Genomic DNA, 72,089 nt, shown 5'->3' with positions numbered 1-72,089 from the left:
TGGGATGGAATTCACGCCGTACGACGTATTTTGGACACAGTCAGAGCACTGCAAACAAGTTTAACTCAGGAAGGCAAGGCCTACAAATGGTGGATGTCTCTCAAGGAGAAGAATATCATACCACAGAGTTGGGCAGCTTTTGAAGCTATGTTTCGCAAAGCATTTTTGCCTACAAATGAGGAAGATCGGAATTGGACGGCTTGGGACACGTGTTCCATGTGCCAATACCCATCATTACTTGAATATATATCTCACTATTGGGATGTTATCCTCAAGTTGGAAGGCTTCGATAACTTTCAGCAAGTACGGGGGTTTATACGTGGTCTGACACCAGAGCTTAAGAAGCACGTCAAGACCCAAGACCCTAAAACAATTGAGGAAGCCATAGTAAAAGCACATATTCACGATGATCCAGATGAAAAGAAATCACATCATAATCACATGCCTGCTAATACACATGATAATACGTGCACATAGTATGTGCACAATAAAAGGAAATTTATAGTAGCTAATTCAGAAACATCTAAAAGCCCCAAGGGGTCCAGAGGTCCTCTTTCTCCTGAGGACTTTGATAAAACTAAGAAAGAGAAATTATGTTTTAAATGTTTAGGAAGCACTCATGGCAAAAAGGATTGTCCCAAGGGAAAATCTGATGCTCATGGCAAGGAGAAAGCAGTGTACACGGTGCAACTGCTGCCTCTTGAGTCTTCCTCACAATTCTCTACAGTGGAAGTAACACACACCGAGGTGGTGCATGACTGTTGTCTCATAGCTTGCATGTGGCAACAGACCTTCAGACCACATGAGTTAGTACGTATCCACGGATCTCTGCAAGGGCACAAGGTGCGCATCTTGGTACATGATGGTGCTACTCACAATTTTATAAATTACGGATTGGTGAAAAAACTCGAATTGCCTCAAACTCTGAGTACTCACCGCTACAAGGTAGCAATGATGAATGGACATGACACCGAAATCTGGGATACTCAAGTCCAATCTATTCCGTTGGAAGTACAAGGCTACTCCACATCCTTGGATTTTCAGGCTATGAACATGGAGAGGGCAGACATGGTCCTTGGTAGGGAATGGTTGCATAGCCTAGGACCATCACTGAAGTGTAGCTATGAGCACAACAGCTTGATGTTTGAATCCCATGGCGCACACGTGTTGTTGTTAGGAGAGAAGGATGTACCTTCTTCACCATTGATATGTACAACTGAGCTTATGCAGCTCAATACTGATAATGAAATAGATCAACTTTTCTTATGTTACTCATTGTCTCATTTTCTCTCTAACATTGAATCTATTGCAACGCCGCATGCTTCTCTGCCATCTCTTCCACCGATGGCTACTTCCAAACATACAAAAGTTGATAGTGAGTTACAAAAATTATTAAAGGAATTTCAAGATGTTTTTCCTAATGATTTGCCACCAGGATTACCGTCGACACGATCGGTGCAACATAGCATCAATGTGGTTGCAGACAGTAAACCTGTCACTAAACCACCTTACTGTATGAGTTACTCTGAAGCTGTTGAGGTGGAACATTAGCTTGCTGACTACCTTAGCAGAGGGTTTATCCAACCCAGTTCTTCACCATGGGCTTCTCCTATCCTATTAGTGAAGAAAAAAGATGACAGTATGCGCATGTGCGTAGACTACCATGGCCTAAATGCGATTACTGTTAAGAACAAGCACCCATTATCACGCGTGGATAAGTTGTTCGAGAAACTCACTCATGCTCATATTTTTACGAAAATAGACTTGCGGTCAGGTCATCATCAAGTCCATAAGGGACTTGCTGATATACCCAAAACTGCATTCCGAACAAGGTTTGGATACTACGAGTTTTTGGTGATGCCCTTTGGGTTAACCAATGCGTCCGCAAAATTCATGACACTTATGGATAGTGTCTTGAAGCCGTATTTGGGTAAATTTGTCATCGTTTTTCGTGACGACATTCTAGTCTACAGTGCTTCTGAAGAAAAGCACTTACAACATCTGAGGCAGGTGAATTATATGCCAAGGAATCTAAGTGTGATTTTTTGAAAGAAGAAATTCACTAGCTTGGGCCTGTTATTTCCGCTAATGGGCTATATATGGATCAATCCAAAGTGGATACAATCTGGTAGTGGCCTTCTCCTACAAATCTGGAAGAGTTACAGATTTTTTTAGGATTTGCAAGTTTTTACCGAAGGTTTGTTAAAAACCATGCTAATATTGTTGTTCCCATGACGGATCAACTGAAAGGCAAAGGCAAATCTTTTCAGTGGGGACCCGCTCAACAGCACAGTTTCAATACGCTCAAGGATGCATTAGCTACAGCTCCCATACTAGCTATTGTAGATCCTTTGAAACCTTTCGTTTTGGAAACGGATGCTAGTGATCGTGCTATTGGAGCAGTCCCGTTACAAGACGGACGGCCAATTGCATTTGAAAGCAAGAAGCTTGATGCAGCTCAGCAAAACTACTCTGCTTATGAGTGCAAACTCTATGCAATAGTGTCTGCCTTAAAAACATGGTGGCATTATTTGTATGGTGCTCAGTTTGAGATTGTGTTTGACCATGAAAGCATCAAATGGTTTACACAACAAATTGATTTGAGGGGTCAGAAAGCCAGGTGGGCCAAGATTCTTCAGGAATATGACGCCAAGCTCCGATATCGTAAAGGATGATACAATGTGGTGGCTGACGCTCTAAGTCGTATGTCGGAGATCAATTCTCTCTTGTTCACGAAACTTCGTAGTGAATTTTTGGATTCTCTAAAGGGCAAATATGAGCATGATGAAGCACTTTGGAGCCATGTACAAATGAGAGATCCTTCTCACTCCAATGATGGTAGTGTAACATTAACCTCCACCCATAGTTCTCCTCTATCGAGTGATGAACTACAGCGATGGAAGCATTTCACCATCGACAATGGGTACCTACTCCATAAGGGGAGAATTTGTGTACCAACGGACACAGACATTCGGCACCAAATTCTTTATAAATGTCATGATAGTCCAAGTGCAAGGCACCCAGGTATTAGAAAGACTTATACTCTTGTACGATGATGGTTTTACTGGCTAGGTTTACATGGCTTTGTTCACCAAATCAACAGTTAAGACTCCAGAACTAGCCAAGTTATTTGTGGACAATCTATACAAGTTGTATGGTTTGCCAAGTAACATTGTCAGTGATCGTGATCCCAAGTTTAATAGTCATTTTTGGAGGGCTGTGTTCAAATGATTGGATACACAACTAAACCTCAGTACAGCCGATCATCCAGAAACAGATGGTCAGACTGAACGAGTTAACCAAGTGCTAGAGGATATGCTAAGAGCATACGTTAGCAAGAAACACTCAGACTGGGAAGAATATCTACATATTCTCAAGTTTGCCTACAATAGTGCTAAGCATGTCACAACTGGATTTAGTCCTTTCATGCTCATGTATAGGTTTCAACCTAGGTCACCTGTTACGGTGGGGTTGGCAACCGAAAAGCTTTAACAACAGGTTAAGGATTTTCTCCAAGACCACATGGATATGCTGAAACTCGCTCGTCAGAATGTTCGACAAGTGTAGGATCGATATAAGAAGTACGTTGATGAGAAACATCTACAAGTTACCTTTGAGGAAGGGGGGGAAGTATTTTTACGTGTGCCAGAACATTCAAAAAGTCTAAAAATTGGGCCAACACCTAAATTATCTCCACGATATTGTGGACCTTTCAAAACACTCAAGCGAGTAGGTGATCGTGTCTACAAATTATTGCTACCTACACATTCTCGTATTCATTCGGTGTTTCATGTAAGCCGTTTACCTAAGCAGTTACATGGGGATGACAATGTCATTGACCAATAGATTTTGGTTGATTTCATTGAACCTCCTGCCTTACCGCATGAACCTGAACATATTCTCGACTATCATGATTTACGTACGCGTCATCATGTACGTCAACAAGCCTTAATCAAGTGGAAAGATCGACCTGAGGAAGGTGCCACTTGGGAAAACATTAGTGTTCTTAAGAAGAAGTTCCCCACTTTTATTTTCGAGTACGAAAACTCTTCTTTAAGGGGGGAGTAATGTCAGGGCAACGGCAAGGCCGGACTAGGCAGTGTGGAAAGGGAGTCCAATTAGGGCAAAGGGCTAGGAGCCATGCTATATAGTGGGTGGTTTGGAGGTGGACTCCTAGGTTCTAGTTCCCCTTGTCTAACAACCCGTGAGAAGTCTTGTGGCCATCCAATATGTTTTGGGTGGTCGCAAACCATACTATGTGCTCAATTGGCCATACGGCCCATTTGAGCACATAGTATGGGCCTTGATCACCCATACTAGTTTGGATGGCTATGCAACTATTTAAGAGTGGGGGTGAGAACCATTTTCCTACTTGTGCAAAGTTTTGCAGCCATCCACTATGGTATGTTCTACAAACGAATGCGGGAAGGCCCTGCAAAATATACTAATAGCATATAATTGACGGTAAATTCGACAGATCCACATACATGCACAATCGTGTACGCAAGGAATCCATAGCAAGTCTAGCACGAGAGAGACAGAGGGTGAGAGAGAGTAGAAGAGTACGTACACATGTGCCTCCTAGAGCGGAGTGCCACACCGACACAATAAGAGAGAAGAGAGGAGAGGAGAGAAGAAACACACGAGCACTGGGTACAATCTCTCCCGCACAAGAGTGAGAATTTCCCTCTTGCACGTATTTTATTTATAGATTCTTCAATGCTCAAAATGAATACACATTGTCCGATCGACATAAATGACCATAGCTCCTAATGAGCACTTGAGTAATAAATGTATATATCCCTTATCCATAACAGTATGTACGATCAAGACCGATACTATGCGCTAAAGTGGGTTGTATGAGCCAAATGGTCCATTTTAGCGCATATTATGGATCGGGATTGCCCAAACCATACGGATGGATGTAAGAATTTGTAAGGGTTGGCATGAGTACCATTCCCCCACGTGTACAAATTTCACATCCATCCAAACTGGACTGAGCGGTCAATGCCCATACTATGCGCTAAAATCAAATGTATGGCTCATATGGCCCATTTTAGCACATGGTATGGGTCAAGACCATATCGAATGATCGTGAAAATTTGTATAGATGGAAGTGACCACCCAAACCATATCGAATGATCGTAAAAATTTATATAGATGGGAGTGATCACTATTCTTCCACCCATGCAAAGTTGAACATTCATCCGATATGGCATGGGCGGTTACGTCATATACTATGCCACTAGTTTTCTTGACTTGCAAACAAAGTTGGAAGGCCATTTCGTCGTTCCACAGTGACTAGGCTCTAAATGTAAGAAAAATGACACGGAGACACATGCATGGAGGCAGCCCTACTATAAGAGACCGGAGTCATCATTTCTTAGGGGAGACAAAGGGCCCGCATTAGGTATGCAACACCAAGGAGGATCCAAATGAGCAAAGGATTGCTAACTCCAAGACCAAGGCCAATACCCTTGACTGGCAATGATCATCCTCCAATGAAATCACATTAGTGTTCTGGAAAAATCATTTTTTCAAATATTCAAAATTGCTTTCCTTTAATTTTTCAAGAGGAAAATGGGTTGTATGAGCCATATATCCCATTTTAGCACATAGTATGGGCCTTAACTGCCCATATCATATTGGATGGTTGTGTAACATTATAGGGGTGAACTAATGGTTCTCACCCCCACCCGCGAAAAGTCTTGTGGTTGGTTTGGGCGATCCCAAACCATATTATGTGCTAAAGTTGATCGTATGTCTCATACGGCCCATTTTAGCACATATTATGAGCCTTGATCGTCCATACCATGTCGTAGGGCTATGAAACATTGTAGGCATGGGAGAATCATTCTCATCCCTACTCGTGCAAAGTCTTGTGGCAATCCAATATGGTTTGGGTGGTCTCGAACCATACTATGCGCAAGAATGGGTCGTATGGCTCATACGCTCCATTTTAGCGCATAGTATGGGCTTTGACAATCCAAACCATATTGAATAGCTGTGATACTTTTCACAAGTGAGGAAGTAGTACTCAACCTCACCCATGAAAATTCTTATGTCCATCCAATATGGTTTGAGAGGTCTCGACCCATACTATGTGCTAAAATTTATTGAATGAGCCATATGTTTCATTTTAGCACATAGTTATGGGCCATGACTGCCTATACCATATCGGATGGTTGGGAAAAATTTTAGGGGTGAAAAAATTATACTCTCCCCACTCATGCAAATTATTGTGGCCATCCACTATAGTTTGGGCAATCCCAACCCATACTATATGCTAAAATGGGTCGTAAGGCTCATACATCCCATTTTAGCGCATAATATGTACCTTAACCACCCATACCATATTGGATGGTTGTGTAACATTGCAAGGGTGAAGTAATGGTGATCACCCTAGGAAGGGGGGAGCTGCAAATTCATCAAGCTCAGCTCTAGTACCAGAAAATGCTACACCAGTTAGAAGCCCAAGAACTTCTAGCCAGCAGACCCCTTCAAAGCAGAAACCATTGAAAGATCATGTGGTTGTTGGAAGTTTTCCATTGACCCAAAAATCATCAAAATCTGCAGAAATTCTTCTATGAAGATCATTGGGGACAAAAGTTTCAGTTGATCTCCACAAGTCAAAGTCAAAAGCCAAGAAATCCCATAGTGTTCAAACAGTTGCATGAGACCAAGCTCGCATATGCATATCGAGATTCAAATGGCAATGATTCTCAGCATGTTCATGACCTTGTACAAGCCCCTATGGATGCTAAACCTGAAGTCAAGGACTATCTGAAGATGATGCAAAGCCTCAAGCTACCAGAACAGGTGATAAAAAAGACAAAATCAATGAAAGCTAAAGTCCAAAAGGCCACACAAAGGTCACCATCAAAATCTCCTTGGAAGAGACAGATTCTTCCACAAAGCACAGTGATCTTCTAAGATCAAAAGTTACTCAAATTCAGGAACACAATGCTCAACAGTTGCAAGAAAAAGGTGCAGTATTACAACAAAACGAGCCAACATCCACGGAAGTAGGTGGTCAAAGCAAAGAAAATGCAGATAAAGTTCAACCAAGTTCAATCAAGTGCAACATTGTTGGTGAAAACGAAGAAAAGCAAAGTAAAGCTAGATTTTCAGTTAGATAAGAACCTCATGTCCTTTCACACTTGGAAAAAATGTGGTCAACCACAACTGGAAGATGCTCCTGAATTTGTGAGCATATCAAGAGACAAACGAGAAAAATGCTGGGGAATCATCTCCAACACCATTGAAGTAAGTTCACAGATCTTCAAAGCTCAATTCCATGTGATCACAACAAAAGATATGCCAGACGACATCATAATGGGAATGCCAATGGCCAAGAAGATGTTAGAGATACAGAATTCAAACATGACGGAGTCATCACAGACATCAAAGAAAGAAGACCAAGACTGGTCACCCATGGACGGCAGTACAAAGTCCTCAAGCACAGTTAAAATGGAGACTGATTCCAAAGCAAATCATATTGAAGATGATTCATCTCCATCGAGCAGAACTTCAGAAGAGCTTAAAGCAAATCAGGCAATATCAACCACGATAGCTATGGAGCAAAAAATGCCACCAAAGCTAGAAGGAACGAAGATCAAATTGGAGACAAAGGTAAAGCTAAAGTGGAACTTCCACCGATTAGCAAAGAAGGTGTGACAACATATGCCTCTACATCAAAGAAACCTCACGGTTCAGCTTCTTCAAGCAAGTCAAGCTTTCAAAACTTTAAGTCAATTGCTAACCCAAGTGAACCCTCTAAGGAGAAACCCAGAAAAGCAAAGATATATCAGCCAAAGTACTCAAGAAAGTAGAGGAAAGTCAAGCAAGTGTTTGTTCCGAGAAATTTAGTGAAAGTCAATGATCCGGTTTGGATTAAAGACAGGAAATCAACACAGAAAGACAAACACATGGGATGGATAGCATCACAATGGAGATTAAAGAAACAGGAGTACTATGGAGGTAACAGACAGATATGGGTACCAAAACCACAGGTTAGAGCATATGAAGTAACTTTAAGTCCCTCCCAAGAAAGAAGGCCCACAAGGTATCAACCTCGACAATATCTTAGAATACCTAAGAAGCAGGTATACAACAGAACAACATTGAATGATGCTGAAGTCTACCACGGATCACAAAAGGATACAGAACAAAGATGGATCTCAAAGAATGTTCTTCGTGGACAAGGATGCTACACAGGGTATACAAAGATTTGGCTACCAGTCAACCACAAGCCAACTGCAACTACACCAGACTTGCATGAAGATCTCAATATCTCAGCAAGACCTAAAGCTCAACAAAGTCAACAAAGGAGTTACAAAGGTCATCAAGAGGTTTGGATTCCGAAGTCTTCCAATGCTCCTAGTCAAAATCCAGATGCCAAGAGTGAACAAAGGCCTCCAACAACATCAAAGACTTCTTACAACATGCCTAATTGGAGAATCAAACAACCAATGGAGTCTTCACAGTTAAAGACGGACAACCCAACCAACGCGAATGCAGATTCGAAGATGATAAAACAGGTATGGCAAAAGAAACCTTCAATGCCAGCTTGGTCATTCACTAATCCTCTTTTTGAGGATTCAAGCTTACTTTTACCTGAAGAAATGTTTGTAGTAAGCAAAAGAATGTAAAAAGTCAAGTCGCCAGGGTGCAAAAAACACTCTTTGGCATAGTCAGAGTCGAGCTGTTGAGCCATAAAATGAGCAAAGCATTAGATCCAAAGCTTCAAGTCATATTAAACTATGTGCTAAGGTCGTAGTTATACGCTTACGCTCAAGCTGGAAGAGTTGAGCATATCTAAAGTCATGTTGCTCATGTTGGATGATGAGCATAAGAGTTGAAGTCTATTAACTTACAAGTGGTGGAGTGTCGTAGAGTCCAACACTCACGCACAGTGCACAGTAAGATGAGAGCACATATCCTCGTCAACAAAAACCATTCTTAAAGGGGTGCCAGCTTGCAAAGCCATGTCATATGCTTTTATAGCTACACCATCTTTTTGAATAACCCCTCAAAATCATTCTGGCACAGCATAATGTTTCCCATGCATTTTTATGTATGCATAAATAGGATGTCCCACCATTGGACATATGCACTAGACACTCTTTTTTGCTTCCACCTATGCACCTTGAGTGAACTACAACATGCAAACCAATGTTCCATCATGTTACCCTTTCATATTTGCTACCTTTTTAGATCCATATCTATCAGCAAATAATCCCTTGAGTACTTTATTAATATTTCCCATGCTAATAAGTACTCCAATAATGCGCGTATACCAAAGGCACTTTTTTTCCATTGGGTTTTTTTCCCTTTGGTCATCCAAGTATAAGACCCTAATTTAGAATCTCATCATTCTACTTCCCTTGTACATATTTTTCATAAATAGACAACAACCTCATCATGATGCTATTACAACGGACAAATGCAACATCATCTCTCAAAATCGACTACTCGGACCAATGAAGATGTTGGAGCAAATTGAACCTCATCAACAAATCCAACGACAAAATGAAGATCAGCCCATCAACAACCAATCAAAACCTTCCCTAGCCTCCACGAACACTTTTCAACAGTGCCCGAGGACGGGCACTAAAATAGGAAGGGGGGAATGTTAACTGAGCCAACATCAGTTAACAGAAGCTGCTAAAGACCAAGACATACGGATGCACATCGAAGATCAAAGCGAAGAAGCAGTAAAGATTGGAGTTACACATTTATCACACGTTTTCTTAAAATGGTCACGTATTGTAGATTCCCGATTTATTTCAATCCATTGTAATATTTTAATGTGTTACGGGCTCAATAAGAGTTCCAAGATGTAAAGCATAGATCACTTAGCAGATACAATAAGTGTGGAGCCTCAAAGGTCTTGGGTGCCGGACATTATACATTTTAGACCTTGGCTAAGGTATAAAAGCCAACTTTGTAAAGATTTATTAAGTTTTTGGATAAGAAATACACAGCATGAGCTAACGGCGCTCACTTCTCTCCTTCTCGTGCTTCCTACTCCCTCTCCGGTTGTCACATTGCGAATGTGTTTGTTGCATTGCAACCGCAGGTAAGAGCTTTATGCATTGCCGTAAGCCATTCATAGTATTTCGTAGCTTTTGGCATCGCCGACCCGCGGCCTAATTTCATCATAACTAGGAATTTACATGTTCAAATCAAAAACTGAGCATAGGCGGGGTATTGGGACATCATTGCTAAGCATTTAGATGCATTCTAGGTCGAAAACAACTAGGTCAAAAATCCACTACTGTTAATAATCGCGATTTTGGAACTTGACCTAAAGTGGGGTTTGAGGCCATAGGCATGTTTGCTTAGGTCTTATAAACTTGTCCTAGAAGTTTCGTTACGTTTATATGTCATTTGATGCTGTAACGGATGTGATTTGCTTGTCGATGAGCGATTGGCTTTTGGTGATTTCAGTCACTTGAGTGTAGCCTGAGTTAGATGCGAGTTGTTAGTTGTTTTTTAAGAGATTGACAACCTCTTGTATCCTCTATACACTAATCGAGTCAGCTTCGTCCCATGGTTTGACAAATTAATCGTGGTTCTCGCTAATACTGCAATATGATAGGATGGTGAGGTTAGACATGCGTCCCACAAGCACCATGCATTTGCCTCTTCCGTTGCCTAATGCGCCTGAAGCAACAACGCCTAATATACCCATCGTGGCCGCAATGCCAACATGTCAGTCGCGATCATGAGCGAGAACCATCTCTAACCTGAAGCGTCTCCATATTCATACCAAAACTATGGCAAACAAAGTGGGAGGTAACTCGACCAATACACAATGCTCAAAAGCATGATCAATCGCATCAAAATCGATGCTCACATATGCATAAAACAACTCCACAATTTGCAAACTCTGCAAGCATAAACTAGGACAAACTGCTCAACCGAGCGTAAAGCGCATAACCATATACGCAAGTAGAGAGCAAACTAGCTCAAAACGCGTCCCACAAGAGAAACTGTCTGCAGAAATATGTAAAAAATGTGTGAAACCTGTGACTAGCCTGTATTGTAGTATTGTAGCCACACAAGCATAAGCAAATCCTCACTCCTATGAGAGTGGGTACAAGCTCACCAAACCGTGTCCAAATTGACAAAACCTGTCAAAAGTGAGAGTAAACACTCAATCACTGTCAAAGTGGGAATATATCGACCACTATACCATCAGAATGCAAACTAGGAATACGCAAAAACCATGGCAAGAATTTGGAAAAAATCCGACAGTGTTTTCCCTGGAAACGGAGAAAATTAAAAAAAATTCACCAAATATGCATTACAATAGACAATATCTTAGTAGCAAAATCCACAAATAGTCTATATGCAATGTCAAAAGCCTGGCAAATTGGCTCACTCCTAATCGGGTAGTTCTATGGACGTGTACCTATCCAAAAAACAATGCAAACCTACTACCTGTGAGTTATGGCTGGCTCAAATTGTATCCGCATAATGCATACATAGCATGAAACTGCACAAAACCGTGCTAAAAAAGCTCTCTAAAATGCCACACACAATCAAACAATGCGCATGAAATTGCATCTAGATGTGTAACGTCCAAAATTCACATCCCAAAGTATCACTTGCATACGCAAAAACAAGGTGAATTCTCTCTCAAATAGCACCACAGTGTGCCATACATAGCCAAAGATGCAAACCGCATCACTCTCTACACTGTAAGGAAAACCTCGATATCTCAAGATTGTTGACACATTGCTGCAGAAAATTCAACATTCAGAATTTCAATCCTTTCCTCTCTGATACAATTGGTTTCCAATAAGAGTATAGTCTCTTGCTTGAGTTTCAATAGCTCTTTGGCGGTGTTTATTCATATCCTTTAGAAATGTTCTACTTGATAAGTAAGTAGCTATATAGTTACTCCACTTAGGAAATAGTGATATTTGAAATAATATCACATGAGGTATGGGTGTGTGTTTTTGCCATTGAAGATAGTTTTTCACAAATGAGTGAACATCACTTCTCATGGTTGGCCAAAATATTCCAAGTCTCAAGATCCGTTGCATAGTTTGGTCTTCCGCAAAGTGAAGTCCTACTATGTTAATGTGTGCTTGATTTAGGTATTGGGTTTTCTCCTCAGGATTAATATACAAAAGCAATATTCCATCTCGATTTCTTTTGTATAGCCTTCCAGCTAGTAATTCATACATAGCCGATTGCCCAATTAACCTTGGTATAATAGGAAGTGGTATTTGAGAACCCACTTGAGCTATGTGTATCATTGAAACCATATTTTCTGACCAACACGGTATCATTTCCACGGAGAAAAGATATGCATCTAGTAGATCATCATCTACCCCTTTTGGTGTTTCTCCTAAAATAATCCTTGATAACTGATCTGCTCTTTGGTGTGTGGAGCTTTTTTTTACAACTACATTGAAATCGAAGAATCCCGCTCTCCAAGCGAGCAAATCTAAGTGAGTGCTAAAGCGAGCAGACAATTACAAAGATATTAACAATATTTTCATTTTTTTTGTCAATTGAACGCGTGAATGTATTAAGAAAGAACACAAAATATTACATACATCCATGGGAAGGGAGTAGTAGACTCAGACCAAACTATCGAAAGCCCTAATTAATAATATTTTGCAACATTCTTTTATCAAAACCTAATTAAAGCATCGTCAGACAATTCATTTTCTAGGGACAAATTGGCATATAGAACTTTCTTTAGAGAATTTTGTGCACCTTTTAATTCTCTCTCTCTCTCTCTCTCTCTCTCTCTCTCTCTCTCTCTCTCTCTCTCTCTCTCTCTCTCTCATTCTCTCTCAAGCTAGCTATAATCTATAGGAGCCAATAAAAAACTTGTCACCAATTTAGGGACACAAGTTAGAGACAAGTCTTGCCTAGTTCAATTACACTTTGCGCCAATTTAAAGTCAAGGTTGGGTGAGTGTTGGGTTTGATAGTTCACTTTATATTTGATCTTAACCATTGGATCCATGATATTTACCTTGTTGGCACATTTGTTTTTACATACCCCCTTGAGAGGTTCTCCATTGGCACCCACTTTTTTACACATGAATTAGAAATCAACCACAATATTTGCCCTACCTAACTCGATTTGACCTAAAATTTCTTTTGCAGATTCTCCTTGTCGAGGGCTTTCATAGTGGTGTAGTATGCCGTCAGCAATTGCTCGTCTACCTTGGGTGTCTCTAAACTGGCTTATTTACCCTAAAAATCTTTGAATTTTGAAGCAAAATATGGCTCCTAATGTAGATGATATTATGAATTGTCAGTCTTGAAAGGTACGCAGGTCGGCGTGAGCACGTTTTGCTTCTCTCACACTCTATCTCTCCCACAAATGCAATGAACGCTGGCATGCATGCATGTAAAGGCTGTGGAGGCTAGACTCCACCTTCAGAGGCTGCAAGTATTCATACGCTCCAGCATGTGAAGGCGGTGCGAGCAGAGGCTTTGGTTCGATTTGAGCTCCATGAGCGTCCACTAAGCGGAGAGAGAGAGAGAGAGAGAGAGAGAGAGAGAGAGAGAGAGAGAGAGAGAGAGAGAGAGAGAGAGAGAGCGCACTAGCTATTTGTAGACATGGAGTTGAGCGCCAGACAAGGGTGTGGGTGGGTATGGATATCCTTCAGAATCTCCCATGTGCGCCCGAATTTTGTGCTCTCCCTCCAATTTCTTCGATAAGTCACAGGTTCTTTGCATTATCTCTACGTACAATTTGCGATTGCAATCTTCACAAGCTTGGTCTATCTCCAAAATCCATGCATGCCTACGCGCGTCCATAGAAACAGCAATCTCACCTTAGTGTTTAGCTTCTCAATTAATTATTAGCCTCCTGCCACAAACACTGCACGCCGGCGTGAAGTGTTTTGTGCTATGTTTATGTTTAGGGAGAGGCTTGCCCACAAGCCTAAAAAAATTCAAATATCAGCTAGATTCCTTAACTAGTATTCCCTGACACATCCCCTCCTCTCGTACCCATCCCCTCTCTGCCACGCGTCGCCTCGTCCGTCTTGAATATACGCCACCTCTTGAAGGTCTGAATGACCATGGCCAGCAAACGCAACATGTATGAGGGTCTTCTTTCCAAACACTGGACATGCATCATCTTGCACTACTTCAATCCTTGTTTCATGCATGTACGTCAGCAAAGAAGTCCAACCCACCTCTCAGAAAAAAGGGTCAAGAGGAGCACCTCTCAAAAGTAGTAGGTCTGGAAACTTTCAAGAAGAGCCACCCTCCTTCAAAGTATGGTTGTTTCTCAAGAAGCAACTAGCATGTTTAGTGAATAGTATGTGCAAAAAATACCTACATACATATTTAGACATGCTCAAAGACAAATGGCCCCACAAACTAAATGTCTTTCTCATGTTGGCTTATTGTCTGTAGGTATGCACGTCGATGTGCATTCCTACAGAATGATTCACTAAAAATGCTCGTTGAAACAGCCATACTTTGCAAGAGGGTGCCTCCTCTTGAAAGTCCTCATACCTACTTTTGAGAGGTGCTGAGCGGTGTTCGAAAAAAACCGAGATTTAGTGTATTTTTAATCGGCTAAGGTTGCAAAATCCCGGCTAAGTTTTGAGCTTGCCTTGGAAAAAATAGGTCAAATTTTACAATATTTAGTGTACATACCGGCAAAAGCTTCAAATTTTGACCTAAAAACCGATTAACTTTCAACTTTGCACTTATTTCCTTTGGTTAGGAAAAATGTTTTTTTTAAAGCCCTAAGGTGCTCCCCTTGACCCTCTTGTAGGTATGCACGTCGAAAGTTGACCTCTTGACACTCTTGTAGGTATGCACGTTGACGTGCATACCTACAAGAGGGTCAAGAGGTTACCCATCAACTTTGTCCTTATTTCCTTTGGTTAGGAAAAATGGTTTTTAATGGTTTTTTAAGCCCTAAGGTGCTCCTCTTCACCCTCTTGTAGGTATGCACTTCGATGTGCATACCTACAAGATACCTACAAGAGGGTGAAAAGGAGCACCTTAGGGCTTTAAAAAAACATTTTTCCTAACCAAAGGAAATAAGGGCAAGTTGAAAGTTGATCGGTTTTTAGGTCAAAATTTGAAGCTTTTGTCGGTATTTACACTAGATATTGTAAAATTTGACCCCAAGCAAGGCATGGTGTTCTGCCATGGCAACGATGGCAACAACACTGTAGCCTAGGTACACGAGGAGGAAGAGACAATACAGGGAGAGGAAGGGACGATGACGATCTATATTCACTAAAGCGCTGTAAAAATACCCACCATTGTCAAAAATATAGACCAACAAATCTTTAAGTTAATCGCTACTATGATTTTAAAAAAAAGGGGGGGGGGTGTAGGTATGCACGTCGACGTGCGGTCCTTGCGCTCCCTGCCTCCTCACCCTCTAGGCATACACGACGACGCTGCTTCTCTCCTGTGCCGATCTAAAGAAATCAGAGAGAAAGAGACTATTGTCTCTCTTCACTGATGCAGAGATAGCGGGCGAGAGAGAGAGGAGCCTTGATCATGCATTGATGAGAGAGAGAGAGTGTGTTCAGTGCCCAGGCGCATGTGGCCAGAAGAGAGAGGGTGCGGAGAGAGCGTAGTGGTACATACGCAAGACTGCACGTAGAAATCTGACTGCACGCAAAGCAACGGCTTCCTTCTCTCTCCCATTTTAGCTGCAAAGCATGATAATCCCACTCTTCTCTCTTGCACTCACGCTCACACACTCACACATATACATGGAACGTTGTCCAAGTCAGGCCTCCACACACACACACACACACACACACACACACACACAGAGGCACCTCCATCCACCATGGCCACCCCCATCTATGACACCTTAATTGAAAAGGATGAGGACAGAGAGCGAAAGAGACTCTCTCCAAAAAAAAAAACACCTAAAAAACTGATGTCGTGCTTCTAAAATTAGTGCACTAAAAAATTGATGTTGTGCTTCTAAAATTAGTGCACTAAAAAATTGATGTTGTGCCTCTAAAATTAGTGCACTAAAACTTTATTTATAACTATAGACTTCAGAGGTATCTCCAAAGATTCTCCCTTTTCTTTTTTTTTGAAAATTGAGTGCTTCGATTGAGTCTACATTAAAAGAAATATAATCGGCATATTTTAGCTTAGGCACCAATCGGCAACGTGTGCACCGCTGGCAATGCCCACCATGCAGACCTGGCAGCACTTGTAGCACAAAATATAGAAGAAGAAGAAAGTGGTACCACGTGGCAACCTGAATTTCTTTCTCCATTATACTATGTATTAGATGTGTTGGTTATGTAAGCTAATTTTTCTATTTCCTTGTTATCTAAGACATAGATTACATGTACACTCAAACCCACATACTTTGCTCGGATTTGGGCTTGCTCGGAAAAGATTGCTCGGGGTATGGTAAGACTCATTGAAATCAAATTCCAAAAGAATGATGAACCATCTCACTATTCTCCTTGTGTTACATGGCTTGTTGACCAAGTACAATAAAGCTCGGTGGTCCACAAAGAACAAAAATTTGTTGGCTAATAGGTAATGTCTATACTTTTTCACGGCATAGATCATCCCTAATCTTTCCACGGAGAACAGATGCATCTGGTAGATCATCATCTACCCCTTTTGGTGTTTCTCTTGAAATAATCCTTGATAAATGATCTGCTCTTTGGTGTGTGGTGTCCTTTTAGTGAAATCAAATTCCAAAAGAATGATGAACCATCTGACTATTCTCCCTGTGTTGCATGGCTTGTTGACCAAGTACAATAAAGCTTAGTGGTCCACAAAGAACACAAATTTGTTGGCTGATAGGTAATGTCTATACGTTTTCACGACATAGATCATCCCTAATCCTTTCCACGGAGAAAAAATATGCATTAGGTAGATCATCATCTACCCCTTTTGGTGGTTCTCCTAAAATAATCCTTGATAAATAATTTTCTCGTTGGTGTGTGGTGCCCTTTTTTACAACTACAATGAAACCAAATCCCAAAAGAATGATGAACCATCTCACTATCCTCCTTGTGCTGCATGGCTTGTTGACCAAGTACAATAAAGCTTGGTGGTCCACAAAAGATCACAAATTTTTTGGTAATGTCTATACTTTTTTACTGCATAGATCATCCCTAATCCTTCTCTTTTGGTGGTTGTATAATTCTTCTCTACCACATTCAGCTGTCTACTAGCATAAGAGATGGGGAAATCAATGTTTTTGTCTCCTGGTTGAGCTAATATACACACAATGGCAAAATTGGAAGCATCAATATGTATATGGAATATCTTATTTCAATTTGGTGCTTTCATTATTGGGGCTGAAGTGAGAGCTTGTTTAAGCTTCGTGAAGGATTCTTCACACTCGTCAATCCATACAAAGAGTGTAATTAGGCCATACATGGGTTTTGCGATTATAGCATACATGTAAATGAATCGTCTATAATACTCACAATGTTCCATGAAATCTTGAATCCCTTTAACAGTTGTTGGTCTAGGCAATTCAGCAATAACATGAATTTTATCCATATCGATCGCTATGCCGTTTTTAGACACTATATGTCCAAGAATTTTTTCTTGTCTGCCCATAAATGTGCACTTTTCAGGATTTAAGCAAATCCTATAAAGTCTACATTTTTCAAATACCCTTTTGAGATGTTTAAAATGATCAGCTCGGATTGATGAATGTACACCTAAATCATCCATATATACTTCCAAGAAATTTCTAAGATATAATTTTTTGAAAGCATGGCTCATCAATCTTTGAAACGTGGCAGGAGCATTAGTTAACCCAAACGGCATAACTCGATACGCAAAAATACCCCATTCAGCTGCAAAGGCAGTTTTATGCTGATCTTTGGGATCAACCAAAAGTTGATTGTACTTTGAAAAGCCGTCTAAAAAGATGTAATCTTCTTTTCCTACAACTTGTTCTAAAACATGCTCGGTGATTGGAAGAGGGTGGTTATCTCTAATGGTGGCTATATTCACTTTTTTGAGATTGACACTCACTCTTAATTTTCCATTTTTCTTGAGTACCACCACAATTGGAGACACCCAATCAGTGTGTTCAATTTCATAAATGAATTCGGCTTCCTTGAGCTTCTCTATCTCTTCTTTGACCTTTTTGGCAAATGTTTCATTATAAGTATATGACCGTTGTCTACTTGGTTTTGCATCATCTCTCATAGGTATGGTATGTTGACATATTTCAAGATCAACACTCTTGAGATCTTTATAAGACCAAGCAAAGATATCTCGATATTTTTTCAATAAGCTTAGCAAAAGCTCTTCTTCTTCTTCAGTCAAGTTGTTCTCAATGTAGGCAGATCTAAGCTCTTCTCCTAGTTTGGCTAGATCTATTTTCTTTGCATTTTCAGGCCCTTCATATAACTCACCCTATTTTCTTAATTCCCTTATCGACTATGATTTTTTGGTCTTGGAGAGTATATTTCTTATAATGGGATGGAACACTCATTACATCTTTACTCTCTTCCTCAGTTGTTTACATTTCAGTGGTATACACTTCCTTTAGAGCTTTCTTCAACTCCTGATATTTTTTCTTTCATTCAACCCATGTCATGGATGATTCATCATCTTGGTGTTTAGGTTTCGATTGAGTTTATTCTTTAATACAAAAGGAATAAGGAGCTGCAACAAAATAACGTTGTTGTGCGCTCCGCCCAACAGTAGCACTCACACACGCTTCCCACGCCACCTTCATCTTGGATTGGAGCTGTGTGATCTTGGATTAGAGCAAGCTTGTCTCTTGTATCAGAGTGGGTATGTCTCCTGGACTAGAGATGTAGCTCCTAAACTAAGCCAATGAGATCATAGTATGAACCCGAAGGGGATTAGTAAATCAAGCTCAAGGGGAGGCAATCATAGCCTCTCAACGGGAGAATTGTTAGGGTGAGATCCTAGATTGCTCCACCACATGGGAAACACCTCTAGCCACATAAGAGGGGATAGAAGATGACATGGTCCATCTAGAAAAGGATGCAATATTATGTAGCCAATGGATGTAAATCACTAAGCCTATTTAAGAGGCTTCTTAGGTCATTTGGAACACTTTGACCACTTAGTTAATTAAGCATGGAAACTGTTTATGCCTCTTGAGAGTTTATCTTTGAATTGAACACTTCAAGGACCTTAGTTATTTAAGCATGAGAAGCACCTCAAGCTTGGGCAAGGTTTCCACAAACACTTTAAGCACTTTAGTTAGCAAGCCGACAAACACCTCTTGCCTGAGTAGGGTTCCTACCTCAAGGTCAGCCCTAGCTTGCCTAAGGTCAAAGGACTTTTTAACGCTAAATTTTTGAGGTATTTAATGAAGCTAACCCTAAGGTCTTTAAGCTCCATTAGGTAGCATTTCTCTTTAACATACCATTTCTCATTTGGACCCCTTTAACCTTGGCCCCGTGTTGAGACAGATCCATAAGCCCATGTCTATATTCTAACCCTTGTTTTATTCTTCTATATTAAATGTTCAATTTAATATGAGAAAATCATTTGGGTTGGTTAGATATTATATTTTATGACATTACCATAGACCAAGTGAAATGGTGTGAACTCTGTGGCCTCCCTGTATGTGGTTCGATAAGCCCACAAGGCACCATCCAAGAAGTCATCCCACAACTTTGTCTTGTTTTGCACCATCTTTCTAATGATGCTTGCAATGACACCATTAGCCTTCTCCACCAAACCATTTGAATGTGGGTAGTAGGGTGTGCTATGACGATGGAGAATGTGAAGCTCTTCACAAACTTCCGTGAGTAAACCCTTCTTGAACCCTAAACCATTATCAGAAACAATCTCCAAAGGTGTGCCAAATCTACAACAAATATTAGTGTAGACAAACCTACTCATTGTTTTTCCATTTACCCTTGGCACACTTTGAGCCTCTACCCACCTAGTCATGTAATCTACAGCCACTAGAATGTAGAGTTTACCATTTTTTGTTCTATGCAAAGGACCCATAGCATCAATGCCCCACTTTTCAAAGGGTCCATTTGCAAGAACTATTTGCCTTGGACCATGCACCAACCTTCTATCACTACAAGAGGTTGTGTGCTCTTGTGACGCTGTTAGCGACGGAAATACACTGGGTTTTTATAACCCCCGGTGTCGCTAATAGCGTCGCTACGAGAGCGTCGCTATAGGCGTCGCTATATAGCGACGCTCATAGCGACGGTCATAGCGACGGTTACACAGAAGTCTATAGAGACGCTCCAGAGCCATAAATAGCGACGGTTATAGCGACGCCCAAGAGAATTTTTTTTTGGTGACAGGGCATTGAATGCCCTGCCACCCATCAACCATATTATACTTGATTCACTTTTTAAAAAAAGTGCAAGGGTAGATAATAGACCCAAAATAGTCACCCACAAGACGCATTGTTTGCAAAATTGACAAGCGTAAAATTGACAATTGTACACATCATAGGCAAAATGAATTGATTGGCAAATGTAATAATGACAATTGTACAATATCATAGGCATAAAGAAGTGATTGGCAAAATGACTGTGGTGACAAATGTAATAATATACATGGTTCAAAAAGACGTATAAAATCCGTCTCATGATACATAAGCTATGAGAAGCCCTAAACTAATGCTATCTAGCTACGGCTAAACTGACGTCCTCTAGTCAGACGTCTCATCGCGTCCAAGCGGCGTATCTGTCGGATTCTGCAAAAAAAGACAATAAGACAGCTTTCAGTAAGTATAAACATATAACGACATTTATAAAACAATACAAAAAATAGAAAAGAGTAAACCCTAATACTAACCATGCCGTCGCGAGAACTGAGAATGTCCATCAGGGCGTTTAAGCCCTTCCTGCCTGCGTACTCGCGCTCGTACGGTGTGGGATCACGTCCTGTCATCAACCACTATCAAAACATACAAAGATTTCATTATGTTAGAATTAAAAAACTCATAAACCCTAAACTATCGAACATAAAGAGCAATGCGAAAACACTTACAAAATCGACCTCAAATGATGTCCATCCACCGCTCCCAAGTGGTGCGAGCTCCCTACCTCTACTCGCGCTCTGGCTGCATCCTTTTGTTCCTTCCACTTGTCGGGATTCTCGCGCGCTGCTTTCTTCGCATTCTTCCAATCTTCTTTGGCTAGCCAATCTGGCCTGTTCCACCCATGCTTGATTGCTTTTTGCACTTCGGAATGCTTGTGTTTGCAGTATTCACGCATTCGAATCTTCATCAGGTCTTCATTGAAGCGCTGATCCCACGTTGGAACGGGAAACTCATCATGAAGTATGCTGATGACTCTGTTTTTTAAATCACTTGGTACTTCACTCCATTTGTTTAGTATATAGTGTCTAAACAGCTGAGAGCAAAGACCACGCATGCGCGAGATCACCTTCTTGCCGTCATCATCCATGATGATGCCGCCGCTGAAGTCGACGGAGTAAGGCAAGCCCTCTGGGCGGTGACGCGTGAACCTGGGTGTCCCGGCAGGGGTCTCTAGCGGCGTGTCGATGGGGGTACGGACGTCAGGTGTCTCCACCGGCGTCTGGGCCCCGAAGCGAGGAGTGTCGAGTGGGGTGGCCCCTGGCGGAGTAGGTAGAGGTGTGTAGCTGCTAGGAACAATCAGCCGTGCAAAACCTGGCGTAGATGGCGATGTTGTGGCTGGTGTGGGGGTGGGCAAAGAAGGGGAGGGTAAAGAGCCTCGTCGAACACGAGGCGGTGTGGAGGCATCGGTGGCGGAATCCCCACAACAACCGCCACCACCACCACTAGAGCGTCGGTGTCTAGACGAGTGTGAAGCTCGTCTCGTCGACGCCGAAGCTTCGGAGCGTGCCGAATGCTCCGAAATAGAGGGAGATGCGGATGGAGTAGGAACGCGTGATGATGCGCCAGAGCGATGACGCTCCACGTACCACTATCTCTGCTCCGGTGACAAAGAAGAAAGAAACTCCTCATCATCCATACCTGCATTAAACACACGAATATTTAAACTTAATATTGAATGAATAGAGTAGACAATGACGCAAAGACCATTAAATACAATGACATAATGACGCATATAAATACAATGACGCAATGAATTGAGTGATAGAAGAGGCAAGTCGAAAACTCAGAATTTTCAATCAAAAGATGTGACCGCCATGGAAGGTACTTAGAGAGCCAGAGCTTTTACAACCCGGAGCAAAATTGTTCAAATACAATATTTGTGGCTTTAAGGGATCTCTCTCTCATCCTCGCATAACTCAGCATAACTTCCTATATCTATATAGAGCTCTCCGTTTAAACACATATCCTCTGTTTCATTTTGTAGCTCCTCTGCATGCACCCCATATAGAGTAGTAGCATCTTGATGCTCGTCTGGCACCACCGCAGCGGCTTCTGATTGAGCATCTTCTCTGATCTCCTCCATGTAGCCGTTGTGATTGGCACATGGTAGCCTTCATACGTCCTTGCACTATGAGGGGCTACCTCTATGACGTACCACCAGTTTGATGTAGACTTTGTAGGATGAAATATTACCTGCCAGAGCCACATAACTTACATGAGAGCTTTCAAGCACATAACTTGTAAAAGGGGGATGTTAACTATTTACATACTTACTTGTTCACAATGCTCTGGTAGTACGAAAGTGTCTCTTAGGTCAGTCCCTTTCTTAGTAGAATCCACCTCAAGAAAACCAGACTCTCCTCTACGCACAGTAGCGTTGCGACCCTCCATGATTATCTTGAACCATTGCACGTTGAACAAGTCGACAAAAAATCCTCTGTAATTGATCCTCAAAATCTCTTGCAGCGTGCCGAAGTAAGTGAGTTCCGCCACCACAGGATCTGCACCAGAGGAACGTCGTCGACTAGACTGTTCAAATTTTGCCATGATTCCACAATCTTGAGTAAAACGCTTTTTGTCGATTCGTTCCACCCTAAAATGTCGACCTTTACACCATGCTGCTGTGTATGACTTATACTACAACGAACAAAGATTATGAGTGGCCGTTCAAACGTTTAGAAATAAAGTCACTAGCATGTCGTACATTGCAAACTTACCTTGGTCGTGCAACCCCGAGAGTACTCCCACTCTTCCTCAGTCACTTCGTCACCGCATTGTTGTGCAACCGGTAAAATAAACTGTAAAGTATGTGCAGCAATGATATTAAAGTCCACATTTTATGCAATGATATTAAAGTCCACTATGAACGTACCTGACACATTTTATGCCAATCGTGTGACTTCAAACCGGTAAGCTTTCCTTCTTTAGTAAAACACGTTCGGAGCGAGTGCACTACGCCAGTGGGGGTCCGCAAAGATCGAATGGTCTCTTTTACTTTGCGTTCTTGGGCTCCTGTGAAAATCCATGGTGCTTTAGGGAGTTTTATCGATCCATCAGACGCTGTTTGCGGCCAATATTGCTCCATACGATCCACATTTCTAAGGTCAACTCTGGCTCCCAAAGTATCTTTCTTGCCGGTCAGATGGTCCCATAGTTGCTTCTTCAGTGAGGGCGCCCTACATGCATTCAGTCTAGGTCAACATGTGACACATGCTCTGTATCCGCTTGTTTGAAGCCCTGCATGTATACACATGATAATAGATCAACTATGGGAAAAAACAAGATTTATAGTGTCTGAGTGAGGAGTGTCAATAGATCACCTGAGCATTCTGTTAGCCCGGGATAGTCATGAATGGTCCACATTAGAATGCCTCTGATCAAAGCATTCCGTCATCCTGTGTGTCGGCTCATATCCACCACCTCTATGCCAATCCACAATTGTTGTAGCTCTTCCAATAGTGGACGAAGATACACATCCATATTCCCCACTTTATATCGCCCTGGCACAATCAAGCTTAGCCATAGGTGCCCCTTCTTCGTAGTCAACCACGGGGGAATGTTGTAGTTGACGATGACAACGGGCCATACATTGTAAGATGTTGATCTTTGACCAAATGGATTTACGCCATCCATAGCCAGGCCTAAGCGCAAATTTCGAGCTTCCCTGGCAAAATCCGACCATGTTCCATCTATATGTTTCCAAGCTGCGCAATCTGCAGGAATTCGTAGCACACCATCCGAAGATTTATTCTCCTCATGCCATGATGCTAGGGCGGCCATGGACTTACATTCGAAGAAATGCTTGATGCGAGGAAGCAGAGGAAAATGTCGCAAAACCTTTTGTGGAATTTTTATCCCGTGGAGATCTACTCGATATCTTTCGGAATCACATTTCGGACACTTCTCCATGTCTATGTATTCCCCTCTGAAAAGAATGCAGTCATTAGGACAAGCGTGGATAGAATTGTAATCCATCCCCAAGTTTTGCAAAATCTTTCTTGCTTCATCTCGGGAATCTGGCATCACATTGTCAGCTGTTAGTATGTGCTCTTTAAGCAATCTACACAACATAAAAATACGATACAGTCGTGTAAAAATCTATCAGATCATTATACATTTAGAGTTTTATTAAAGTAAACTAATTGTAATAGATCACCTGAAAAGCGCTGTGACGCTAGTGTCACTCCATCCAAACTTTGCCTGCATGTTGAGAAGAACCAGGAGTGCTTTCAATCTAGACATACGTGCTCCATTATACAATGGGGTATCGGCTTCACTTTTCATATCATCATAGATAAGCCTTTCTGAATCCATGATCGTCTCGATCATTTCATCAATCTCGGGCTCAAACATTGCCTCGTTGTGAATGTGCTCTGCATGATCATCCCCCGAGCTGTCAGAGGCTACATCTTGTGGCCTCACATATGATGCTTGACCAAAGCGCCTGCGAACACGTCTATTGGGTTGCAAGATTGCTGCTTGTTGGCCAGCGTCAAAGTCGGACGAGTTATAATTGGCAACAACTCGATCTATAATAGATGGATCGAGCTCGCCGAATTCGCAAACGTGCTGCAAAGAAACACGTCTTGTCCGTCGCACAGCATGCTTGCATTGATTACAAGGACATAAGACCCTCGTTGAGAGATAGGTGTTTCGGTTGGACGGTCCCACATCCTCGTCACTACTCATAATGAGGATAAAAATCTTATAACCTGGACAACAAATTTAATATTCTATTGGCATTCTTCGTCTTCTCTCTCTCTCTCTCTCTCTCTCTCTCTCTCTCTCTCTCTCTCTCTACCTCACATTCTCTAGTCATGTCCAATCCCCGCACACCTCGGTCTAGAGGTGCACAGAGATCAGAACCACCGGGTTATAATCTCGTCTTTATTGGTCAATACCTATATTTGTGGGTACAAGAAATCTACAGACCCACGTCTACATGATACTGCATGTAGTGGACAAAACCCCTTTGCCTCTTCTCTAGCTGTAGCACTTCACAGCATCTTAACATCTTTTCACAGTAGATCTTTTCACTGTTCGTCTAACTCTAAACCCTAAACCGTAAGTAATTCTTGCGTGGACTCGATCTAACGTAAATAAGCGTAAATCTAACTAAAAATAAACCTAAATCTAATTTAACGTAAGTCTACATCTAACCTAATCTTTAACGTCTTTTGGGATAGTTTCCTACGACGTTAAAACTCTCTTCTTCTTGTGTGTGTGTGTGTGTGTGTGTGTGTGTGTGTGTGTGTGTGTGTGTGGGTAAACCTAAATAAACCTAAGTCTAATCTAATATAACATAAATCTAAATCTAACGTAAATTATGTTATATTAAAAACAAAGAACTAAACTAACAGGGATTATAAGAACCTTAAAACTGATTTAACACATAATTTTTCACATAACTCGGCAAGAGTTGGCATTCTCATCACTAAAGATGTGAGAGTTAACTTCCGGCGGTGACGCTGCCTCATCTCCATCCACATCTGACGACAGCAATTGGCCCTTTAGACCGTTCTTGCTCTTGTTACTAACTTTGAAGTTGCTGTTGAATGACTAGAGGTTGTCTAGATGGTCATTGTGTCGGGGATGTAGTGACTCTTGCCGCCCTGAAGATCCACCTTCTTCCCTATCTTCTGAAGACATTTCACCAGTACTTTTGGATCGACGGAGCCCACCATGAGTGAAGGCAGCAATACCCTATATTCCATTGAGGGCTTTCTTCACCCGCTTCATGCAGACATCGCAGTCTATGGAGACCTAAATCTAATCTAATATAACGTAAATCTAAATCTAGCGTAAATAAACGTAAATCTAATTAAAAATAAACCTAAATCTAATCTAATTTAACTTAAATAAACCTAAATCTAATTTAACGTAAGTCTACATCTAACCTAATCTTTAACGTCTTTTAGGATAGTTTCCTACGACGTTATAACTCTCTTCTTCTTGTGTGTGTGCGCGTGTGTGGATGTGTGTGCCAATAAAAAGAGATAAATGGTATAACCTTTCTATCACCCATGCCAAGTATGATAGATTGGTTATGCCATTTCCCTCTTGAATAATAGGTCTTGAGTTCAACTCCTCGTCGGCTAGATCTTTAGGTCTTTTAATTTTAATTAGTTTCCTACGACGTTAAATTAGTTTCTCTCTCTTTCTCTCTCAATGTGTGTGCGTTTTTTTGGATCGTATGCACGTTTTCTCTCTCTTTTCCTCTCTCAATGTGTGCGTTTTTTGTTTATGCATGTTCTCTCTCTCTTTTCCTCTCTCAATGCGTGCGTTTTTTGTTTATGCATGCTCTCTCTCTCTTTTCCTCTCTCAATGTGTGTGTGCATTCTTTGTTTATGTATGTGTGTGTGCGTTTTTGTTTATGTTTGTACTCTCTCTCTCTCTCTCTCTCTCTCAAAAACACTATGTGTGTGTGTATGTGTGTGTGTGAGAGAGAGAGAGAGAGAGAGGGAGAGAGAAAGAGGGGAAGGGAACATGAGAGTGAGGAGAGGGAAGGAGCATACCTGGCTCTCCTTCCTCTCCTCGTGTGTGTGTGTGTGTGTGTGTGGAGAAGAAAAAGAGAGAGAGAGAGAGAGAGAGAGAGAGAGAGAGAGGGAGAGCGTTACCTGCTCCTTGCTTGAGGGCGCCGAAAAACTCAGATCTGAGATCTGAGTTTTTGGGCGCGCTCTGTTATTTTTTTAGCCCAGTCGGCGTCGCTATGAGCGTCGCAAATTTACAAAGAAATTTGCGACGCTCATAGCGACGCCGGGAATTATTTTTTTTAGCGTCGCTGTGTGAGCGTCGCTAATATGAATAGCCTCTTGTAGTGTATTTCCATTTACCTGACAATTGTGACAACTTTTACACCAATGGTAGATATCTACATGCAGGCTTGGACAAACATACCCTGCAAGCAAAATCTTCTTCGCAGTTAACTCTTCGGCAAAATGACCACCACATGCCTCTTCATGCAAACCTTTTAAAATGGCTAGAATTTCCTCGATAGTTGGTACTCTTATGCACACTTGAGCCTTCCCTCTTTGATAGACGGGGCCTTCTAGCAAGAAATAAGAACTTGTCTTCTTCATGAATCTGCTCTTTTGAATTTTTGTGAAGTCTTGTGGAAACTCGCCCTCCAAAATGTAGCCAATAATGGGAGCCAATGACTTCAATCCTTGGTATCACGGTTGCTTGACAATTGTTGCCACCATGATGACCTGCACTTCTTTCTCAACACATGTAACTGCTTGTTGTGCAAGTAAATTGGCATCTTCATTTTGTTTCGGGGTACTTGTTCAGGGCCATGAGCCCCATAATGGTCACTAGAGGAGAGAGAGAAGGGGCTCTCCTTGGCTATGATTACTAGCACATGAGCGCTACTATGGCACTGCTGTGGGTGGATTTTGGTGGCGTGTGGCTGGCTTAGCCTTAAACCAATGACGATGGCGGTCGTTTGATGGCCTCCGATAGTGCTGACATGGCAGTCCCATGTGTGGATGCATTCACACGATCGCCTCCTAACCTCGCTCCCCAAAGCTTTTATTGAGAGAGGGGTCACCTCTCCCCCTTTTCAACCACCATGACAACCAAGAAGGAGGTCTCTCATGCATGTAGTGGGCTCCAAGCAAGTCAAATATAGAAGTGGTTCCCATGCAACGAGCTAAAAGAATGTGTTTGACAAAAATAGAAAAAAAACTAAAAATGCTCTATTCGCCCCATAAGGGCACCTTTTTTTTGCCATTTTGAGGGGGGAGGAGGAGCTGTTAAAACGAGGAGAGCTCCAGGAGGAGGGAGTTTTTTAACGAGGGAGAAGCTTTGCACAGGGAGAAGATCTCAACGAGGAGGGCTTCACAGAGAAGAAGCCAACAACGGCTACCGAGGAGGAGGTCCTCCCAGCTTTTTTCCCGATCGAGGCGTGTGCCAACAGAGCGCAGCCGAGGGCAGAGTGTGCCCCTCTTGTGCAGCGCGATGATTGTGTATGGTGTTTTGTTGAAGATGGAAGCTAGTCATTGCCAAACTTTGTGGAGTCTCTTCCCCCTTCCCCTTTTTCTTCTTTGCTTTGCTCCAGTGTGTGTGTTGTTGGTGTGTGAGCGAAGTGCACCCCTCGGGCCATTTGTGTGTGTGAGAAAGAAAGAGAGAGAAGTGTTGTGTAGTGGAAGTGCTGGAAGCGGGCAAAATTAGGGTGATTGTTGTCTGGTGATCGTGTGAGGTGTGTGTGCATTGATATGTGTGCAAGCGGTGGCTTGCTTGTGGAGGTGTGAAGTTTTGAAGGTAATTTCTAGTGGATGGGGGTGTTGTGAGTACCTTGGGCTATAGAGAGGCATCTGTATGTGTCTTTGGGTGTGTTCCTATTCCCCATCTTCACAATCAACGCTTGCATCCTACCAACCCAAGGAAACGATCAGATAGAATTCCAAGGAGTCCAGTTAACGGTCCTTCATTGAAGAGATCATACATTTTCTCCCTCCTAACTTCTTTTTCCAATAAAGATTTCATTCTTTTTACGAAGACCTTTTTGAAGCCCCCTAAGCCACCAAACTTAGTACATGCAAGGTTGTAGGCATGAAGCGAAGAGGCAAGCTCTTCATCCAATGGCATTGGAGGGATTCAAGAAAGTCTCTCATACACATCCGCACGAAATCTCTCATCGTCCACCAGCCTTTGGTAATAATATGAAGGTGGCCTATTACCTACATTAACACTTGTCCTACGAACACACATTTATCAAAATGATGAAGTGCATCATCATCAATGAAAGAGATACCCTGCTCTTTGTCTCGAGAGGTGGCGATGTCATTTCTTTTCTCCATACCAAAAGATGACATCTAAGACATTCACACTCTGCCTCATCTAGTGAGGATTCAGGCTGCAGAACACGTTATTTTCAGACTTCCTCCTTCCCGACACCGAAAGAGGGGAAGACGGGGGGGGCATCATACCTACTCCACATAAGCGGCCCTTGTCTATGCTCTCTCTCTCTCTCTCTCTCTCTCTCTCTCTCTCTCTCTCGGGTTGCATTAGCCTCCTAGGCTCCCACCCATCTGCTTCATCTACAACCATTTAACTCCCGTAGGCTGACCATGTTCAAGCTAACACCGTCTCCTCCAATTGTGTGTAACTCTCCCTTGGCTCCTACAGGATGTTGTAGTCCCTTCTTACCCCGTCTCTCTCTCTCTCTCTCTCTCTCTCTCTCTCTCTCTCTCTCTCTCTCTCTCTCTCTCTCTCTCTCTCTCTTTGTGTATGTGTGTGTGTGATTGGGGTTGTCTCTTCACCTCCATGGCCATCACCACAGATAGTTTTCTCTTGAAACCATATGGAGCAGGTTTTCCTGCTTTTGCGTACACTTTCAACTTCTCCTCTTCTGCATGCCCACACACACCGTACGTGCTGGAAATCTCTTGTTGAGCCATGTGGCATGCCGGAATGTGGCTCTTTCTAATATAGTAGAATAGAAGAATAGATAGGGTAAAGGGGCCAATTTAGAGGCACCCAAATTTGACACCAATTTTCTCAGGCTATGCTAATCTATTTCGAGCATGGAGGGGTGCAAAAAAGGAGCTTTGGCTCACCAAGTAAAGAAAGTAGTGCGCAATGCAATGTACAACAAAATCGCAACTCAAATGGCGTAGCGTACAGAGAGGACGACTCCAGAAACCATTGTAACAAAAACGAGTAATTAGGTACACGACTACCCCAGGGGGTATTTAAGGAAATATTGCCAGCAAGTCGTGAACTTGGAATCTAACGGACAAGATTGTTATTCTAGCCGCGCTGACTAGTTCAACACTCATCCATTTGTGCCTCTAAAGTGGATGTTTTACGTGTTAGTTTTTGGGGGGTGACGGGTCTCTTAATAGGACCCAACTTTTTACTGGCTCCATTAAACTAGATATCTAACTAGTAACACCATCGTCTGGATGACATACCAGAAACGGAATTGAGGAAGTTGTAAATTCGAAGGGTAAAATTTATACGGAATCACCTACCACGTTCAAAACTAGAGACGGCATTAGTGTTCAAGCATTACTTGTTTCCTCCACGCGGCACGACTACTCGAATTCTCAAACTTCAAAGCGTCCACGGAGTGTGTGCCACAGTGCGCGAACCGTCCTCCTGAGATTGACGAGCCTCAGTCTAGCAAACATTTGCAGACGCGAGCGGAGATGAAGTTGAGCTAAAGCTACCCGAGCAGCATACACGGAACCTACATTTTCCATTAGCGGTGCGGCTTCAAGAGGTTCGTCATTTGTTCTGTCTTTTGCTAATGGGCGCACACAGAGAGAGAGAGAGAGAGAGAGAGAGAGAGAGAGACTCTTGTTGCTTCAAGTTCTTCATTTTCTTTCATTTGGTTGCTTCAACTTCTTCTTCTTCTAGGCAGCGGGTTGGGGGGAAGATGACTGACGACAGGTTGAGCAGCAAAATGGGATGCGCAGGCTAAGCAGGTGCGAAGGTTGAATTGATGCACCGGTATAGCAGATGCCAAGGATGCTAGCGCACACAAGCCGACGCTAGCGAGAAAGCAGAGGGAAAGGGTTGGGTTTTGTTGACAAGCTAGGCTTTCACAGAGCGGCCATGTTTCGTGCAGAACGTTCTTCCTCCCCCTCTCCCTCTCTCTATGGTGAGTTTGGCTGGAGTAAAACCATTTGATGAGACATGGCCCCCACCTACTGCAAGAGCTGTGGCTACATTCTTTTGAAATTGTCGTCTCTGATTCTTTTTCGTGCCACCCAGCTCTGGAGTCCACACTACCACTTTCTACGACGATGATCTCTCTCTCTCTCTCTCTCTCTCTCTCTCTCTCTCTCTCTCTCTCTTTAGCCCACACTGTCCTTAATTATCGACGAATGCCTTCAATGGGCACTGCTTGGCCGTTGTGTTTTTCTCATTCCTGCGCCACCAGATTCCATAGGTAGGTTAGCTTCTTCAATGCCCGAGCGCATCGCAGCTCAACTTGCTGCCTCCTTATCTCCTTGCCTGAACCGTGCTCCCCTCGAGGTTCGGGGTGAGCAGCCATGACGTCAGGAGGGTGTCGGGGCTGGCTTCGATGAAGGCGAACAATCTTTGAGAGCTTTCTAAATGGATATCTTGATAATTTGAGGCTCTCTAAATGTGTTCACTGCATTTATTTTTGCTTCTGCTGGCCCATGGCACATGCGCGAAAGCTCTCTCTCTCTCTCAGTCAATGGCGACCGACCATTCCCGCAAATTATTGAATGGATTTTAAAGAGAAACAAAGCTTGAGGGTGTCTGGGAATTAGAAGCCGTTGTTGGGGTTTCCATGCGCTCACAAGTCCTAGTTACTTGGACAAATCAGGTGTCCATTTCATTACGAAAAAAGCTATCATGCAAAAAGCAAAAAGCAACTCTATAGAATAAAACTATAAGAAACTGTATAGAATAAGTTCATTTTCAGACTCGCCTTCATACAATTTCTTTATTTCCAGGTTCTTCTTACATGTGATTTATTTCATTACATGGATGAGTAATCAACACCATAGAGAGGTTCATCTCAACAAGGAAAGCACGTTGGGAGTAAGTATATTTACACAAGTGCCTTAGCATTCTGATCATCAATTCCGATAGTTAGCTTTTGTGTCGCTCCTGCTCACAAATCTACTAATTGGTTTTGACAGGTGACTTCAATACAAGCTACAAGGTGACTTCGGTACAGGCTATTCGAGTATTTGTTTCCTGCAGGTTTTCCTATTTTCTCACTTCATTATTTCCAACATTTAGTACCATATGCAAGCTCCACATTTTTACGTGTTTTTTTGTGTCTAAAGAGCCTTGCATATATAGCGTTTGTGATTTCAAACGCATATGTTTCTCCTTAACTTGCGCTCGACATGTTGAAAGTTCTGAAAAAGAAGTCCATGGGTCAAATTTAGTTTCCAGAGAAGATATTTGTATCATCCAATGAGCTGGTGATCTTCAGTTTAGAAGGGTTAATTTTCAACGGAGAGCCCTACTTTTGCATCATTAACAGTAGTTATAGATTCAATTGACGACAACATAGAACACGAAATTCATGTAAATACTCATTGTTCTATAATACATATGTACTAGCTCTGGCACTTTGTTACTTAAGGTGATACTATTTTGATGTTTATGTAAGCTATATTCGGTGGATTGAGTCATTTTCCAAAAATTGCACGTTTTGAAATTCTCATTCTTAACTCATCAAATATTAGCATTAAATTTGAGTCCACTTTTGAAATTTCTCATTACACTTAGTCACTTGTATGCAAATAGTTCAAATGGACACAATTGGGAAAACTATATGCACACTTTCGTAGATTTTTGATAGAATGTTGATTTTGCAAGAATTTAACAGTACATTCTTTTCTAAAACAAGCTTAAATTACAAGAAGAGTGGGATTTTAAAACCTTGAAAAATGTTTACTTGATTAGTCTTGGCATATGGTTATAGTTTAAACCTTAAGTTTTGTCCCATAACCTTGTTATGTAGATAAAAGAGACCAAAATTTACCTCTGTCAACATTTTTAAGATTTTGGTTTTTTGCTTGTAGCGTAATTTGGTGTGAGAACTAAGTTGTGAAGCTTGAAATCTTGTTATAATTAGTGTTTTTCTATCCACAAACCTAAAAAACTATACAAAAGCTTGTTTTGATGAGGAGTTATATTCATTTTATATAAATTTTGTTAAAATTGCACTAGATCTTTATGATTTTTTCATCTTAAAACTTATCACCATACTCCTCGTATTGCACTTATTTCTAGATGAACAAAATTTGAATAAGTTTTTCACCTCATAACTGACCTAGGGTATAAACATGACCTATAACTTGTGTTTTTAGCTTTGCCAAATAATTATGACAATTTAGTTAAAAACAGGACACTTCAGTGTCTTAGGACACTCGAGTGTCCTATTACAGAGCTAGTGTTAATATGGTTTGCTAGATTCAAAAGGTCTTCTAATGGCTTGACTTCCATTTACAAAAATCACATAGAGGCAATGTTTTTATTCAGTACTAGAATGCTAATGATGTCATATTTCAAAACCTTCCAAAAGTGTCATGAAAGGAGTCATTTGAAGCACAAAGCTAAAATCTTGCCATCATGCATACGTTCTTCCTAGTCAATATCTTCCGTGATTCCACTTACCTTCACGATGCCTTTTGCATTTGAAGAGATCACCGTTCACTCTAGAAAATACAAACAAAGAGCTAACATAATTAAGGTGCTCTCTCTCTCTCTCTCTCTCTCTCTCTCTCTCTCTCTCTCTCTCTCTGTGCGTCCAAGTCAATGCCAGTTCCATGATTCAGACCATCTTGGGAATCTCTAACTAAAGCCCCCGCTATCTTGGCACTCTCTTTGCATTCGATCTTTAGACATTGGCATTCTCATGGCTTTAGAGCAATTATAGTTGGCCTTTTGGAGCCGTGTTTTGTAGTGGTAATCACCCACTATTGAGAAAATAAGTTCCTTAAAACTTGGGTAAAACTACATGGGGAAATTGGCCATATATTGATATGAAGTGTCAAATTTTTCTCAACAAAAGATGCAACAATGCCAAAGCAATTGGAGTTGTACTCTTCAATAGCAGTGACTTCATTGTAGGATCTCTTATATTATGGAAGGCATGCAGTACTAAGCTCAACTTCCCTTCGTAGCATCCCATCATCAACACCGCCATTTCCACCAAAATTGTCTGCATTGGTCACTTCAATAGAAGTGAAGATCTACACTATAAGATGACATAGCCCATCCTCGACTACACAACACTTCGTTCAAGGAAAACGTGTGTGTGTGTGTGTGTGTGTGAGAGAGAGAGAGAGAGAGAGAGAGAGAGAGAGAGAAATAGAGAGAGAGACCTCATTAATGGAGAGACCTCAGGTCTTTGTGTAGCCATCAATTGCACACAATGATTGTAGGTCGCTACAATAAATTTTCTAGCCCCTTTCATTGAAGTATTTCTAGCAAGCTAAAGGGGAAGCTAAAGTACAACCACCCCAATGCCTCATCAAAGGGAATAATAATATAAAAAAGAGATCCCCAAATTGTGTCTTGTCATAAACATGCAACCTTGATGTACAAAAATCCTTGACACACATAGCTACTAACACATAGATATGAGTTTAGTGGGAAGAATATCACTAGTAGTAGTTCTTTTGAACAAACATAATGTTGTGGATTTGAGCTCATGAAAGCTAATAGACAATGTTTCTTCAAATATAGAAGAAAGAAGAGCAGTTTGAGATTCTAATAGTACTTGCATTTGTATTGCAACCCATTTAGTGTGTAATTCTTCCTCTCGACGGTGGGAAAGAGAGCATGCAATATTGAATGAGTTGTAAACACATTCTACCCACCAAAAAAGAAGAAAGAGCACCAACCTATATGCATCATCTCTAATTGAAAGGGTCTTATAAATCAGGAGGCCCTTTGTTTAAAAGATTCCAAGACCATAAATGTATGGGTCTCCAATTGCATAACAAATGTTCCATCCTCGAGAAAATATGCAAATGTTGGAATACTTTATTTTTAAGCCTCCCATATAAAGCAAAGGCATTTATGAGTAGCAAATTTCATGATAGATCTTAATAAATACATTGAATGGTGATTGAATAGATGGTTGCTGGCAATTATGAAGAAAATAATTGATGTAACCAATCTAGGTACATGCATGTCTCTCATTCACTACACATAAGCCGACCCTAATCTCACATGTGTCTCAACACCAAGCCTCTTTGGAGAACATGGAGTGAGACAAAGCCCCTTTGTGCGTGGGTTGGGTGGGATACCAACAACTGAGAAGGGGAGAGGGTGGAATCCCATGAAGATTTTTGCATTCAATCATGTGGCACTATTCAAATTTACACCAATGTAGCTTGCACATGAATCTCTATCTCTTGAGGTGCTTTTTGAGCTATTTGTTTAACATGGTTTTTAGAAAATTATCACCTCTACTATTTGCTACTAAGTATTGGAGCTAATTTTCAAAGAAAGCAAGATGCATTTTCTTCACATCATCTTTAACTTCATTTCCTACTTGTATGAATTTTACGTACTGATCAAGGACTTTATAGCAAAAAATATTGGGACCATTTTTAAATAAGATACTTATTTTGTACACGGCTCAATAAATTTAAATAATAGACATTATTTGCACATAAGGGTTGAGTTCCTTAGCATAACTCAAGCATCCAAAATGTACCAACCATTGTAGTCTTTCCAACTTGCAAGCTCACTAATGGTGCAAAAGTTGTAGCCGTTTGTCCAATTCCACCGGTGGCCTTTGGAGATAGGTATGTATGTGCGATCTTTAATCCACACATGGCCACTTCTATCCTGTGCTCATTCATGAGTGCATGCCCCCAGCTATCATATGCCAAACTCCATTGTTTCTTTAGGTTACAATTCCATCATTATCATTAAAATCTTCAATTAGATGAAAAGGCCTTTGAGAGCATTTCAACAGTTCCAACTTCATCCCATCACCAGCTTTATCATGACAAATCCACGACCATCTTTATTTTTCCATAATATTAAGGAGTATTGATGCTAAACAATAAATTGAAAACACATCTATTGCACAATGACACATGCTTAGTGAGATCAACACATAGTGACATGTATTGCACACTCTTAATAACATTTAGAACACACTCTTAGTGTAATTAGAATCATAAATTGCTCCAAAGAGATACATGTGATCAAAGGTTATCTAGCCAAACTCTACAAATAAATAGCATCTATTTTATTTGTGGCTGTTAGCCAAAAACAAACCAGTAAACTAGTTAACTTAAAGAATAATCGTGACTATGGAGGGTCAACTAAATGATCTAGGGTTTGATTGTCAACCTGCTCTCTTGCTCTGAGTAGAGGGAAATCCTTCTTTAGTATGTGAAGCCGACAAACAATATCATAATTTTTTTCTCTTTGCTCGTGCAACAAAGAATTTGAAAGAGCGCAAATCTCTCCTGGAGATCGCATACTTGAGATCGGTTGTGCGTGTTGCGATCCTTTTTATTTGCATCATTCACATAAGCTCTGCAATTGCCTCTTCTAAGGTCCTTGGATGCAGATGAGTAAGGGAAGCCTTTATATCAGGATAGCAACCGCAAAGAAAACCTTGAAGTTTTTAAAATTCATAGATCCCATCAAGCTTAAGAACTATCTCATCATACTTGGAGGTGTAATTGGTTTTCCTAAGGGCTTCAAAAATATATATTCACTACCTACATAGTTATATAGCTAGTGCAAAGATACCTTTAAAAGAAGAAAACGTTGAAGAGAAAATAAAGAAGAAGAAAAACGCAAATGTACCAATGTGCGCTAAACCATCATTTTATATGGACTCAAAAAGTGCTTTGACTTTCCACCTTCATGTGTCTTTTTATTTCCTAAACTCACCCTTCACTTATGCATTTAAGATGTTTTGAAAGGACTTTTATTTTCCCACATTAGGTGGCCATAATTGGTGACAAAAGGATTGTGTATGTAAGTAATAGTTGTCTCATGCCTTCCAACTGGTATCTTCTTCATTGATGTGTAAAAATTCCTTTTGAAAGATTTGTCAAAATTGCACCCATATCTAGGGTTTTTGTGTGGGTGGAATAGCCATCCACCACTTATATGCCTTGCCTTGCAAAGCTAAACTCGTCTCTAGGACGTGTAGCATCTTGGTGTGGACTGCAAATGGTTGATATCGGTTCATTTATGCAAAAAGATATTAACTATGTCTTTGTTGCAGTCCCGCTCTTCATAGCGTGCTTCAAGTCTTTCATCCAGGTCAAATTTTTAGGGTTATCGTACCCTCGTGGAAAAGATTTTGATGGTGGTGGACACCCAATGGGTTCGTGCATGACTGGCCTTGGAACTTGTGGCTGTTCTTGGGCCTTCTGCACCATAAACTGATTAACCACCTCCTTAGTGTAGTTAAGTTTGTGTAATGGAAGCCAAACTTGTTACAGTTTGTTGAGTTCATCATGATAGAGCATTGACGTCCAACATATCAACTAAGTCATGCTCAATTGGCACGCACGTCTCATGTAGCCACATTTGGCCCCTATTGCAGAGTAGATTTAAAATCAAAAGTATGATGTACTTTTACCCAACAACATAATTAAAGCTCGTAGGAAAGTATGCTTTGTGAGCAAAGCAAGAAAAATTAGCTTTGGAATAGGATGGCAAATCTATCAATACTTGTTGTTTCAAGCACCAAAAAGGCCCTTGGCTTGAGGGAAGAAATGATGCCTCCCTGATGAAAGGACAAGGACTTTAGCATGTTTGTCTCCTCCCTTACGTACCCCTCTATAGTCGTATTTATGGAACCCTTGGACCACATGCTTAGCCGAACTTGCCAGGGTCGTGTCCCTTGTCCTACCCTTGTCCTAACAGGAGCGTTCTTCTCCTTTTCCTCCCCCCGAGCTAGCATTCAATGACCTGATAACCTCTATGCCCTGCAACAGTGTTCGGGCGACGAGGTTTGTATCCCTTTATAGTCCTCTTTAGGAAACCTCTTGACCACAAGCTTAGCCAAAGTCGCCAGGGCCGTGTCCCCTGTCCTACCCTTGTTCTATCAGGAGCGTTCTTCTACTCCCCCCCCCCCCCCCGAGCTAGCATGCAATGACATGCTAACCTCTATGCCTTGCAATATCGTTCGGGCGATGAGGCTTGTAACAACTTGCCCTGCGAAGCTTGACGCCCTACAACGACAGCGAGTGACCTTTTGTGAGTCTTGATGTCTTGCAACCATAGCAAGAGAGCCACCTTGTAGCTCCATTTCATCTTGGACCTACCATGTCAATGCCTCCTCGTCCATGTGCAAAGTCTCCCCCCCCCCCCCCCCCCCCCCCCCCCCAACACACACACACACACACCGTGATACACTATCCCTTTTGAGTACACACAGAAAGTGATGAGCATTGGGCGTATGGGAGAGAGAGTGCCTTGCCAACCACCTCACGAGAAGCTTCCAAATGAGAGGAATTCGTTCTCGAGCAACATCCACACAACATCTTGGGAGAACTTGGTTTTCTACTTCACCAAACAAACAAATGAAAGGGCTTGCCTTTCCTTTCCTTTCCCTCGTCTCTTTGGTCTGCTAGTCTCTTTGGTCTGCTAAAGGCCTTAATACCCAAAGGGTGAAGGTAGTTCAATTTTCATTGTTAAACAAGTGTCCTAAAGGGCCTTAAAAGTCTTTTGGTATAGAAAGAAATCATAGCCTTTTAAATGATTTTCTTAAAAGGTGCATTTACTTTTTTGGCATTCTTGAAAAAGCTTTAAAAAACAAAGAATTAAACATTATACTCGTAGGAGTTTGATCCGATGATGTGAGATATTGATAAAGGGACTTTTTATTTAAGGACTTCAAAATGTTTCATCTCAATAAACTGTTTTGTTATTTTTTATGCTTATTAAATCTATTTTTTTTATAAGAAAGTAATAAAATATTTTTTAATTTTAATTTTTAATGTATATTTTTATTTTATTCTTTTTCATTTTTTTTTCAAAATGTTAATGTGCAATGTGCACCTTTTATCTTATTATTTAAGTGGGACCATTTGTAATATATAAACCAAATGTGATATATATGTTTAATAGACAATACAATTCTATATTAACATACAACAAAAATTCCAAGTGGCTATAGGCACTTATTTGACCTTACTCTCCCTCACCCCCTTAACTTAGCAAGCCCTCGTGCCTTCTCACCTTGTTGACATAGCATCCACAAAGATTTTCCTTAATAAACCCATGCCCAGTAGTAGTAGTAGCTAGTCTTTGCAAATGTAAATCGTTTTCAAGTAAATAACATTGGCTTTTTTCATTTGTATTAGTTGGAATCTAGGTAGATTCCTTTCACAAGATGGATCTCCTCTTTAAGTTTAGGTTGAATCGTCATGCAAATTCCGATTATCAAGATCAACAATTCTCTACCGTAAGCCACATAGCGACGAGGAGATCGCTATTGGGTATGCAAGCCCACACGCATTACAAAAATTGGTGCACTATCCTTGCTCCCTCATGCAATCCATCTGGCCATCTAGGAGCCAGTTCACATGTGGAGCCATGTTGACTTGGGTGAAGGTTCTCACCAAGGGAATTGGTCTCGAATGCAAAACGGTTAGTGAAGACTCCCTCACCTTTTCAAGGAGTGCCCGATGATTTGTGGCCTAGCAAAAAAGATTTGCAAACGGGTTCAAATGGCATAGAAAATAGGATTCTTCAAGAACGATTTCTTCTTGGGAGGGAAGGTATTGAAGAGCCAAGCGCTCCTCATCGCAACATAAATCGTGAGATTTTGTTGCTTCAAACTTGTTTGGAAGGCAAGGAACGGAGCTACGAGAACACCGTTGGAAACAACTAAGTTCATAGAGATAATCCAAGAAATCATGGGGGGCGATCATCGCCATTGGGAAACATATAAAACTCTGATGATGAGTGGAACAAGGCAATGGACATCGCAATGACGGACTTTGCATAGGCAAAGCTGTGGGCTTATCCATTGTCATGGGGTGGCTCCCCTGTCAACGGATCTATCTATGACCCTTTGAAGCTGTCATTGCTCGTCACGAGCATGGCATGATTTTGTAATTTTTTGGTTATGCTATAATATAATTTACTCTCCATTTTGAGTTTTGAAAAAAAAAAGTCCAAACCTTTACTAGGACTTGCAATTTCTCAATCCAACTCTACTTTCTTAAAATTTTTTGGGGCAAAATTCACAATAGTGAGTGATAAATTAGATAGCCTCAAAAAGAATTACAAACCATAGCAAAGTCATGCTGAGATCGAGCCAAGGCATCAACAGGACATAATGATCATCCCAAATACATTGGCTGATCCGGGAGCCACCCGACCAAAGTGACAAACGGCTGACAAGGGAGCCACCTTGACAATAAAGATATGGGAGCTACCCCTCCCGAGGGAAAACAAGAGAAAGGCCACCCAAGGTTGCCACCAGGCCGAACAGGCTGTCACCCCGCACGGACCGACCACCGAACTGGCCACTGAAAACACTGCCACAACCTCCATCGCATATCATCAAGCCAAAAAAAACAAGATTTGCCAAACCCCACGAGAACACATAAGTCGGAGCCAAACTAGTTCTCGAGGAGAGCCCAAGAGTCGTTGGAGAAAACGCAAAAAGACCAACATCTGCCACCGAGTAACATGCCTTTAGTGTGGGCCAAGCACCTGCTAGAGAAAAGCCGCCATCAAGGTACCTCAGAACCACACCAAAGCTGCAGAAGAGCAAGCTACCGAACATAAAATTACTAGGGCCAGGCGAGCAGGGTTTCCCCAGCTGAGTGAGGGGTTGCTGCCAGACCCCCGAGCACAAAAAAGATGGGAGAAGAAGCCGGACTTGAAGAGGGGCATATAATGGCTGAGATCCCCTCTCCATGGGGTCCCCCATTCCTCTGCGAAGCAAATCCGCACCTCAAGGCGGCGAAGTTGCCAAGCTTAACTTCCCCAAGCATCCCACCCCACACAACACCTACACGGAAACCCCCTGGCTCATGCAGAGCGCGCATAGCCGACATAGCAGGGCCAACGCTAGGGTTCCCCTCGCATTAGAAGTTTAATACTTGTCTTACTTTCTTAAACACATGGAAGCCAATCCACAAAAGAACCACTCACCATTGTGAGTTTGGCGAAAAGGAGAAAAAAAACACGAAAGCCATCCACAACAGAACCATCACTTATTACATAATCTACATAATTTAAGAATGGATCTCTGAAGGGGTTTAAAAAATGTGCCCTTGTGCAAGGTTGTTCTCTAAGCACCCTTTTTTTTTCCATACTCACGATTGTGAGTTGAGAGAATTTATATTAACTCAAAAAGAATACAATCACCCTCAAGCACTACATGTGCCTTGAGGGGGCAAAAGCACTGCCTTGAGAGGGCAAGGGTTCCACCAGAGGCTTGTACACAAACAAAAAAGATACCAAAATATCGGTGCTATGAAAACCCTCTTGAGTGTTCTAAACAACTCAATGCATGATTCTATTCTTCAGCCTCGAATGTTGTCTCTCTCTTTGCTCCTACACCGTAGATGAGCTTAGTGCTCGGACGCACAATATCATCAAATTGAGCCACCACCAGTTTTGCCTCAAATACCTGAAGGTTCCTAGACTGTTAGACTTGATTCACGTAGCCGAGATCTAGTGATTTGGGTGCACACCATAATGGCATGGCTTTGAAATCCATGCCCTCCTAGGATCAGGTCATCAGTAAAGAAAAAAATCTTCCAAGTCGTCCATATCCATTTGCAAACTTTAGCGAGGGCAGCCCCTGTGAGGTAGGGCACTTGCTCAACAGATGAAGGGGTTCCTCAAAAGCCGAGATTTGCAACCATAGCAAGTATCAGTGTAGATCCCAATAGCATGAACCTTAATCCTAGTAGGCATGGCTCCCCAAAGCACCTTCTAGATGAATACTTTCATGTATTCACGCCATTTAATTTCCCAAATGGCATTAACACTCTTTTACTAATGCTCGTGCAACCAATTTTTCTTCCAGATTCTGGTGAGTGGGGCAAACCAATCCGCTTTGTATACCAACTCGTATAGGTAGCCTGGGTCTTGGGGAGCAAGAATACTTTATCTTTTGGCCAATGCCATGCTTTCCAATCTATTTTACACCCGAATACAGGTGACGGTGAGGATGACAACACTTCCAAGAGTCTACTGATTAGAAGCCTTTCGTACAAACCCAAATTATGATGCAGTACTACGAGCTCCACATCCTTCCAACAGAGGTTTATGTCATCCCAAAGATGAGAAATTTTAGAGATTCCTTTGTTGCTTACCTGATGTGCCACTTCCCTCGAAAAAGGGTTCAAGGAACCCCTTCCAAGTTTGGAGAGCCAGGGGACTAGTTGAGAGAGGAGCCCCTGAAGTATCTAAAATTCTCTCTTCATTCCAAGGGTGAAGTTGCTTTGTTACACTTTCGTGCTAGTTCCCTTATGCACCTGCCAAGTTCAAGAAATGTCAAGAGAGGCACCAAAATCTTGTCCTGCACTATGGCCTCCTTCCAAGTGCTCCCTCTCAAGGCAAGCTTTGCTTTGTTTATCATATCCCTGGCCATTATATCCCATTCTTGCGGTCCGTCAGCGAGACAACTAGTTTGGCACACAAGGCTTCTGCATGCACCATGGGGTCAATGTTTCTAATGGCATCTTTATTCTTTGGTCTGGCTATCCATTCCCATCTCCCTTATTGGCAAGGGGTTGTGGCGTTAGTGTTGCTTTTCGACAATAACCGTTTGATAGACTTCAAAAATCCTTTCCAATTAGATTTTCTCAGTTTTAGAAGCGAAGATACAAATGAACTGTAAGGGATTATGAAAGCATTAATCACAGTGACTCCACTGTGGAAGGGGAGGAGCACAAAATCCCATCTCATTTTACTATTGATCTGCTCGGGAACCTGAATCTCTGCTTATTCGTAATGCCCACTCCGAGTGGAGTGCCTAAAGCACCCTTTTTTAAGGAAGGGTTTGTTGTTTGACTTGCCTATCATTGCGAAGAGATATGCATCTTTTGCCATGCATGTGTATGACAAATCTAAAAGAAGGGTGGGAAGGGTTTCGATTTCTAAACATGGCCCCTCCTTGCTTGTTTGTATGTTTTCCTCTATGGAGTCCCTTTCTCCCAGCTTGACCAACCCATTTGAAGCTTTGATGCCTTGCGTCCATTCTTGTTAGGGCTTTTGTTTTCCCAAGTATCTGTTCATGGTATCCACTCTCAAGGGCCAAAATGGCCCTCTCACACAAAATTAGCAAGAGATGAAGGTGAGGTGTAGGGTGAGGATGTGCACATGTGCCATGGCAATTATGGTATCGACAAGTGCACAAAATCACCATCATCGCTGAAGGGAGAGACAATGGAATTGTGGATGATATTAAAATTTGGGATGTCACATACATGTGTTTGGTGCTTGCACATAAAGGACATAATACATTGCCCATGCTCTTTGCTCCAACTATGAAATGTGCTACTTGGGTGGTCCGTCACAATCCTAAAGCTATGGCCCTCCAAGAGAGAGTAGCCATGCCATTGTGCATGGAATTCAAACTTCAAAAATCATTTTAAAAACTAAAATCCCCAATTGTTGCCATGTGTCCTACATTCTCTTCATCATATCATCACACACACACACACACACACACACACACACACACACATATATAAATTACCAAGTAAAGCACATAGTATTTTCTAAGTCATGCATAGTAAAGGCTAAATTATAGTGCCAAATTCTACTTAGCAGACAACCTTCACTTTTGCAAGGTAGCCCTCTGCTTTCCATGGAAGGTATAGCTAAGAACCTACCCTTCTTCATGAAGAAAACTTTTGAAAATTTGCCCTTCAAATGCTACATACATTTTTCGGTGCCCTTTGAAATACAAAATCTTCAAATTTACACATAAAGTTTGAAGCGAAATTCAACATAAAAATATATCAAGTCACATAAATAAAAACAACCTTGGCAATTTGGTCTCCAACCTCTAGAATCCAACTGCAAGAAGAAAATCATCCTATTTTACTTATTACTATTTGATATACATGTATCAAACTTTTTTTTATAAAAAGCACCCTTTCAAGGGCAACATTGTCTTTGATCCGCCTTTCCAAAAGAAGGGCAAATTTTAAAAATAGCCCTTTGTAGGCAAATCCTCATAATTTTGCCATTTCTCTCAAAGGTCAAAAGTGGCCTTTGAAGGCTCTGCAACGTTAAAAAAATGGACCTTGGTAGCAAGGCTCCAAGTTAATTGAGTTCTTCCCTTTCTTACCTATTTACGTTTTTAGCACTTTTATTTTTGCAAATAGTATTCTAAAAAAAAGTTTCAATTTGAGGATTTGTTGCCAAGATTGTTATTTAGTTGGTGAGCCTAAGGAGCTATTCCCAAACGAGGCCCATACATTGAGCCACGTGGACCAATCACCATCGTAGGCTAATAATATTAATAAAAGCCACCTCTGTTTTTAGAGCCCAATGCATAATCGTCGACGCAGCACAGCGTCGAAAAGAGAAGATTGGTAAGCAGAGCGGCGAAAAGAAGAAAACGTCGTCCAACACTTCTGAGTGTCAAGCAATTGATCCGACTTTTTAAAAAAAACACCTATGAGAAAGAATTTCTGACCGTCAAGCGATGGATCCGATCTGACTTCAAGGGGCAACAATCAAATATATATTTTTTGAGCGTGCAATAGAATTATGTCAAAACTTAGTGTGGGTGAATTTTTTGCATTTGCATAAAACAAATTTGCAAGCGCTTTTAAACATCTTTCTCGCATTTATACATGATCGTGAATCCCCTTTACTCTAATGCCAAAAATAAAAAATTCGAAAGTTTCATTAAAAATTTCTCACTTAATATAAATCCTTGCTCTAAATCCTCAAAAAAAGCTATATCGAAAAATTTTCTTTGTGTATCGGGCATCTCGTGGATGACATGTATAAACTTATAAAAAGATAATAAATTACTATTTAAAACACATCACTTATTAATATTAATATCCACTACTAGGTAGATACCCTAAGAATATTATACCTCCTCTCTCTAGAAATCCGGTTGCTCTGTCCTTACGATTCTTTGCTCGCGAGCTCAGTAGCCCACAAGTAGCTTGCACCTCACTCAACATGTTAAAACAACTTCTTGAGATTAATATCCACTACGAGCTAGATACCCTAAGAATATTCTACCTCCTCTTTCTAGAAATCCACATGGGTTGCTTTGTCCTCACAATTCTTTATTCGTGAGCTCGGCAGGTCGCAAGTAACCTGCACCTCAATCAACATGTGTCCCCTTGTCTTTGCCTCAACTTATCTCTGCCTCCACCTCCCTCAGCCTATGTCTCCTCCTACCTTTGACCAGGTGCACCGGGGCTGCATGTCACACAGAGAGACACGTCGTGTTGCATTGGCGTGGTGGTTGTTGGTCCAGACTCCTCCCCTACTCTCACATTACCCCCTACGTGTTCTTCCCGCTCTCCTGTACACCCTACTTGCAGCCAGTAGACACTTGGAGTTGGGAGGTAGAGAGAGAGAGAGAGAGAGAGAGAGAGAGAGAGAGAGAGAGAGGGGTTGGAAGTCGGTTTGGGGACTTCTAGGAATTTCCAAACCGCTCATCGACACATCAAAGGAGCTTTAATGGTGCCGCGCGTTGCAAATTGACTGAGAGAGAGAGAGAGAGAGAGAGAGAGAGAGCACGTAGCCCCGAGTCCGCTCGAGTCCCTTGGGGTAGACCATAGGTGGCTCCTCCCTTCTGAACTTGGAGCGGGATGAAAAAGTACAAGGGTCAATGGTGCTGCCACGAAACCATAGTCTAGAGATTCTTCCAAATTTGGATTTTCTAAAAAACGACCTTTGTCTTTTAATTGGAAAATTTAAATTCAAAAACAATTGCAATTTGCAGTCTTTAAATTTCATTAATAACGTAGATCGACCCGTCACACGTTAGAAGTTCATACTAGAAAACAGACAAAGCAAACATGGAGGCTCCGCAGTCCGCAGAGAAGCGCAGCAGAACATGATTTCCTACGCGCTCTGTAGGGCTTTCCCCAAGCAGCTTCCATGTCTCTCACGCTTCTCATTATTTCGCTCCTTTTCTCCCCCCCTCCCCCTCCCCCTTCCCAATCTCCTTCTGATTCAGCCACTCCTTCTCCCCCTCCCTCTCCCCCTCTCCAATCTCCTGTTTCAGGCCTTCCTTCTCCTGCTCACAGTTTCTCCAACCAAGTTGCTTTCAAATCAATTCTTTTGCTCCTTCTTGGTGTCGGAGTATGCTCCTTTGTTTCGATTGCCACCACCATGAAGGAAGCATTTGACACTTTCGCTTTGCCCGTCGAGGAAACTCTCAAGAATATGAACGATTTATTTCCGGGTTTCAAATCTGTACTTGCTACTGTTGAGCAAGCTGACATACCGACTGTTTCTAAGGCTATAAAGGAATGCGATTTCCCGGAAGTCACCAGTGTTCTGAAGCAGGCGGACATACCAGGTGCTATACAGATTCTGAAGGAGGCCGACCTGCCCGGCGTCGCAAAAGTTTTCAAGGCATCAGATTTACCAGGTTTGACAGAGGTTTTAAAAGATTCTGATATTCCAGGGTTGACCAAGTCAGTAACGCATTTGATAAAAAGTGGAATTAATTTTAAGATTTTGGGGATAAATATCGCTAAGGCTTCGGCAGGAAAAGACTCTGGAAGTTTAACTCGAGTCTTACTGCCAGTAAGCGAATACACGCGCTTTCAAAACAAATTGTCTGATCTTCAAGCTACTGTACATGGGAGGCAAAGGTATGAGGAGTTTTATGAAAAGAGAAAGTAGGTGCAAAACTACCTTTAAATTTTTTATTATGACTACCCTTTACAGTAGAAGTGATGGTATAACCTGCTAACAAACAAATTTTTTGGTTGGTCCTAAAAGCAGTTGTCAATTCTAATCTTTGGATCCCTTTTGTTATTCAATAGCCAGACATTACCTCTCTAATTGCGTCGCAATGATAAGATGCTTTGTGGACATTAGAGTTATTTAATTGTCGTTTCTTGTTGCTTGCGAGTCTATGGAACTCTCATTTTTTCATGGTGGTTTTCTTGAGCTTGTACCCCCCCTTTCCCCCTTTTCTCCCTCTCTTTTAAACACTTGGGAGCTTGTGGCAATTTGTTAGCATCAAGCACTAAAAAAGGACGTCCCATGAATTGGTGGCTGTTTCACAATAAAACAGAGATGAATTATTGCATGGAAATTGTTCTCAAGGTATTGTAGAACCCAAACTTTAAATTTTATATTCATTTCGTTGTGTATGGGTGTTCCATTCTTAGCAGAGTCCATTAAGGAATGGTGTACTTTTATTTAGCATCAAGCACTAAAAAAGAACGTCCCATGAATTGGTGGCTGTCTCACAATAAAACAGAGATGAATTATTGCACAGAGATTGTTCTCAAGATATTGTAGAACCCAGATATTGAATTTTATATTCATTTCATTGTGTATGGGTGTTCCATTCTTAGGAGAGTCCCTTCATTTAGGAATGGTGCACTTTTATTTGATCTCTTGTCGGGTTAGAGTAACACATAAAATTGGGTAGCAAACTTCCATGTTGCCCTACTATGGAAACTTTATTTATTGAGCCGGCTTTAAATTCTTATTATTGTGTGTTGAGAAGGAAAATGCCATATTTGAGGAGGTAATAATATGCATATAAATTTGAGATTTATAACATTCTCCTTCTCCTTCAAATTGGAGAAAATTCAACAAGCTTTGGAGAAAGTGAATCTGCCTTTTTCCTAGCCTTGTTTGAGCTAATCCGACTCTCATCGTACTACCACGAGGGAGTGTCCTAAGAGCCTCATGAAGCGCCTTTGGCAGGAAGGGGCTCTCAAGCATCTGTCTCATCTCCTCAATGACGAGGCAAGGCATCTGTTGTTCCCCACACGTGCTCTCTGCATGCATCTTTGTGTTGTGATTGCGGCTCGAACTCACTGTAGAAGTTAGTAGCTACTGCCCGGATGTCCTTAGGCTCTATGGCAATCGACCTATCCGGTCTTCTCAAGTGGCGAACACTGGTATGCGCATGGCGGGGACGCACTATCTAAAAAAACTCGCCAGTAAGTATCCCCCACTTGGGTCCACTGAGAAGCGTGACGATCTAGATACAGCACTCAACGAGCAAGTTGTTGCGCTTTGGACCGCGAGTCTGGACACACAAGGGGACATTGCTGCTAGAGTGGGCAATGGCCTCAGGAAGCTTAGTCGCTTCTTTCTCCAAGGGTTGAGAGCGTGATTGGTTGCAGTCCGAGAGGAGAAGCCCGCTACGTTGGGGCATTGCCTCCTCACAGAGGATGCAAGAGCAGTACCCAGGTAACCCTTGTATGGAGGACCAAATTTAGCAGGCTCGGCAAGAGCTACGACAAGAGCTGATCACCATTGAGATGTGTAACATAACAGTGCTATTCCTCTATCTGTCGGATAGAGTAAGGACCACTGGCGAGTGATCAGACAAAGTAGTCCTTGCCAAGATGCATATTGTGCCACCCAAGTCACATAAGTGGTCACTAGCATAGAATCGATCTATCTTGGATAGATTCACTCTGCCTACTCAGCAGTCAGACCGAGGGAATGAAAGGCTGTCTGAGGACCGGTACAAAACCAACATGCTGCCATACATTCGAGATCCTCAAAGCCATACATAGTCGTTCCCAAGCAGCCAACTCAGCCCCATGTACAATAGCATGGCTGCCCCCAATCCTGTCCGAAGGGTCCTCAAGCATGTTGAAATCCCCCCCAAGGCACCACTGCTCTGCATGAGGTAAGGACTCCACCAAATGTGACCAAAACTCAGCCCGTGCACTTGACTTAAATGTCTCATAGCGACCATGCAAAATTTTTCCACATCGCCTTATACGGCTCTCACACAAATGATGCTCCTGTAGCATAAGCATATCGATCGTTCCATCCACAAGGCATCTCTGGAGCTCTTGTCTGGGTCGACCCCTCCGATGTAGAAATTGAGGTCCACCTAGCCCCTTGCACATTCCATGAGACAATCCTCATGGGGTGAGTGAGAAAAAGCCGATGCTACCATCTCAACCAATCTCGCAATCTTTGAGGCAGGCCTAGATGCTGAATAATCTGCATATGAGCGACCTCGAGATAATTGTGTATGGAGTGTCTGATTGACCATAACCAAGCAGGGCGTGCAATCCGTAGAGTTACATCGTTTGTCCAAGAGTCCTCATGAAGATATATATAGCAGGGTGTACTCTGAGTGTCTACAAAGAAGTATATTACAATTGTCCCGTGCACATCTAACCCTATGTGCATGTGGACAAGCTATCCTAGGTCTAGGGTTCAGGTTAGCCTAGGAAGTGTTCTAGTGAGCCTGTGCGCAGACTGTGCATGTCCAAGCACTTAGATTAGTTGCATACCCTTTGATTGCACAACCATTAATAACCAGCATGTTCACTTTCCAGTCAGTGTACCCAAACTTGGGGCAGTACATTATTTGGTATTTTTATCATTTTATTTTCCCATTTTATGAGGTCGCGGGGTTGTTGGGGAGATTGCTCGACCCTGTCTTGTCCAGCTATAAAGGGAGCATGTGGGGCGCTAGTAGAAGGCAAAAGCGCAACAAAAGTTTAGACAACTTGCAGTGCATCGTCTCAACAAGACCGGCAGAGAGCCTCAACGTTTTCAGCCATCAAGACAACTAGCGTTTTTGGAGCTGCGTCTTGGAGATTCTAGATTTTCTAACGTTTTCTAGTTGCAGATTCACCTAGCGTTTTCAGCATTCCGCAGCCCGATCCAGCTATACAGGTTAGCGTTTTTAGTTTCCAGCCCTTAGCCCTTGTTGATTGACCCCTTAGCTTCGCAGATCTCACCTACCCGTAGCAGATCCTCACCGTGTCGTCGGATCAGCTAGCGTTTTTAGTTTCAGCCTACTCTTTGTAGATTTCAGCATTTGGATTTTCAACGCATCGTGGTCAAGTCGTCGCCATCGCGGTCCTCGTCGACACAGTGTCAGTATTCAGCAGAAGGTCAGCGTTTTCAGAATTTCAAACCGTCCTTGTTGTCGTCATCATTGTCGTCAACATCGTCGGCAAGTCCATTGCATCTAGACCATTGTACCAGATTTGTGCAATCTATAGCATAGACCTCTCTCACCATAGAGGGAGGCCCCCTTGGAGGAGGGTTTGAGAACCGTCTGGTGTCATACTCTCCTCTCTCTCTCTCTCTCTCTCTCTCTCTCTTTCTCATTCTCGGCACTTTCATATTCAGTAGCATTCACTTTGTTTGTGATCATTGCACTTACACTCTCTCTCTAAGAAGAACGGAAGGCTCTCCCTTCCGTAAGTAAAAGGAACCCTTGAGCACAGTCCGGAGCACTCATCCTAAGCACTATCAACATTCACTTCCGTTGCACCTTACAACAATATGTTTACATCTTGTTGTATTTGGTGGTGACATAGAGAACTTTGCTAGCGGCCACAGAGCCTCCCGTGTGGTGAGAGTACTTGAGAGACTGAACATGGAGCTAGTCCTTCATTGTGTGCATAGTCTACTATGTCTGATCCTTGCCACTCAACAGGAAGGAAAAACCAACCATGGTGCCCAAGGCCTTTGCCCCTTTGGCTGCCACAAATAGAACGTGTACTTTGAAACAAGCTGCCTTGAGGTTAGGAGAAGAGTTGCCGAGGGAACGTGTAAAGTCGTGGTCGAAGAAGTGCCAGTGGTGGCAGATGCCAAAATTGGATGCGGAACGGAAAGAGGCCTTTCTTTTTGGGTTGGACGAGTATATCTAGTTTGATGTCGAAGTCCTTGACCCAATAGATCTCAACAAGGCGGTAGCGATTGCTCTCGCGCAGAAGATGAAGCACAACAAAGGAAAGCCCAAGGAGAACAAGTCTTCTTACAATACCTCTCAGATTCTTCAGAACCCATAGAATGGTAAGAACGGTAAGAATGACAATTCTTCTAGCCCATCCCTTGGGAAAAGAACTCACAAAATGAATCTAAGGGTAAAGCAAAAACACCTGTTAAACCTAAGCTAACCCCAGATGGAAAAGTTGCACAAGGAATTTTAGGAGGATACATAACTCTAGAAGGACAAATCATTTATGCGAAGGAAGGTCGTTGTTATAAGTGTCACGTTACGGGTCATATAAAGAAGGCATGTCTTGAGACAACACCACCTGAAGAGTCCAAAGCACCAACAGCTACCACAAGCACTTTAATGAACCACATTGATTCTTCACATGTCTCTGACACACACATTGACGAGTCTCTCTTTAAATGTTATGGTCATGTGAAGGGTCAGCGTGTTGTCATATTGTTTGATTCCGACAGTATGCATGATGTGATTGGTGACTCTTGTAGAAAGAGCTCGCTTGGAGGTTAGCCAGACAACTACTCTCGAGGTGTTGGGCTTTGCTCCCGGTATGGACTCTCTCATTACACGAGAGTGCCTTGATGTGTTATTCATTGTTCAGCAAGCTTCCTTCCTTAGAAGATGTGTTGTGTCTCCTCTCTTAGAATGTGATATGATTTTGGGCATTCGATGGTTTCGTGAACATAACCCTCTCGTTGATTGGGCAGACAATATGCTCACTCTAAATGCCAAAAATGACTCTCCTATGATGAAGCTTTTGGGCCATTAGTAGTGTCTGCCAAAAGTTACCGATGGATTAGCAGGTTGAATCTGGTGCGGTGTGAACTGCACAAGAGAGGAGCCACTCCACTCCTTTGTTACAGATTTCCTAGATTGAATAAAGTCACTAATTTCTCTTTGAGATTTCAGGGTACTGGCGGGATGACAGTATTTTGTAGAATGACTTTCTGAACTGTGTGCACTGAATTGGAAATTTCCTCGATTGCACTGAAAACATGTGCTCTTTCATGTGTGTATTGCTAGAGACATGTAGAGAAAGATGAAATGTCTATAGCATTTTGTCTGACGAATGATTTGAACTTAGTGCATCTAGACATCTGTTAGAGATTGGTGAGATCTGGATGTGATAGCTAAGTTAATGAAGAATGAACGTGATTTGAACTTAGTGCATTTCAACATCTGTTAGAGATCGTGGGATTTGGATGTGATACCTAAGTAATTCAGGGTGAAAATATTGCGTGAAGGTCCCGAACTGAGTGTGAAAAAACAACTCCTCGTCGTAAAAGAAGTGCTAATAGACCTGCAAGTGTCCTGCCCAATAGGATTTGTGGTGTCTGTAGTCAAAATGTCTGGAGAAAATGGAGAAGCCTAGGAACAGGCATGAGAATGATCGGAAGCCTGTCAATGCATGAACCTGTAACCCAATGTGGCCAGGTGGCTAAGCTGTGTAAAACTCCAGAAAGGCCAGATGTAGCAATCTGCGTCGTAAACGTCCCCCGAATCAAAGAAAGCCAGACTAAGAAGTCTGCACTGTAGAAGCTACCATAAGCTGCAGCAGTCACCGATAGACCGCACAGACCACCACCGGATGGTGTCCTGTCAGTAGGTAGGGTAATCCAAGATGAGGGGAAAGCAGACTCAACAGTCTGGGCTGTGAAGGGCCTTTGAGAAGAGGTGTGGTCAGACCAAGCTGTCTGCACCATGATCATCCTCTATGAAGTAGGCAAGCCAGACTGAACAATCTGCGCTAAGAAGAGCCTCTGAGAAGAGGAAGGGCTAGACCAATCTTTCTGCGCCATCTTGCCTGTATCTCCTACCTCGAATCCTCCGGTGTCAAACCAAAACAAAATCCGCGCCAACAACGCCACCAAACCGCATCTCGGTGTGGCTCTTAATTTGGATGAGCTAAGAAGAGCCTTTGAGAAGAGGAAGGGCTAGACCAATCTTTCTGCGCCGTCTTGCCTATATCTCCTACCTACAATCCTCCGGTGTCAACCAAAACAGAATCCACGCCAACAACGCCACCAAACCTCATCTCGGTGTGGCTCTTAATTTGAATGAACTGGGAGTGGCCTACTGCCCTGGTCGGGGGATAAGTCTGCTGTAAGGTTACCGAGGGTGAGTGTAAGCAACACTGAAGGTAGCAATCCAAATGATCAGGAGTGTAGAAGAGCAACTGCACTACCATCCAAGCCAAGCTCCGGTGACTCCGAATGTAGTCGCGGGATGCGTGATCTCCCGCATCTCGCGAGTAACCTCCAAGAGAGTCCAAAGCATCGAAGTCCCGCTCCAGTCTGTAGATGCAAGCAATGAATGAAACCGGCCTGTTCAATCCAAAAAGGGCGGCAGACTTTACTTCAAACCTTGATTTAGCTTTCACCCATTATCAGTCGTCTATTTTACCTGTACTTTCAAGACACAACACGGGGGAAAGGGATACAGGTTGCTAGATTGCACCTGTATGAGTAGACCGACACCAGATTGGCCCCTAACTTAGGCGCCCCTTTCGGTATTTCTTTATTCTTCAAAAGAGGGAATAAACGTTGTGAATCCCTACAAGCTGCCCCGCACAAACTCGGCTAAATTTCCACTGTTCCAGCCCGATTTCGGCAGCATAACTGTACTAGGACCCTTCACAGTCAGTATTCCCACGCATTGAGTGACTTTCCCGACGCATACGGGCACTTTGCAAAACCTGGCGAGAATCTGCAGCACGCTGAATTCTCTGTTTTCAGCCCTGAAAATGCGCCAGATCGCCTGTACAGCGGTCCCCTTGCATCCCCGAACCTCCTGGGGGTATTAGGGTCCGTTTAGGGCCAAAACCCTAAACCTGCAAAAATACACAGCAGGCTGTAATTTACTGTTTTGGGCTCCGTTTCGCGTGCTGGTCGCATCCGTAGCAAGTCCTCAAGCTCCCGCACCTGTAGGGCTACTTGCCCTTTGAATCGGACGAGATTTCTGGTGTGAAACCTCTCCGAATTCACCTGTACCTGCTGGGGGATTAGCCGCTAGCTAATCCAGTACCTGTACAAGAGGCTCTTGCCTCGGCAATCGCGCATGAACCCACACAACTGTACATTGGTCAAATGAAGAGCCCACTAGAGGGGCATAACATACTGCCAAAGGGGAGAGAGAGGGCAGTGCGTAGCGTGCAGGGCATCACTCCTGGCACCGCACTGTGCATAAGAGGGAAAGCAAGCACTCCATAGCTCTTAACCTGTGACAAAAACTGAAAATGAGGCTCTCCCCCTCCTAAATTCAGCACCAACTCTTGTTGCATGAGGCAAGTGCACCAGAAGGTGCCACTTGGTGAAGGAGTACGAGCGGAAGTGCGACGCGAGAGAGAGTGCGAGAAGAAGAGCACGACGATATGGTGAACTCGCTCTACTGTAATGTGTAGAGCATAGTGAGTTCTTATTAGGTTTTAACAAAAGAATATGTGTACATATCTGGCGGCCCGCCCACTTACCTGGGCGACCACATTGGGCTTTATACCCCAACAACCTCCTACTTAAAGTCCAATGTGGTACTTTAAGTGTGAGAGAAGCTACTATACAAGCTAATATACAAGAGATGTACTACCCTACACCTAACTGCTTGCGAAAATGCGCAAAGCTCTCTGAGGGAAGTCCTTTTGTAAGTAGATCAGCAGGATTTTCTGTGGTGTGAACTTTGACAAGCTGAAGTTGCTTATCCTCGAGCATTTCCCTGATGAAATGATACTTCACATCCACATGCTTTGTCTTAGAGTGATAAACTGGATTGCGAGCCAATTGTATAGCACTTTGACTATCACAATATAACACAGGCATCTCTTCTTTGATTCCCAAATCTGTTACTAGTCGTTTAAGCCAAATTGATTCTTTGCATGCCTTTGATGCTGCAACATATTCAGCCTCTGTAGTAGACTGAGTAACACAATCTTGTAATCTAGAACGCCATGATACTGCTCCACCAGCCAATGTAAAGACATACCCTGACGTAGACCTTCGGTTGTCTAAGTCACCTGTATAATTTGAGTCTGTAAAACCCTTTACACTTAGCTCCTGACTCCCATAGCATATACGCATACTCTTTGTAGCTTTCAGGTATCTCAATATTCCTTTCACTGCCTCCCAATGTTTCTTGCTTGGGTTTGACATGTATCGACTTACGACTCCCACTGTAAATGCAATGTCTGGGCGAGTAGCAATCATTTCATACATTAAACTACCCACTGCAGACGCATATGGAATCTTATCCATTTCAGCCTGTTCTTCCTCAGACACAGGACAATCTTTTTTGCTAAGTTTCACATATGGTGGCAATGGAACACTCAGTGCCATCTTTGACTTCAAAGCTGAAATTTCTTCCAAGTGCTTGCGCAATCAACATGTCATCCACATACAAAATAAGGCTCAGCCAACTACCATCCTTAGCCTTCTTTGTATATAGACAGTGATCGAACTCACTACGTTTGTAGCCTTGAGAAAGCATCAACTTGTGGAATTTATGGTACCATGTCCTCGGTGATTGTTTTAAGCCATAAAGACTCTTTAACAACTGGCATACCCAATCTTCCTTGCCTTTCTCAACAAACCCTTCTGGCTGTTGCATGTAAATTTCCACATCTAAATCACCATGCAAGAACGCTGTCTTGACATCCATTTGGTGCAACACCAAATCTAATATGGCAACCAATGCAAGAAAGCATCTCAATGTAGTCATCTTGACCACCGGAGAGAAGACTTCATCAAAGTCAATGCCTTGTTCTTGCTTAAAGCCCTTGGCAACAAGCCTTGCTTTGTACTTTGGCTGACTATCATGAGCGGTGATCTTATACCTGTAAACCCATTTACAAGGTAGAGCCTTTTTGCCCTGTGGTAATTTAACTAGCTTCCTTGTCTTGTTTTTATGCAGAGCTGTCATCTCTGACTGCATGGCCAATTGCCAATTCCCGGAGTCCTTCATTTGCACTGCTTCCTTGTAACATGAAGGCTCATTGCAATCAGTCAACATGACATAGTTCATAGATGGAACAAACCTATCAGGAGGTCGCGTGACACGTCCAGATCTACGCACAATAGGTGGCTCAGGCTCAGCCACAACATGTGGTTCCACTCTATCCTGTCCTTGCTCCTCTTGAGCCCTGACATTTTGTCTTGCACGTGCAGGTCCATCTTCTTGGAAGACAACTCTTCTAATCTCCTCAACCCTCTCTGGTTTAGAATGATATTTGGATTCATTAAAGTGAACATCATTGTTGCGGACAACCTTTTTGGATTCAGGATCCCAAAGTCTGTACCCCATCTCACCAGAATTACCATAGCCTAGAAAGATGCACTTTCTACTCTTTGGCTCAAGTTTGTTCCTAAATTCCTTTGGAAAATGAGTATATGCCTCACAGCCAAAGACTCTGAGATGCTTGTATGAGGGCATTTTGCCTGACCATACCATCTCTGGCACTGAATACTTTTGCAAAACCTTGCTAGGAGATCTATTTACAAGATGAACAGCTGTTGATACAGCTTCAGCCCAAAACCCATTTGGCAGCTGTGCATTAGACAACATACTTCTGACCTTCTCTTGTATGGTCCTATTCATCCTCTCAGCAACACCATTTTGAGGAGGATTGTAAGGAGCAGTAAGTTCACGTTTTATACCTTTTGACTCACAAAAGTCCTGAAAGGCCTTTGAAACATACTCTCCACCATTGTCAGTGCGTAAGCATTTAAGCTTCTTGCCACTCTGATTCTCCACAAGTGTCACAAACGTTTTGAGAACACTAAACGCTTCATCCTTGTGCTTGAGAAAGTAAACCCATACTTTCCTCGAGTAATCATCTATAAATGTCATAAAGTAAGAAGCTCCCCCTAGAGATAGGTTAGGCATAGGTCCACACAAATCACTATGAACAAGTGCCAACTGTGTATCTCTTCTACTGCTTCTATGCTTATGTGGCTGCTGTGTTTGCTTACCATACAGGCAATGTTCACAGAATTCAAAATCATTAAATGAAAAGCCAGGCAAATAACCAGAACGAGACAAGATTTCCATTCCCTTCTTGGACATATGTTCTAACCGGCTATGCCACAAACAAACGTTCGGCTGCTCGGTTACATTGATTACATTTTTAGAGACATTTGATACATAAATCATGTAAAGTCCTCCAGACTCCATGTGCTACTGTCATAGAACCCTTGGATATCTTCCACATGTTCTGTCCAAAAGTGGTGACGTAGCCAGCATCATCAAGTAAACCTGTGCTGATCAAGCTCTTTGTAATTGCGGGAACATGTCTCACATTCTTCAACGTGAAAGAAGAGCCATTCTGAAACTTCAATTGAACATCTCCAACACCTAAGATCTCACATGTTTGCCCATTGCCTAGCTGAACATGATCTTTAGTGGTCACATAAGAGGTAAACCACTCCTTGTTTGGAGACACATGAAGTGATGCCCCTGAGTCTATAATCCAGTCACTCAGTGCATTTCCATCAGATGCTGTAAGAAGAGCTGAGTCCATTGTATTCTTCAAGAAGTAGATGTCTCCTGACACTAGACTGTCATCCTCTACAACAGTGTTTGTCACATTTATTTCTTGAATCTTCACTGAGGACTTGTTCTTCTCACCATGGTCTTCAGCTTTCTCTTTGCCTTTTTCTGCTTTCCATTCTCTGCAGTCTCTTTTCATGTGACCCTTCTTGCCACAATGGTAGCATTCTATGTCACTCTTGCCTTTAGCACTGCGGGACTTGCTATGAGACTGATTCCTCTTTCCACCTTTGTATTTTTCTTTGGTCCTTCCCCTGACAACTAAGGCTGTTCCTTTGCCTTTGTCCATTGTCTTTCTATTGGTTTCTTCAGTAAGCAGACTTCCTTCTACACCTGCTATGTTCAAACCATCTGGAGGTGCAGAATTACTCAAAGCTGTGCGAAAAGTGTCCCAACTTTCCGGCAATGTGATCAACAGGAACATAGCTCTAACAGGTTCATCAAACTTGACACCTTGAGCTGACAACTGACTATAGATTGTGTTGAATTCATTCAGATGATTGGACATAGGTGTCCCTTCTTTCATCTTCAAGTCAACAAGCTTCTTAAGCCAGTATACCTGTGAAGCTGCACTCTGCTTCTCATAAAGATCACTCAGCTTTAACCATGCTTGATAAGCCGACATCTCGTCTGCTACATTGAAGTAAACGCTTTCTGCCAAAGTCAGCATAATGGTAGAAAGTGCCAATTCATCCATTTCGCTCCATTCATCTTCGTCCATATCTTCTGGTTTTATCCCCTTGAGCTTTATAGGTTTTATCTGCTTCTTTTGTACCAACACGTGCCAAATCTGCTTCTTCCACAATGGGAAATTGGTTCCATCCAGCTTCTTGATATTGTAAAGAGCAGTGTCCTGTGATCCAGCCATAGCTACGCTTCACAATGGTTTACTTTCCTGGGAAAAATTCGGTAGAGTTTCCCCTGTAAACTGACCTCTGAACCAATATCAACCTGTCAAATGAACCAAGAAAGCTTCAGATTCTGCATAAATTTTGGCAGAGTCTCCTTTGTAAAATGGCTCTGGTGTACTAAAAAACAGACCAAAAAACAGCTCAAAAAACACTGTCTCTCTGACACTGTAAGCTGCGGGTAAACCTGTCCTGCACCTGTACTGTCTCTCACTGTCCTGTAAGCATACACTGTGACAATGCCTCAACGGCAGTAAAGCAAAGATGCAATCCCAACTGTCTAACTCACAGTCAATACATCCTAGCTGCCTATCTAAGGGTGCTCGAGGGATCGCTCCAAGACCTGTATCACCGAAAGGATCTCAACATTCAAGAATCCCCCAGCTCAATAAAAAATCACTCGACCCTCAACAAAGGCTGCAGTAAATCTGACAGTACATAGACTTCCCACAAAGTCATAAATCCACAAATTTCCCACTGTATGCTGTAACCGCTGCGGCGGTTGTTTGCTGCGTGACTCACAGCCAGCAAACCCTCAACAGACATACATCATCTCTGACAATACATCCCATGTGGAAGTACCTGCAATGTCAGGATGAAATCTGGAATATCAAGCAGCAAACACAAGCTACCTGATGAACTAGTGGATGTCGCCTACAGTCTGTGTGTAGATGGGCCCGTGTCGTATGTGACACGCCTCCAAGAACTATGAGCCGTCCTTCGATGTGTAGACAGCCACAAATCAACACTCTGGGAGTGTCGATATCCTCAGCACCTGCAGTCGTAGGCCGAAAACCCCAAATTTGCAGAGTCGGATCTGCACCCGCCGAGACCACGTAGTCGAAAATGGCCCTTCGGGCTCACCCACGAGATTTGGGGCCGTGTCTTCGCCTGTCGAATTTCACTCCAATCTGAGCTGGTGACTCTAGCCTCCTGCAGTGCTGCCCCGAGCCTCGATCTGAGCTCTGATACCAGTTGAAGGAGTACGAGCGGAAGTGCGACGCGAGAGAGAGTGCGAGAAGAAGAGCACGACGATATGGTGAACTCGCTCTACTGTAATGTGTAGAGCATAGTGAGTTCTTATTAGGTTTTAACAAAAGAATATGTGTACATACCTGGCGGCCCGCCCACTTACCTGGGCGACCACATTGGGCTTTATACCCCAACACTTGGCACATTTATAAGCATTTTCCCGTTTCGGGGTTGCCGTCTAAAAATATCCCAACCGGTTGCCCAGTTGACTTCACGGCAGAGTAAGAAAATGTTCCCCTCGTCATTCCGGAGGTAATGACGTCAACACATTTTCAGGTCCCAAAATAGCAGTTCCCTAAATTTTAGGAGATGCTGCCATTGTATCTTTCTAGGTCATCCGACCCTCTTTGTACACTGCGGCCACATCCATAATTGAAATGTAGCCTCTGTAGCAAAGGATTCCACTTTGGCTTGTCAATGACCCCACTTGGCTAACCATAGTCCTTGTCCAACCTTAGTGCTCTCTTGCCCTCAGGCCTGGACTCCCTCTGGACAGTTTCACACTAGCTATGCAATGCAGGGCAGTTAGATTTCTCGAGGGGTGTTTCCAAAAAGTGAAAGTAAATAGATAATAAGAAAGAAATCAACAAAAAGGATAGATAGTAGTCACACGCTGGTGACAATGAACCTGTCGAGGAAGAGATCTAAGATCCTCTCCCGAAGCCCATGTAGATGCTCTTGTGTAAGCAAGTGATGTGACGTGTCGAGGTCAAGTGGTAAGTGTGTGTCCACCCAAGATGGTGGTGTTTTCTCTGGAAATGTTGGAATCCCGTATGCCATGAGCATGGCCATATCTCGTGTGAACTCCTCTGATGTGTGATAGGTGTGTCCATAGCAATCCACAAGTCACCACCCCCTCTGGAGTGTGCAACCGCCAAATGAATGGATCTTCCAAGGATCGTACGCCCGTAGATGATCAAGCCGATGTCGAAGATACCGTGTACTGCAACAGTCACTGAGAGACCACATGGACCACCACTGGATGGTGTTCTGGCAAGAGGCAACTTCATCCTTTGTGAAAAAACACAAGCCAAGAGGCTGCTGTCCACCCAAGAACGCAACTGTGAGGTGATAAAAACGCTGCTGTCCAGCGATTTTCAGCGTGCTCGTACGCTCCCGGCAGGGTCTGGAGCGGTACAAGGGGTCTGGCGAGGATGGGGAATCAATGTCACAGCCCTTGGTGGGCTGAAAACAGAGAAAACAGCAGTGGGTAGATGGCTGAAATCTGTAGATCTGAAGAGAATTCGCACCGGCGAGGCATCAAATGCCAAGGCCGGGTAGGTGGTGGCGAGATCCGGGGTCTAGAAGCTGAGCGTTGCCCTCCTGCTGCAAAAATGCAGCACCTTTCCGAAAATGCAAATAGATTTGGAGGGGTTTTCCGTGACAAAAAGGTCCAGAAATGGTAGCGCTGACAGCGAGCAGGTGATAGCCATGTGGAGAAGATCAGAAACGTAGGTGGGAAGGGGTTTGCGACAGAAACGCTGCTGTCCATCGCTTGCCTGGTCCTGGCAAAAACATTGGCAGATCTGCATGAAAGCATCCGCTGGCTCATCTTGCTGTAAACAGTTGAAACTGTTCCCTGTGGGAACCCAATGCTGCTGGCTTGGTGCAAGCGGGCTCATCCTGTTGTAAAGGGTCGAAACTGTTCCCCGTGGGAACCCACTGTTGCCGGCTTGGTGCAAGCCGACCACCAAGGGTGCCAGCGTGGCGCGCCTGTCCTTGGCGGTGACGGCCACGAATCGGTTGCAAACCCTCTTATGCCTGAGCACCTGTCTCAGAAGAGATACCCGCTTGTGCTGGCCAGCCTTGGTAGGTTGGTTCTGTGTCGAGGGTCGAGTCCTGCTCCGTAGATAGGCCTTCGCAAGATGGCTCATCTCTTTGCAAATGAAACACTGGTTTAGGAGGCCCGAATACTCCGTACTTTGTCTATCAAGCCACCACTCACCCGAGGTAGTAAAACCACCTTAGGAAGTGTAGGTGTGTCCCGAACAAGAACCTGCACAGTGGGTATCCTTGCGGCCTTCGCCACATTTGAAGCTGAAGTGCGCAGGGTCTCCAAGACCGTCCCAAACATGGAACCAATCCTTGAGAGTAGGGGGAGGTACTCCCGCCTCAAGCCTGGGAAGCAAACTGAGATAGGAAGATTTGCCGCCTCCATCACATCTGAAATCGGGTCAAAGCCTTGGTGCCACTGTATAAAGTAAGGTCGAGCTGCCCAAATGTCGAGCGGGCTCATCGAGATCATTTTGGCTGCCATCTCAAGAGACTCGAATTCTATTAACCTCTCCCGAGAACTTGCACATCGATGATCTTGCCCACTTCGGTGAGGAGACGGGCTTGGAGCAGGGCTTGGAGCAGGTCCCGAACCTCGCCTCTCCTGGGCCATGTCCCAATGATCTTGCAGATGACGGAGGTGGCTTGAAGCCGTTCCACCTTGGCCATCAAGCGCGCTTACTCTTCTGGCGAAAAAGCAAGTTGAAGGGTCGGCTCCGCGGTCACGGGAGCGCAAGGAGGGAAAATCAGCACTTTCTAGAGAGAGAAAGAGGAGAATCTAGAGATTGGCCAAACGAACACAATGATCAGTTGTATCTATGCATTTCTTTAGCGTCTTGAATAGGTTTTCTATCCGTAGGAGATCTCCATCAACACTTGTCCCTTGGGTTTTCCTCAGGGCTTTGCTTCTCTTGGAGATCGCATCTTGGGCACTCACCCATTGGTTTCTCCTGGAGATCGGATCTTGGGCACTCACCCATTGGTGGTGTAGTTTGTGAATAGGATACGACTCCATATCCTCTAGAGGGCAGCCACATGGGGTTTCCTTCACAAAGAACTCTCTGTTGGATGCGAAGCTGAAGGTCCTTAAACAAGATGCAAGTGAAGATTAGGTATGTGTCCCTCTCTCCGCAGATCTGCCTTGTAGCTGGGAAGGGATACATCATTGATTTGTTCTTAGAGCATGTTAGGAGGATTGTGTGGTCAGATGCTTAGTTAGTAGTTTGCAAGAGATAGTTGTAGCTATTGACTTAGTGCCGGGGTCTGTCCATCAATGGCACGGTCCATCTATGTTGGACCACCCTTGATGTACTTGTATATGTAGCTTTGTTATTAGCATGCAGAGCCTTTCCCACCTCTCTCTCTCTCTCTCTCCCCCCCCCCACCACCAAAGATTATCGTAAAACTTATTGTTAGAAGTCAGCTTGTCTTACAAGAAGCTTGCTTTAAAAGAAAAATATTTTGCAAAATTATGCTTTTTGAGACGATGCTTTTGCTCAATGTTTAAAGATTCTTGTGAAACTTAGTCTTAGAAGTCAACTTGTTTTCAATGTGCTTTTATTGTCTATATCTTATGTTTTGACATTTAGCACCATTTTCCACCAAGTAGTTGTATGTTTGCGGGGTTGTATTGAATTTGAAAATGTAGGAAGTAAGTCTTGGTTGTATTAAATGTGAAATGTAGGAGCCAAGTGTTGGTGTTGTCTTCTCGTTGTTGTGAGTGGCTCAAAAGTTCTATTCGTGTTCAAAGTTCATTCGAGTAAGCCTCTCATTTATTTTGCCATGGTTTGTCCACCAAGCAATAAGTATGTGCATAGTACCCCAGGAATTTTGAAATGGGAAGTTTTAAAATGCGTTTCATAGGTTTTGGGAGGTTTGGGACTCATGTATGAAACAAGATTTAAGAGGTTTTGTAAAAAATTCAAGATAAATGTTGACATATATACCTGGACACTAACTGATCATGCTCATTACACAATGTGTCAAAGTAAGACATGAATGAGGCATATGATGTATTAAAGAATTTATGACTCTCTTGAAACATAAACTTCAAATAAAATAGATGGAAACCTCACAAGCAAAGATTTTGGTCTCCAACGAAGCGCGAGATTTCAAAAATGGTTCCCCAAGGTCTTTTGGGAACAAACGGGTTTCGTGGTAACTATGAGAACGTGCTGTTTTTGTTCTAAACAAATACGATGATTATTGATTCATTCTTGCTTCATCATCCTTTTTCTTTGTGTTCTTTCTTTTGTCTTTTGTTCTTTCTTTCAGTCGAGGCAATGCTAGCCTAGGGCTGGAAAATCTAGAGTGCCCTTAGCGAACTTTTCTTGATCAGTTTTGGTTGTGTTTTGGTCGACATGGGCGAGTTTTTGGGTGGTTGGGTTTTTGGGCTAAAAGAACATGTTATGTTTTTTCCAGTTTCTCTCGTTCTTTATATTGTATTGAAGGTTTTATACTTACTAACATGGGATGAGAATTGGGGCCCCTGGATTGTGATGGTCTCTCCATTGGGGAGAGGTTTCTATAGGGTTCAATTTGAGACAACGGATGAGGCTAGTCTAGCATTGGCACAAAGTTCTCTCTCACACACACACACACACACACACACACACACACACACACACACACACACACACACACACACACACACACACAGAGAGAGAGAGAGAGAGAGAGAGAGTGAGAGAGAGTGTTGATTATCGTCCACGAAGGTCAGATATGACCCATGACATCTGGTCCTTCGAGGTGAAGGCGTTAGATACGTATCTATTAGGGATTGAGGGTCCATCGAGGGGTAAAGAGGAAAGGAAGAGAACAAGAACAAAACCTAAGGGAGGTCAAGTGGAGGGGGAGTTGGTTTGGGAGTTCGAAACTCTTGAATGATGGCTTTACCGCTATGGTAGATTGCCCATTTACCTTGTTTACGGGCTTCATGCATCTCTTGAGCTCGCTTGCTTTAAGCTTGAGTTGATTTGTAGTCAATTCCTCGGCGATCCAAAGCTGTCCCCTTGAGATGGTAGGATTGGTGTAGCAGCCTCGTCCGTTCTTTGTTCTTGAAAGTGAGGATGCATTGGCCAGGTGGCACACGCCTATGCGTGTCGTTGATCCAAGAGACAATGTCGGGCTCGATGTTGATTGGTTGAAGTATGTCATTGAGCTTGGTGATGGCTTTTCGAGGGTGTCCTCTATGGTGCACCGTGGTGCGAGTCCTCCAATCCTATTCTTGAGGGCAAGGGATTCTTGTAACCAACATTCTTGTAAGGTTGCTTGTATTTCACTGTTGATCGTCCTATGCGTTGCCTCTTGGGCTTCTTTCTGAGCCGCCTTGAAAGTCGCAGTGAGAGAAGCTTTGATTTTGTGTGTTTTTAGGATCAGAGTTTCGGTTTCTTTTGCCTTCGTATCCTCAAGAATACTCGGGCGTTCTTTGAGTTTAGCATTCTCTAAAACAAGTTCTTCGGTCTGAGCGTCTAGGGCTATGATCCTTGCGTCTTGGCGAGCGGCGGGATCCCTCTTGGGCGTAGCGGCCACTGTAAAAAAACTCTTGCGTGTGTTGGAAATCGGTGATTTGAAAGAAGACATGACTCAATGTTATGTGGGCAAGCCCGTACAGAGCTATTGCAATGTTGGCCCTACTTGTCGATTGCGCCTTGAGGCCCTTTGGGGTAGAGCTGCGGCTATAGGAACATGGTCAGTTTTGATATTTGAAAATTTTATAACTCGTCAGGCTTCCAGATTCTCAGTTTTGTAGCACAGGCGGTCATCTGTCTCCGAGAGAGAGAGAGAGAGAGAGAGAGAGAGAGAGAGAGAGATTTGCGAGCTAGGTCTTTCCTTCGCCATGTCCATGTGCTACCACAGCACTCCTTCCTCTTCCTTGTGGTGACTATATGTTGCCTTGCCTATCCTCTCACTAGCACCCCATTATACTGTTTGTCGCCCATGCCTCAAGGTCAAATTTTGCGCCTTCAACAATAGTTGTGTTGTAATCACTTCCGGCAAGGTTGTTTCCGTACGTATGTACGGTATGGTTCCGTACCGTACGGTACGTCCGTACGGTATCCGAACGTACCGTACGATTCCGTACGTGTGAAAAAAAAACCTCTGAAAAAAAAAATTTCGTCACGGTGCCTATTCCCTGGGGTCGAATTAGGTGGGTGAGGCCTTTAATAAGTCCACCTATCCTATACTGGTTATTATCACAACAGAGAATCAGAAAGTAGAACAGAGTCTCTGCACAGAGACCAAGGAAGGATTTGCCGCCACCGATAAGGTTCTTTCTTCCTCCCTCCCTCCCTCCCTTTGTGTTTGGAGTCCGCAAGGAGGTACTCTAGAGGCTTGACCTCGCGAAAGTTTGTAAGTTTTGTATTCAACTTTGAAGTGTGCGTTAATTGTGTTGCAGAGTTATCTAACGGTTACTTAACTTGTGGGGTGATTTTAAGTGTTTTGAAAGTTGTGGCTAAGTTTAAGGATTGTGCAGTGTTTTTAAACTAGATAGGTTGTATATAAATTTGAAATTCTTTGTATTTTTAGCTTTTAAAAAATATACTACGAATTTTACGTACCTTATGGCCCAATCCATACGGTACAACGTACAGTACGTACCGAACACGTACCGAATACTACGTACCTTACAACCTTGACTTCCGGTGAGGGATTGGACGGAAACACAAAGATAATGCAAACTACACACTGGGCAATACTTCAACACTTCCAAGCACTTGAATACATTTAACACTTCAAATCACTTGAATATGTTTCACACTTCAAATTACTTGAATAATTGAGAGAGAGATGACACGACTTGGCGGAGTTCCGAGCCAAGACGCACTGGCCCCAAAGACTGGCACACCTTTTGGTATTTCTTTATATTAATGTTAGCTAAATACAACTCTCGAGGGTTTGACTCTCCACAAGACTCTGCGTCCAGATGCTCTCCAGAAGAGTGGCCCTCTTAGCACTTATAAATGTACACGGGATGCCAAAAGTAGAGCCTCTCACGAGGACGTGGCAATTGCTAACTTGAGTTGTTGGTTTCTTTCCGATGATTTTTGTTTAATTTTTGGGACTCTTTTTGAAGTTGCAAATGGACGGACATTGTATGGCCACTGTGAAACAGTCTACGGCTGAGAGTTTCACCCGTAGTCGGGGAGGGCAGGTCACCACGAGTTGGTCCGGCCAATCAGCACTAGAATCCGAGTAGTAAAAGGGTCTCTAGGCTCAGTTCAAAGTCATTTAGGCCCCTCGCTACACTTATAAGTCAATGGGTACTAGGGAATTAACTCAAAAGAGGCAAACTGGACACAGGGCGGCGCCACAGCGACTTGCAAAGTCTGCAAGAAGAGGGGGCGCCCAAAATTGAAGTGGGGGCTGATTTTTGTTCATAATTGTGCTACAATGTGTGTGAGTAGTGGGTGTAGGTGATTACAGCTTTAATGGAAAGCTTGCCTTCTCCCTTGCTCTATGTAGTGCGACAATTTGCTCTCGCGCATCTCTCTCTCCCCTTTGCACATATGGTAATGCCCCACTAGTTCGGCTTCTCAAATGACCATGTACAGTTTTGGGGGTTTTATGCGCGTTTGCCAAGGCAAGAGCCTTATGTACAGGAACCGGATTAGCTAATTGCTAATCCCCTTCAAGTACGCACAGTTCTATCGCGAAGGAATGCGAAAATGGAGAGTTTTCCCACGCGAAAATTCGTCCGATTTACAGGGGAGCTGTCCCATTGCGTGCGGGAGCACCTGAGACACGTGTAGGCGTGCTCGCTCCGCTCGAAACGATCCAAAACAGAGAATTATAGCCTGCTGTGTTTTTGTGCAGGTTTAGGTTTTCGTACCTAAATTTCAAGGAATCTCCAAGGGAGCCATGGAAAGGCCTTGGGATGCGTGTACAGGGCAGTAGGCACCTAACAGTGGCAAAATAGAAAATTATATTATGCTGAAATTGACCTGCAGCTCACTTGAAACCTTCTATACCGCAAGGGAAAGTGTCCTTGACGTGTACTTTTGACCTACAGGGATTTTTGTGTTGTTATGTTGGCGTAATTGGGTAAAAAATCTGCAATTACAGCCATGGACAGGTTTAGACAGCTTGGTGAGGGTTAGGTGAAAGCGTTCAGATCGTTTAGTTGCCAAGGGAGCGTCGCGGTGCTTGTACAAGACAATTCAAAGAGATACTTGAGGAATCTCGTCTAATTCAAGGGACAAGTGACCCTACAGGTGCGAGAGCTCGAGGGCTATCCACAAAAGTGATTGGCACGCGAATCGGAGCGCAAGACAGAGGATTCAGCAAGATGTAATTTCTCGCCAAGTTTTGTAAAGTGCTCTAAAGTGCATGGAAAGTCACCGTGCTAACCCTTTACTTTGGGCCACTGGGCATGACTTTCAAGTTAGGAAACCTTCATTTTCTTCTTCTTTTCTCTAGGTTTTAGGCCCCTTGGCCGATTCTCGCAAAACTCAATCAAGTTAGTCCCCGACCTGAAGGTCACTTAGGTATCCTAACTTCATGCAGATGACATTAAGATGTAGAGAATTGATCATGGTACATAGGATTCCGGCTTTGACCAAGAGATTGTCATGGACCACCTTCCTAGGGAGAGTGAGTCCGGGGTGGGCCAAACGAACGCATTGGGCTGATGTGTCTATGACCTCGACGTAGAAACCCTAACCTTAAAACCCTTAACATATTGCCTTCTAAAACCAAAGTAATTGTCCTCGTCTGTAGAATACAAGAAAATGTTCACACTTCTAACATTCATGCAACTTAAAATCTGACAATCGACCATTCACTCATGCATTCTTGTGTCATGATGGATGTGCATATGTAAAAGCTAGGTGCAGATACCTCGGGTGCGTGTGAAAATGGATCTTATGGCGAGTTTCTTAGCCAGTGCCTAAAAATATGGTGTCGATCACACACCTAAGATCATAGTCTTAGCCAATGCCTGTAAAAGGTCATTGGATCTTGCTTGTGGTGTTGTGTACACACCCACATGTACACACCCAAGATCAAAATCTTAATCCTAGTCAAAATCATAATCTTTATTCATCATAAATTCATACAAATTTCCATTGTCATATTTTTGTCCTTTGATTCGTGATTCTTAGCTTTCCGTAGCTCCTTGAGTAGATGGATTACTGAAGTCCAACACTAACTCTTTGTCTATGTGCTTCAATTGGATCGTTTGTTCTCTAGCGTCCCTAGCGTCAAATTAGGGATGATACTTGTAGAACCAAGTCATGCCCTATAGAACATCACATCCTTCCAAATTCATATGTAGAAGTCAATTGGATGTGCAAACGTTTGAACCTGTAGTCGAAGTGATACTGATCAATGGTGTCGATGACGAGTAAGTTCCATTAGCTTGTGTTGCAATTTGCGTCCCGTTGGCATATTCCTCAATACCTAATCTTGCAACTAATTCTGGGGAGATAAAGTTTTGCATGGGAACGGGAATTAAAGAGGATAAGGGCATTTTGATCCTTCACTTTTCCCATAGCTGTGCATGTTTTATTAGCTGTGTCGACAATAGGAACACCTATCAAATCAGAAAGCAATCCAAACTGAGGGTCAAGGTTTTTTGTTTTCTATGCTTTCATATGTGGATCATCTTTTGTGATTGGTTTTTTTTGGATAGTCTTAGGAGACATGGCCGCAAAGGCCACATTTGTAACACTTTTCTTCTGATCAGTATTGTGCCATCTCTTCAGCAGTCAGCCGTGTTGATTAGAAGTGTTGGAAACTGTACTAGTTTGTGGGGTATCTTGGGCAGAGGATCGTGAACTTGAGTTTGTCTTTTTGGGGAGGGACGGTGATGTCGGTGAATACTAGTTCTTTCTTCATAATGTGATAGCCCACTCTTGCACGTGACATTAGTTGACGTATATTTGATACAACTTTTCCTATACAATAATCCCGCAACGGAGAAGGTAGGCAATGTACTTCTCAATCTGTTCTACAAAGCTAAGATCTCGAAAGGTGGAGTTTGGTAGATTGGCGTCTCGAAATCTTTGGTTGTAAGCGGGAAGAGTGTTTGAGGGATACATCTTGAGGCCAGACTAGGCTGCAATTATGTCTACTTCAAAGGTCTCGTCAAGGAAGCTTGGGTAGAAAGCGAGCTTAAAGTCATGCTAGGTTTTTCGACTGTGAGGTTTCTTGGTTAGGGCAGCCCACCATGTCAAGGCACTATCTTTGAGAAAAGAGGTGACTCATAGCAACGTGGATTCTTTTGTAAAATTTCCGTTACTGAACAGGACGTCGAATTGTTGTAAGAACTTGAGAGTGTTGTGAGAATCTAGAAGGTGAAAAATTTTACTGTAGCACCACCATCCTTGAAGGGTTTTGGGCCTAAATTTGCAACCAGAGTTGCCGAGTAATAATAATAGTGATGATGTTGCCCATCTAACGAATAGGAGGGTGCAGTTGGTGGGACATACGGTGGAGGTGTAGGCGGCAATGGTAGAGGTGTTTCGAAAGCCACATATGGTCGTTCTCCTAAAGCCATATTCTTGAAAATACCTCCCAAAAATCTCACGACTTTTGTCGTAAAGAGCTAATCGGGTGTTTCGAGAAGGGTCAAGTGGAAGAGAAGAGTAATTCTGAGAAGGTTGTGGTGGCATAACAAGGTTAGCAAGGGGATTCAAGGTGCTCAAATAGCTGTGGAAAGCTTCCAAGTCAATCCTCTCGTCCGTCGGTCTCCGCTTTTGTTGTTCCGCTAAATATACCAATTGCCTTACCACGTTTCAGGCATGTGTCTTGTCAGGGTGCCTTTTGAGTGGATGGGCTAGGTGGATTTCCTCCTTCGGCAGTGTGATCTCTTGGTGCTCCGTCCAGGTCGGCATGATCGTGGTAGAGGGCAAGGAAGCAAGCTGTGCTCTAATACCATTGTAATCACTTATGGCGAGGGATCGGGCACTTATAAAGGTGCCAAAAAAATGTCACATGCACATCTAATCCTATGTGCATGTGGACAAGTTGTAACTCCTACTTCTAGGGTTTAGGTAAGTGTTTTTGCACCCTGGTGAGCGTGTCACACACACACACACACACTACATGTAGCAGACTTGGATTACTCCAAGTCAAGATTCTACCGCGACACGACAGGAATTCACTTCAAAACAGTTCACAGTTCAAAATTGATTCGACACAGCCTGGCGGAGTTCCGTGCCTAGAGATATTGGCCCCAAAGACTGGCGCCCCTTTCGGTATTTCTTTTTGTATTAATCTGCAACTCAAAGTACAAGGGAGTGGGAGGGTCTCACTCTCAGGCTTTGCGTCCAGATGCTCTGCAGAGTGGGAGCCCTGCCCACTTATTTATTCATTACAAGGGATGCCAAAAGCTGTCCCAAAATCAAAAGCTTTCACTCTCAAGCCTTCTTGAGTAAAAATAAAGCAATTTAATAAAGTTCTCTCTCTCTCTCTCTCTCTCTCTCTCTCTCTCTCTCTCTCTAACTCTCTAAATCGCGTAGGTAAAAGCAGGTCCAAAAGCTGCATCAGCTACCGCAAAATGCGGGTTTCCGTACAGCCAGCTTTTCGTGGAATGCACCGGGTTTGCGGGCCAGCCAGGGAGAGGGTGTGTGTGCTTTGCTCTGCTACTCCCCATGTCTAGGGCCATGCCCGACACAACACTTGGGGTGTGTGTGTGTGGTTTCCCTTGCCCAAACTGCTGCCACGTCATTGATTTGTGACACACCCCCCTCTTGGAAGCATTGTAATCGCCCTCGATTACGCCTGCAAAACAGACAGAGGCCATAAACTGTCTTAGCTGACACTGACTATTAGTACCGACGCACTAGGAACACACATCTAGCATGACATCACAGGACATTACATGACAAAGCACATTCAAAATTCATTCAGATCTCAAACCATGATTTATCTGCAACGCATTTAGCAATCGCATCTAGATCCACTCGGGACCTCATAGATGCCCGATTGACTAATCCCTATTGCAACCATGTCTATCGAGATCATTCAGACCAAAATGTTGCAGTCATTTCGTCTATCAGTTCCTGCACATAGACAAGTCAAGAACAAATCAGTATCATATTATCGGGAATTCCAATTCATAAAAGTCATACAGTAGAATACTGTCAGCTCACAGTATCCCTGAAACTCAAAAAGATATCAGTGACTTTAGTATTAAAAATCGAGGCAATTTGTTGACAAAGGAGTGGAGCGACTCCCCTCTTGTGCATATCTGCTGCACCAGATTCCGCCCAAGCTGAGTTCGGGGTTCCATTTAGAATAGACTATGCTAATCCAAATGCTTCAAGGTAAAGATTCACAATCTGAGGAGTATCTGCTAGGTCCTCCTCCTCCATCCACTTCGCATGCGATGCAGGATAGTTCTTGAATTTAACCAAGAACCGCCTTATCACTATACCCTTAATCTTTCTGTCTTTATGTGCCAATATCCTGGAACAAGGATTTCCTCGTTTTCTTCCACTTCGAATTGCTCATCAGGCTCCCCATCTTCGGGCACATCGCCTTTAGAAAGCTTCAAGAGACTCACATGAGAATCATTGTGAATTCTCCAAGTATCGGGCAGCTTCAGTTTAAAGGAGACATCATTTATCTTTTCGGAAATCTGAAAAGGTTTGTAGTATTGCATACTAAGCTTTAAAAAAAGCCTCTCCTTTCTCTTTTTCTTTCTCAGGCGTGCCTTCTCAAAATGTAAGAGCACCCAATCATTCTCCTTTAATTTCAAATCGCGACGATGGCGATTTGCTACCTTTTTCCATCTTTCTTGAGATTTCTGCAAAGCCTCGCGGACCTTGGCAAAAGCTGTGTCCAAGTCACGCGTGTACTCATCGTCTTCAAAAATCTTATCTTTTGTGCTTAGGAAGGGTAGAACCTTCGTAGCACCTTCAATAATCTCAAATGGCGCCTTCCCTGTCGAAGAGTGTATGGTGTTATTGTAGGCAAATTCCACCAAAGGTAAATACTTTTCCCATTGAGTCTTTTGATCCGAGATGTAAGACTTCAGTACCATTGAATTAGCAATCTCAGATTGCTCGTCAGTCTGCGGGTGGAAAGATGACGAGAACTGCAACCGCGTGCCAATGTTCTCCCAAATAGCCTTCCAAAACAAACTCGTGAATCTGGGGTCTCTATCGGACATGGTAGCCATGGCGTCATCAAGGGAAAGATGAGCTAGACTTGGAAAGGTAAAGCTATCACTTGTGGGCTCAGGT

The 72,089-nt window shown here is 42.9% G+C and overlaps 1 protein-coding gene and 1 long non-coding RNA gene across 2 annotated transcripts; both read left to right on the top strand.

Moving 5' to 3' along the window:
- The first annotated feature begins 30,355 nt into the window (after window positions 1-30,355).
- Window positions 30,356-31,984, top strand: LOC147447471 (uncharacterized). The gene is made up of 3 exons (XR_015189724.1): window positions 30,356-30,523; window positions 31,731-31,818; window positions 31,920-31,984. It is a non-coding gene; the product is annotated as an uncharacterized LOC147447471 (long non-coding RNA).
- Window positions 31,985-45,704: 13,720 nt separating this feature from the next.
- LOC147447470 (uncharacterized) lies at window positions 45,705-46,813 on the top strand. The gene has a single exon (XM_086523260.1). The coding sequence runs from the start codon at window positions 45,838-45,840 to the stop codon at window positions 46,588-46,590; it is 753 nt and encodes a 250-aa protein (XP_086379386.1). The 5' UTR covers window positions 45,705-45,837; the 3' UTR covers window positions 46,591-46,813.
- Window positions 46,814-72,089: the final 25,276 nt, after the last annotated feature.

Source organism: Adiantum capillus-veneris, chromosome 11, assembly GCF_014529385.1.
Source record: "Adiantum capillus-veneris isolate H3 chromosome 11, ASM1452938v2, whole genome shotgun sequence".
NCBI lineage: Eukaryota > Viridiplantae > Streptophyta > Polypodiopsida > Polypodiales > Pteridaceae > Adiantum > Adiantum capillus-veneris.
The sequence above is the reverse complement of the archived record's forward strand: the minus strand, read 5'-3'. Positions and strand labels throughout refer to the sequence as shown.

Excerpts from the sequence above, each read along its gene's own strand:
- LOC147447470 (XM_086523260.1), top strand. The coding sequence starts at position 45,838 with ATGTCTCTCACGCTTCTCATTATTTCGCTCCTTTTCTCCCCCCCTCCC.